The sequence below is a fragment of the Marmota monax genome, unplaced genomic scaffold (genome assembly GCF_021218885.2).
Source record: "Marmota monax isolate L192 unplaced genomic scaffold, Marmota_monax_Labrador192_F-V1.1 WCK01_AAM20220418_F8-fsc00054, whole genome shotgun sequence".
NCBI classification, from domain to species: Eukaryota; Metazoa; Chordata; class Mammalia; order Rodentia; family Sciuridae; genus Marmota; species Marmota monax.
This window is the reverse complement of record NW_026692145.1, coordinates 44,976-108,953: the sequence shown is the minus strand read 5'-3', so window position 1 is coordinate 108,953 and position 63,978 is coordinate 44,976. Positions and strand designations below refer to the sequence as shown.

Genomic DNA, 63,978 nt, shown 5'->3' with positions numbered 1-63,978 from the left:
CACACCACACACGATGATGTATAAATAGGTCACAGAGAGACTAATTGTTAAGATGGCCACAGAGTTGCAGGATGCTGAAGGAACAGCACAGGCAGAGAGAGAGATGAATGCAAAGTCAAAGAGTCACTGTAGGTGGCCAGAGAAGATACAACCCAGCTCAAGAAGTTGTTTAGGTACAGAGCTGTCAAAGAACACAAATTATTCTAGGCCAAGGTCCAGAAAGACAGGGGTTTCAGAGTGTCAGCAGCTTCGAGTGGACTGTGTGTGATCTTCACAGGCAGGAGAATCCACAGTGTGCTAAAGCCCAAGGACAGAAATTCAGTGGTTGGTCACTGTGGAAATTTTACTGGGCAAGGCTTATGATGAATGACCAGGTAATGGATCAGGGCACCCTATGTCCAGTCTCAGGATGCTCCTCCTTTTATGAGCCTCGAGTGAGGGGATTGCTTCATTTGGTGGTCTAGTGTGTTCCATAGGCTCATGGGCCTAGCTTTTCTGACATGCATTTGATGCCCCCGTGCATCCACGTGCTTCTCATTATTTCAATAGTTTCACAGGTAGTCATTTTATTAGCATAATTATGTGTCTGTTTTTTGCTCAGTTGTACTAGGCAGATGGTGGCTGTCTACTTGTACAAATAAAATACAGAGCCATTCTTCCTTGGCACTTAAAAGCTCCTGCTTTATAAAGTATTGTAACTCAGGTTTAGGCATAGTCTAAGAACTGCTGTTCTGTCCATCCCCAGTAACTCATTTTATATATATATATATATATATATATACTTACAATCAGAGCAGGGCACAGCTTGGTCTGCACAGAGGGGTGCCATTGAATTGGACCTGCATAAACTGGGTGAGCCAGATTTCCCAACTCAGCAACAACAGGAAACAGGCCAAGATCTGAGTGGTAGATGTGGACACTGAGGGATGCGCATAGACGTAATAAGTGATGACAACATGGGCAAAGTCTTGAACTATTCATCTGGGTCTTGAGACACGGGTGGTGTTCCTGCTTGTGGGCCTCGAGAGAGTGCACAGATTCCCTGTCTATCATTTCAGGCCCTCCAGTGACCTTCATGGAGGGCGGGGCCATGGCTAGCTCTCAAGACCTACCAAGGGTGTGAGCAGCTTGGTGCAACTGTAGACTGGTCATGGTTCAGCTATGGTTGAGCCGTTGGGCTCCCCAAGACAGTTTGTCCCGTGGATGTGGGAACATAGGAGCCCCCTTCCCTCAGTCACTGTCACCGTAAGTGGACGACAGGGAGGGCCCTTAGCTCTCTGGGGCCCAGAGTTGTGCTTAAAGCAGTCGCAGGACCAACCTTTCAGGTCATTTTATTCTTGTAAATGTTGCTTTTTCACACACAGCCCCCGCCCCCGCCCCCAGTCGTGATTCTATTGCGGTGTTTGAACTTAGAGATGCTGGTGTGGATGACAGAGCAAGTGTGGCCGGCAGCGAACAGTGGTCCTTGGCCGCCAGGGGGCCGCTGGTGCCTTTATTTCACAGCGCTGTTTACAGGGTAGAGATTGGCAGCGCGTGTTGGTTTCAATCTTGGTCTTGGACGTTTTGGTGAGATTTGTTGTCGGAGACCTTATTATTCTGGAACTGAAGAGGAGGAAAGTAACACATGGAAGGAGTGTGTATGGGTTTAGCTGCCTTTCAGTGACGTTTTCTCTTTAATAATATGACAGTACATTTCATTAAACTTGTTCAGTTAAATTTTGAATTTGTCTTCCCCAATATTGTTTTCAAAACACTTGGTAATTTCGATGTGAACATGAGGAGCTGTGTGGCATGGTGGGCTCAGCATTTGTTCGCTCAACTATGTGCACTTCTAGTACCTATGACATGTTTGCCTTTATGTATGATGTGCAGAGTTAGTAATCATTGTATTGACCAAGTGTCCTCCCAGTGCCTTGCATGTGTTTCCTTAAAATATTTGGTATTAATTGCATTTTTTTGGTACCAGGGATTGAACCCTGGGGCACTTAACCACTGAATCCCATCCCAGCTGCTTTTATTTTTTATTTTGAGACAGGGTTTCATTAAGTTGCTTAAAGCCTTAATTACTAAGACTGGCTTTGTTGTTGTTCTTGTTTTCTAGAAAAAGAAATAGTTTACTTGTATGTCCATTTGTTTTTTTATATTTATTTCTTCTTTTTTAGTTATACATGACATTAGACTATATTTTGACATTTTTATACATACAAGGAGTATATCTTATTCTAATTAGGATCCCAGTGTTGTGGATGTACACGATATTGAGATTCACTGTGCTTTATTCACACATGTACATAGGAAAGTTATGTCTGATACATTCCACTGTCTTTCCTATTCCTATAACCTCTCCCTTCCCTTCATTTCCCTTTGTCTTATTCACTGAACTTCTATTATTCCCCTTCCCCCTTGTTGTGTGTTAGCATCCATATATCAGAGAGAACATTCAACCTTTGGTATTCTTGGATTGGCTTATTTCACTTACCATAATAATCTCTCAGTCCACCCATTTACCGGCAAAAGTCATAATTTCATTCTTTCATTCTTCCAAGCCTTTATCTATTCCAATAAATCCTACATTTGGTATTTTCTTGTTATCCCATATTTCATGAAAGTTCTCCTCTTAACATCTTCTCTCCATTGTCAACGTTATTTTCAAATTATATGTGTTTTTTTCATTTTCATTACCTGAAACTCTATTTTCCAAGTGGTCTAGTCTGGGGGCTGGGGTTGTGGCTCAGTGGTAGAGTGCCTGCCTAGCACATATGAGCCACTGGGTTTGATCCTCAGCACCACATAAAAATAAACAAAATAAAATAAAGGTATTGTGTCCAAGTGGTCCAGTCTGCTGGTGATTCTTTCTATTGAGTTTTTAATTGGTTTATTGATTCATTTGTTTCAAGAATTTCTGCTTGGTTCTTCTTCAGAATTTCTATCTCCTTATTGAAGTGATATTTCACTTCTTGGATTTTCTCTCTGATTACACTTCTTACATTCTCTTTTACCTCACAGATCAGTTTAACCATGAACTTTCTAAATCTCTTCTCTAACATTTCCGCCACTGTGATATCATTGGATTCTGTTAATGAGGTATTTTGGTTTGATTGGGATAGTTTGTTCCCTTGTTTTTAATACTGTTTGTATGTCTACACATTTATCAGTAAGAATCTGAGTCAACAGAGCTTCTACCCTATGAATTTATAGTTTCCTCGAGCTTTCTAGTACATCACAGTTTAGGGGGAAACAATTAATAATAACAACCAATTCAAACAACAGACAGCATTGAATCAAATACTTAGTTCATATTTTGACATCTACAATTTTTTTTAAAGAGAGAGTGAGAGAAGAGAGGGAGAGAGAGAATTTTAATATTTATTTATTTAGTTAGTTTTTGGCGGACACAACATCTTTGTTTGTATGTGGTGCTGAGGATCGAACCCGGGCCGCACACATGCCAGGCAAGCGCGCTACCGCTTGAGCCACATCCCCAGCCCAACATCTACAATGTTAATTGGCATTATAAACAGAAATGGTATGGTAAGCAATTGCCAACAGTAGAAACAGTATGTTCACAAACAGGTTTGCTTTTTCAAAAAGATGAAGAGGGAGAATTCAGGAGAGACATAGGATGTAATAATTGTGAGGGTTTATGAGAGAGAATATTAATAAAGAGTTAAAGAAAGAGTGAAAGAGAGAATGATAGAATTTGGCTGTTAGCTAAAGAAAAGAGAAGTAAATTAAGAGACACACAGGAAAAAAGCAATATAAAACAAAAAATGTAAAATAAAACCAAAGTATACCAATCAAAACCTAGTCCTCAAAAGACACAGTCAAGAAAATAACCACGTTCAAGAAATGCTAGAAATGAGAAGAATTAGACAAATACATATATATGTACAAATGTCCGTGAACCATTCAGCACATAAACTTTTTTTAAAAAAAGTTTCCTGATGGAAGATTAAGGAATTGTTTCCTTTGAGGTGGTCAAAAAATTATCAATAATATTTTAAGTTGTTTGTCATTCCCAGTTGAATTTCTTTCTGTTTTTTTCTTGAGGTATGTATTGCACACAAGAGTAGTAGTCAGGGGCTGTCAATTCCTTCTTCTTTTGGAGCTAGTCAGAGCGCCCATTCTCAGCTTCCCTTCTTGGCAGTGTGTGTGCTGGGGGTGGAGGTTGGAGGGTGTGTCTGCTCCATTCACAGCAAGGGGTTGCTGTAGAGTTCTGTGAAAGGTGTTCCCAGAGTAGAATTCTTAGAGGCAGGGTTTGAGTCTAGCTATGAGATGGCAAAACCAGACCCATTTCTAAACTGAAATTACAAGAATACTATCATGAGAAACCAATGCTTGGGGAAAGGGTTATTTTTTCCTCCCCTTCTGTCAGCCTTTCTTCAGGAAACCTAATTAACCAGAGGTCCCTACCTTTTGGATTATAAATGAATGTCTCTAGGAGTCTGACTGTTCCCTTTTAAATGTATACACTCCTATTTGAGGCTTCAGACACAAGGCTAGAGATTTATCAGATGCCGGTGAAAAGAGCTAGTTTCTCTTATCATGTTTTTCTTCTGTAAACATATTTCCTGCTATAAACCCAAGCTCAAGGCCTTCTATCATGTAGACTAGAAATTTTATGACATCAAATAGCTTATAAATGTTGTAAGAAACTTTGGATCAGCATTCAGAATTTGTTCTCCTCTGGGCCTGCTTGCATAAAATTAAGTTTGAGTTCTCCTTTTCTCTGAGTTCCACTTGCTGCTTCTTGAGCAGCCAGTTTCCCACAGCATTTTGATTTCCTAACCAGGAAGCAACAACCATGCTGGCTTTGGGCTACTGGTATGGTAGGCTGTCCACACCAGAGTACACAGTTCCCCTTGGACCAAATGGGACAGCACCATACACCAATTCCCAGATCTTCTTTGCCAAGGAGGTCTGCACCTCCAGAACAGTGACCACCAATCAAGACTTGATGGAGAGTTGGAACAACTCCTGCACAGTCTTCCAGATGAGGTAAGGTCCCAGGACCAAGAATAGCTAGGCTTGTCCATAAGGACAGAAGAGGAGCTTAATAACCTCTCATGGCCACCCTAGAGAAGCCATCATTGTAGGGAACTTCCAAAGGGTAGAGGAAATGTTTTAAACATTTGAGTACTTGTGTGAATGAATGCAAAACTACTGTGTCTCCACAGCTTTGTGCTTTGGAGTCTGAGTGAGTCCTGACCTACAGTTCTGTGGTGGCTTCACAAGGCATAACAGTGATTCGTGTTCTGTAATAGGACTTCTGACTAGTCCTGGGTTTATATAGGTAAATGTTTAGCCAAGAAGCACCTAGACTCCCTTTGCGGACATGGCCAGATGGACACTTTCTGTGACCCCACTGCCGCTCCACACTGTTGTGCTACAGAGTCTGAATGAGTCCTAACCTGCGGATCCATGGTGACTTCGAAAGGCATAATGATTCACATCCTGTAACAGAACCTCTGAACAGGCCCAGGGTTTATAGGGGTATGCCTTCTGCCAAGAAGCACTTAAGCACCCTTTGGGGACACAGCCAGGTGGGTGCCTTACCTGACACCCCCCACTCTGGTCTGTCTTGTGGCATCAGCACAGGGTGGGATATGGGAAGAACACAGTGTAAACCTCCAGTCCTGGACTGTAGTATGATTTAAAAAGGCTACTCTGAGGATTTCAGGATTAAGCTGACAATGGCTGACTCTACACTCTCTGTGAGCTTGAATGGCCTGCTTTGAGTGGTGACTGGCCTCTGGAAGGAACCTCCATGTCCCCACCATCAAAGCAGCTCACCACATTGTCACCAAAACTCCAGGCCACCCAGATCAGTTTCCTCACATAGATTCCTGGCTCCAGATTGCCTGGACTCTGCCCCATGGGTGCAGTTCTGCATCAGCTCCAAGGGCCAGTGTAGGGTTTTGTTAGCCAGAAACGTGGCGACTCCAAAGCCCACCAAGCCCATCCATCAAGGGACTCCAAAGAGGAGCCACTGCCCCTGCCACCCTACATACCCACCACTCTGCCACCAGCTCCCAGTCAACTGGACTCACTGTCTGATACTCCACCACCATCTGACTCACTGGCCACAGTCCCCCTCTGCCAGAAGACCCTAGGCCAGAACCCATGGGGAGACAACCGAGGTACACTCAGCAGCCACAAGCCCTGCAGCTGTCCCTGCATGAGACCCTTGGGCCTCCACAGGTCAATGCAGATAGCACCATTCAAGAAGGGCGCTCCATTTTCTACTATCAGCCCTTCAACGCCACTGACCTCCTGAATTGGAAGCACCAAACCCCTCCATACTCAGAAAAGCCCCAAGCACCTGGAGATCACCTGGAGTCAACCTTCCAAACCCATCGATGGATCTGTGGAGACTGCTGTCCCCTTCTCCTCACCCTCTTCAATACTGAGGAGAGAGGACACATTCTGACCAAAGCCCAGAAGGGGCTCCAAGAACAGGCCCCCGCACAAGAGGTAGATGTTGAGGCCTGGGCACGAAGGGCAGCCCCAGAGGAGGACCTGGCCTGGGACCACAACTCTGAAGAGGGACACAATCACCGGGAGCAGTACCAAACCATCCTCCTCTGAGGAGTCCGGTCGGGTGAGAGGAAGCCCAACAACATGACTAAACCTGCCGTGGCATTCCAGAAACCAGTGGAGCTCCTTCGAGTTTTATGAGGGGCTCTGTGAAGCCTTTTGAATTTTAATACCATTAGATCCAGAAGTCCCAGACAATCAGTGCATGGCTATCACATCCTTTGTAGCCCCATCCAGTCCAGATATCAGGAAGAAACTCCAGAAGTCAGAGGGATTTGCAGGTATGAATGCTTCTCAGTTGCTTGAAGTGGCTCATAAGGTCATCAACTGGGATCCAACTGCACAGAGAGGCAGAAAGATACATGAAACAAAAGGCATCCCTCTTGGTGGCAGCACTCAGATATCTGGACCCAGTCAGATGACCTGGACCACCTCATGAGAACCTGATGCCTGGAAGTCCCCCCTCCCCCACTGCAGAAGGACCAATGTGCCTACCACAAGGATGTAGGCCATTGGAAAAATGAATGCCCAAACCTTTAAAGGCAAAACCCACTCAGAAAAACCCACTGCTGATTCAGGAAGGCCAATAACAAGTGGAGCCCAGCACCAGCAGTCTTATTGTCCTGGCTGGGATGGACTCAGAATAGGGAAGACCAGGCTCTTTGATTCTTGGCCCCTGGGAACCCACAGTTGAAATGACAGTTGGGGACCATTCATGGTTGACACAGGCACTGAGCATTCTGTGGTCATATAACCCTGTTGAGAGCCACAGCCAAAGGGGCCCCAGCAAACTTCCAGCTGCCAGCAAACTTCCAGCTGCTGGCTGATGATTGGCTCACAGCGGCCCCAGCAACATCTAGCTGATTGGCTCCTCGGCCCCAGCAACATCTAGCTGATTGGCTCCTCTGCGGTGATGCTCATTGGGCTGTTTCCCTGCCCTTTCAGACCACGGAGCTGCTCATTGGGGGACTTTTTTGGCTCCGCCCACGTGACCCAGCCAATCGGCCTCAAGAGCAGGAGGATTGTGGGAGGTGGAGAGAAGCTGGTGTGGGAGAGAGAGGCTTGTGGAAAGCCGGTGGTGGCAGTTGAGGCTCTGAGGGTTTTTCCTGAGAGGCTGTTTTGTTTGGCGTGTGTGGTTCTAAAAATAAAGGTAGTTTCTTTTGACAAGTGGCTCCTGATTGTGCCCAGCCAGACTGCGGCACCCCCTAAGGGTTGTCTTGTGCACTCCCAACGCTGTCCGCCTACAGGAGTCCCCAGGCAAACTGATTTCATGAATTCACATTTCCAGGCTGAAACTGGCCCCACCTCCAACCAAGAGAGCCCAGACTGACCGTCCACCGTCCTCCTCCCACCTCCTCCACCATCCCTGAGAATCCTCTAAAGCTCCACTTCTCACACCTGAGGATTCCTTCTCCCCTTCTCACGCCTGAGGGTTCCTTCCCCCTTCCTGAGGAGGACCTTCCTCAACCCGAGAAACCCTCACAACAGCAGGCCTCACTCTCATTCCCCCCTGCTCCTCGCCACCCTCCTGGCACCCACCTCCTCACTCCTACTCCGTCTGCTTCCTCAGACACCCCAGATGGCCCTCTCCCTGGGATTTCTTGTTTGGGGCCTTTCTCCCACACATCATAAGCTCCTGCAGAACCACACAGGCAACATGTCTAGCCAGACCTTTAACCAGCCTCTCCCCAGGGATTTCCAGCTCCTTGCTCCCTCGGAGGACAGTGAAGGCCTCACCGACGGCTGTCGGAGTTCACCATGGTGGATGTGGAGCTACACAACGGAAACACGACTGGGAACGTCACTAGCCTGTCACCCAGGGTTTCTAGGCCCATTCGCTCTCGTGTGCCTCCTCCTGGCCGCTGGTCTTTTCTCAGCCAGTCCCTCTCACTGGACCTCCAGCCAGAAGCTAATGTGGTGTCTCCTCCTCCCTCTTCTCCTTGCCTCGGGTACCTTTGGTGTTCTTAGGCTCACATGGAGCACAGCTGGTTCATGGAGTTCATGGAGGCCCTCCGACAGGACAGCTGGCTGACTCCCCCATCTGCAGGGACAAGGACTGGATGGAGACTATCCATGACCTATGGCTTCCAGGAACTTCCATCGATTTCAGCCCCGAGGAAATTCACATCTTCAGCGCCCTGGCCTTCACAGCTATGCTTCTCTTGTCCCTGCACCCTGACCATCCCTCCCTTCCTTCACACTTGTCGTGCCCCTCCAGCAGGAAAAAGCCAGAGGATCTCGTCACCCTGCTCCCAACACAAAAACAAAAGGGAGGAGTGTTGGGTTGTGGGAGACTCCCCCTTCTTGGAGAACATCATGGAATCCCTTACCCCTCCCCCTCCTCTCTGAAGGACACCGCGCCGAAGAGCAAGAGCGCCAAATTCAAAGGTTTCCTCCACCAATCCCCAGTGGACACAGTGTCCGCTCGCTGTTCCTGAGTCACCCTGCCAATCAGCACCTGCCACGTCCCCTACGCAACCCTTCTTAAGCCCAAGCTTGCAAGCTCACCCTCTCTGCCCTCTTCCTCTCTCCTCTTCTTTCTCTCCTCTTTCTGCTCTCTTTCTCTTTCTCTCTGCCTCTCCTTTTCTTCCCCTTCAAGCAGCCCACCCCCCCCCCCCAATAAAATCTCTTGGTTGAATCTCTGCCTTGGGTGAGTCACTCACCTTTCATTCTATGTCCTTCAATTTTAGCCATTTTTGGCAAAAGTACATTTCTTATTTTTATATAATTGTAGCCAAATTTATTTATTATTCAAAAATTGTTTTCTTGGGCTAGGGATGTAGCTCAGTTTTAGAACATTTGCCTAGTATATAGGAGACCCTGGGTTCATTCCCCAGCATTACCAAAAAACTAAAATGAAAACAAAGAAAAAAAACACTTTCCTTGGCTAAGGGTCTCACATATGAATTGCAATTATCACTAAAATAATAATGCTGATTTTGAATTCCAATAAACTAGATTCACAGACCCCAACTAACCTGTCCCAGAGTCCCAGTTCCCTTCTCCCTCAACTACAGGTTCAGACAACAGGACCAGTCACAATTATGTAGTTCCCTGATCTCTGAAATACTGGATTTTAGTTGGTTACCCTTCAAGATGGTTGTGAGGCAGAGGGCAAAGGTCAGGCAGTCAGTGTAGGTAATGAAGGCAGTCCAGAAAGATTCGTGAAAACCCACAGCTTACTTAAAAAGGAATTTAAGTCCCCTCTCTGATTGCGATTCATTTTTCTCCCACTCTTTCCTACTCTGGCTCCCATCTATTTCCCCCAAAACGGAAAGTGCATTCTGGCTTAATGTAATTGTAAAATGTATTCTTTTGCCTTTTAGATTTCTTTTTGTCTAATGTAATTGTTAAATGTGTTCTTTAGTCTTTTTAGTGTTGCTGTTAGTGTGTGTTTATAAATTTGAAAAGATTTGGAGAAAGTTCAAAAAAGCCTTCCCAGGATGAGTGGCATAAAATGTACTCTTTGACTTATTCATTGAAAGGGGAACATATACTTCAAAATTAGATTAACAAGGATATAACTAGGTAGTTACACAAAGTATGACTTCTAGCTCTTTATATAAAAAAATTTCAATTTGTAGATGCATCTCTTGCTGGCTAAAAATAAGGGAAATTATTGATATCATTCTCCATATCAAGCCTCACATTTAAACCATTTGGCTTTTATTGGGCCTTTGCTGTGGGAGACCATTCTCAATGATGTTTAAGCTAAATTGTGTTTTTGAGATATAAATTTTCTTCTTTTTATCAATTAAGTCCTGCCTCTGCAAATACAAATTTAGGATTAAGAGTTTTTTAAGCCCGCAGAGGAAATATCAGATCAATAGTCTAAAAAAAGGGTAAAGGAGACGTTGAAAAATAAAACCTTTCTACCTGTCATCACTACATGGAGTGTTGAGATGGGTGGGATCCCCTGTACAGTGTAACCCAAGGCGACTATGACAAAAAACACACACTAAACCAAAAGGAGTTAAGCACAAATTAATTATTGGATCAAACATGGGTAAGGTTTGTTGTAATTTTTTTCAAATGTATAGTTCCAAATAAAGATGAATAGGGGAGTCCCATGACAAAATGACACTGTGGCAAAGGCCACTCCACTGTGGGGTAGCTCATGTGAGCATCCACACCCACTTGGACAGATCTACATCATATCTGGGCCTCCCCAGTTGTCTATTGATTAAATAGGTCAGTATGTTGTTGGAGGCCCCACGGGGTTTGAACTGTGGATCTGTCTTCTCCACCATGTTCGGTTCAGGTGGGGTGGAAGTATCCACGGCATTTTCTTTGTCCATGACCGGTGGACTCTACCAATGGCTTCACGAAGACAGCACAACTGATAAAGCCTGAAAAAGATAAAGAAACCTCCATGATCAACAGGACCAAAGGTCTTTTCTTCTCACTCTCTTACACACACACACACACACACACACACACAGAGCCATCCAGCAATGGTTGTAAGAGATAGGTTTGGGGCATCCTCTGATTTGCGGTATCAACTTTATCAGTTCTTTCTTTCTGTCATATAAATGGGTCCATACCTAGTATCTGTTTTCTGTTCCATTGACACCTTTTCACGACCCATTTCAATTGCTAAATGTGTGAGTTCTCACGAATCTTTCTGACTGCCTGACTGATGGGACCCTTCATGCTGTTTGGTAACTGTGAGCTCCCTTGGCCAATTCCGCTTCATTCCAAGTTTGGTGAAGGCAGGAACTTGTCTGACTTGCTCCCTGAATGTGCCAAGGACAGAGTTAAAGAGAAACCACCACAGACATCTCAGGAAGGAAAGGATCTGAGGCCAGGAACTAAGTACTGATGATGAACTAAGTACTGTTTAAGGTCTCGAAGGGCAAAACGCCAGGGCTAGGAAAACAGTGAGGAATCAGGAGAGGGCAGGTAGGCCTCCCAAGGCCAGGTCTGTCCTGAGAGCTCAGAACTGGCCACCAACAGAGCAGATGGAGTCCAAAACAGCTCAAAACGCCACCCCCCCCCACACACCAGCCTGCACTCCACTGCCAGCCCCAATGCCACAGGGAGCTGCCCATGAATCACCCCCAGAAGCCTAGAGCAGTACTTGGTTTGAATCTGACAAAGTAGCAAGGCCAGAAGTAGGTGCCCAAGGTGTTCTCAGTGTTTGGTTTCTAGGAGAGATGAAAGGATTCATCCTCGGTGACCCAGAGCTGAGATGGGAGGTGAGAATGTGCTATCTACAGCCTGGGCCCCTACCCACTTCCCTCTGGAGAGTCCATCAGTTGGAAGGAACAACTGTCCCCTGCCCTCCCCAGTACCCAGCAGGGTTGGAAGTCATCACATAGATGATGTGGGTGGTGGCCCAAAAGATACCATTGTATGTCAGGATGTCTTACCTGAAGACCACTGTGGTTTCTCTGGAAGAGAGTTATTGAGGACGTGATAAGATAAAGATAAGGATAAGGAGTTAGAGGCAGCTGTGATATGGAGCGGAGCAGAGCAGAGCGAGAGGCAACCAGGATAAGTAGTGAGAGGCAACTGTCTCTGTCTCCGTGGTTCACTCAGGTTCTCTGAGTCCCAGAGCCTTATTGGTTAAGCCTCATGAAAGTCTCCGTGAGGCACAATGGGCCTTGGAACCTTGGAACCACAGAAGTTGGTGGGATCTACATACTGGCCTCCCCTGCCCCTGAGCTGGTTCAGTGATGATTAGGTGAGTGGAAGGGGCCATGGAAGGAGGCCGACATTATCTGGATACGGGAACATCTGCATTAGCCATTCCCTTGGTAGAACATTTGTTTCCTCATCCTCAGAACTTTTCCCTAGCTTGTGCAAAATCTTCCCAACAGACCTTCTGAGAACAGGTCTGTATGCAAAATCTTCCCAACAGACCTGTGTGCCTCACCACATCCATGGCATCTCCACAGGGCCCCTGGGCAATGCTCAGTTATTCAGTCCTGTTTCAATCAGGAGCTTGGTTCCTGGTGGAATGCCACAGTTGTCAACCTCTGGACCAGACTTGGTCATGACTGTGCAGTCATGCTTTTATAAGACACCATTCACATCAGTGGGTGTTTAGATGGAGAAACATTGGGTGTTGAGATGAAGAGTCACCCTTCTGAAGCCAAGGTACCTTCCAGGTCTCTGATGTAGAACAAGTGTACTGTTAGCATTAAGGAATGACACAGGTGGACATCTTCTAGAGGTAGGATGTGGATTCCTGCAGGCTGTGTCACGGGGCCAAGGGTGAGGACCAGGCTGTGAGCTAAAATGACTCTTCTGGGAATAGGCAGCTTGTCCCCACACTGGTGGCTTCCTCTGTTTCATGCATCACCAAGGGAACTGATGCTTATAAGAGGGACCCAGGTCACACATTTCTTTCCTTGACTGGCAGGGAAGGCTTAATGGTCCAGGTTTCCTTGTAGTGCACAAAGAAACCCATAAGCCCCCTGGATAGCTGAGATGGGTGCTTACAACTAATTGGAGAGGAACAACAATTTAGGGTGGGGTATTTGGTTAACAATCTGCCAAAGGAAGTGGCAGATTGTCTTTCTCTTTTCAAGGAATCACCTTCCTAGAAAACCAAGGTCATGACCCAGAAAGTGGGCCAGAGGAGCTTGTCTGATATCACTGAAATGCATTGAAAGTGCATAACCTTCAAATAATTACACAATAGAAGAGAAACAAAAGTCCTATTGCCGTCGGTCACAAACGTAATGAAGCATCTATGAATACAATAAGGAAAATGCACATGTGGCTTTTAAGAGCTTCCTGTTTGGGCACTAAAAGAATAATTAATTTAATTATGTAAATGCATTTTTATTGGTTTAGATATACATGACAATAGAGTGCGTCTTGAAATATTATTAAGTAGGATCCCAGTCTTGTGGATGAACATGATGTGGAGTTACATTGATCGTATACTCATATTAAAATAATATTTATAATATTTTTTTGTTCTGTAAAGGAAGACTAATTCTTGAAATGGTGCCCACTCAAAGCAATCACATACTTCAAGATGCTTCTTTTCCCCAAAGAACATTGTACATCTTTTCTGGGGCACATTATGTAGCCTCAAAGTCAAAGAACTTTTCCAGAGAACTGGCTTAGCGTTCAGACTAGGTCACTACTGCAGTAGCTTAAAATAATCATTGTACTCTACAAAGTTAGGAGTCTGAGAATAGGAGACAGCTGGAGAGGAATTTGACTCAATGTGAGATAAACCTCTTTGCATAAAAACTGCTTAAAGGGGGGCTGGGATGTGGTTCAAGCGGTAGTGCGCTCGCCTGGCGTGCGTGCGGCCCGGGTTCGATCCTCAGCACCACATACAAACAAAGATGTTGTGTCCGCCGAAAACTAAAAAATAAATATTAAAAAATTCTCTCTCTCTCTCTTAAAAAAAAAAAACTGCTTAAAGGGGTAAATGTCAATTAACTAATGTATCACACAAACAAGAACTCATGGAGTTACTAAGCATGAAATGAACATGTAACAAAGATTGAAAGGTTCATTTTTATCCCTGGATCATAGTAATGGTAAAGATGACATCTGAGTATGCTCTTCCGACTCTACTCTTCCATTTGAATGAAATATTATCGAGGTTTGATGCTTTTTTTTTTTTCTTTGTGGACTTCTTTAAAGCCTTTCATGGGAATTAAAAAAAAAGAAAAAGAAATGGTGTCCACTGTACTCTAAATTAATCTATAAATTTAGTGCAATCTCAACATAAATCACAACAAGAATGTGAATGTGTGTGCACCTGGAAGGCCATGCCCTAGAATTATTTTGAAGAGAAAATGTGCAGGAATATATGACAGGGGTCTTCTCATACTGAATACCCAAATTCACTGTAAGGATTGGAAATAGAAAGAGCAATTGACAAATGTGTGTCATTGAACCAAAACAAAGATTTTCTGGGTCACTTGGGGTTTCTCCTAAAGGTAATTCTGGACTCCAGCCTTGCTGACGGGTGTTCTTTGTTGTGTCTTGTTTCTGCAGCCATCTGTGGAGGCCAGTGATCACAGATAAACAACACTGTGAAGTCAGTTCCAGCACCAGCTCCACAAGACTCAGGAGAAAGGCAGATGAATACCTGAAACTCAACCCGGCCTCTAAATCCCTGCTGAGCGTTTTACTAGGTAGACAACTGGGGAGTTACAGAAGTGATATGCACCTGGCACGGTGGCTGTGGAAACTGACCCAAGCCACACCAGGGTGGAGTTGGCCACTGCCCAAATACCACGTGACTCCTGCACTCAAGTTCCCTGAGGTTGATGAGAAGCCCAGGAAAATGCTGTGGCTGAACAAATCCTTCCCCTGACGCAACCATTAAAACAGAAACTGAGTTTTCATTTCTTTGTGTTTGACATTTTTCATTTCTCATAGACTTTGTACTCGTGACACATCTGGGTGCTACTCCAGGGCCACAGGCATGTGAGCTTTGGCCACCAACCCTTAAGAAGGTGGATACTAACATTGCAAAGTGTGGGGATTGGAAGCCAAGGGTGGGTCATGTTCAGAGCACCTTAAGGTTGGCTGATCGGACCTGTGGAAAAAAACCCCCACCTCCAAATTACTAGGGTCAGGGCTTCCAAAAGGCCACTAGTGGCTATGGGGTGGAGTTGGGGCTTCATTTGTCACCCTGCAAGTTTGGTGGAATCAGTGGGAAGGAGTCCAAATCACACGTAAGCAGTAGTGGCTGGGGGTGGGAGGGAGTTCTCTTAAGACATCAGTATGGAGGCCATGTGTCTGGGACAGCAGGAGGTGCACACTCAATGATGTGTCCTCCAAAGTAGGTATGAAGGTAGTCCCCAGAAGAGGAAGAAATGCAATGAACAGAGCTTCTGAACTCCATTCAGATAAGGGCCACTTCCTGAGTCTGATCTGTGTCTATCCCCTGTTCAACAGACCCTGCATAACAAGACTACAGAAGGGGTGGAGGGAAGACGGGACCACGTCCAGGTGGAAGGATCAGAGCACAGCTCACTGCCTTTCCCACTGAAGGCTTCCTCAGTGGAAGGAAGTGAGAAACTGCAACCCTGAGAGGGGAGAGCTGTGATCATCACCTTGGACAGGACAGAGAAATGAGTGAATACTCACTGGGTGGGATACCAAGGCCACCAAAGGCATGGTATAGCTTGAAAGTGATGCCAAACGTCACTTTTGATAGAGCTGACCCTCTGATTGATAGTGAGCCATGGTAAAGAAGGAACCCAGCAGATGGACATGACTGGGGCACTGTGATGTCATGGGACAAAACTATTTGGTTTCAGCCTGTGCTTTTCTATGTGCCAGCCACACAGATATGGGAAGAAAGAAGTCCAGACTCAGAATAGCACTGATTTCAGGGACCAATAGAGTCCTTCTGTTGAACGTTTCACATCCCCAGCTGGGAACTGGGTAGAGAGGCATTCCTTTGGCTGTTACCTGTTCATTTTTGTATTCCTGACACAGTTCATCAATGGAGGAAAAGAAAAAGGAGGGTCATGAGGCATCAGGTGCAGGAGACAAAGAATGGTGGGGAGCCTCTCTGTCGAGGGTTGGTGCCCAGTACCACAGAGCATGGAATTTTACTTCCTGCCCCAGACTTCAGTGTGGGGGGATCAACATGCCAGGTGCCAAGTGTGAGTTGTCAGGAAGCAGCCCTGGAGGTGAGCCTGTGACTACAAGTAGCTTACTTGAGAAGGAAGCCCAGTCTGCACCTGTAAGGGGTCGGGGGGGGGGGGGCATGAGACATATGGGGACGGCATGCTGTTCAGGGGATTGATATCACTGTGGCTGGTTGGAGATTATTGGCAGGGGGACACCATGGGGGACTGTGTAGAACTCATACATCTCAGATTCACCACAGGCATCGCGTGAACAAGAGATGGGATGTGAATCCAAGGAGTGTTGTTATAGCCCATGAGCATGACCACATGCTAGAGTCCACAGTATATAATGAGAGGGTGCTCATTCTTCCCACACAGGTTGAAGGCCAGGGCATTGACCTAGTATGAAGTGGGAATGGGCCAGAATGATCTGTGAAGCACAAGGAGAAGAGGTGATCCTAGACCATGTGGTATTAGTCATCTCAGAGATCACATCTTCCCCAGCATCCCAGCTCTGATGTCCCCCCATGTGCTCACCTAGTAGCAAAGAATGCTCATTCACCTGTAGGGGCCAGAGCAGTAACTCTTGGAAGGTTTCCTGGAGGAGTATTGTGAGCAAGCTATGTCATTAACAAGGACGAGACATGTTTGTCTTTCCTCAATGTCAGAGTTTCTTGAACCACCATAAGTTCACAGACTGTGCCACTTTGATCAGCAGCAGTTCATTGAATACTTGTGGGTCACCTGGTGGTTGTAAGGTTGGAGAGCACAAGTTACTTTATTCCTGTCCTAATTTCTCATTTCTATAACAGTCAAGTCACACCTCACACCACACACGATGATGTATAAATAGGTCACAGAGAGACTAATTGTTAAGATGGCCACAGAGTTGCAGGATGCTGAAGGAACAGCACAGGCAGAGAGAGAGATGAATGCAAAGTCAAAGAGTCACTGTAGGTGGCCAGAGAAGATACAACCCAGCTCAAGAAGTTGTTTAGGTACAGAGCTGTCAAAGAACACAAATTATTCTAGGCCAAGGTCCAGAAAGACAGGGGTTTCAGAGTGTCAGCAGCTTCGAGTGGACTGTGTGTGATCTTCACAGGCAGGAGAATCCACAGTGTGCTAAAGCCCAAGGACAGAAATTCAGTGGTTGGTCACTGTGGAAATTTTACTGGGCAAGGCTTATGATGAATGACCAGGTAATGGATCAGGGCACCCTATGTCCAGTCTCAGGATGCTCCTCCTTTTATGAGCCTCGAGTGAGGGGATTGCTTCATTTGGTGGTCTAGTGTGTTCCATAGGCTCATGGGCCTAGCTTTTCTGACATGCATTTGATGCCCCCGTGCATCCACGTGCTTCTCATTATTTCAATAGTTTCACAGGTAGTCATTTTATTAGCATAATTATGTGTCTGTTTTTTGCTCAGTTGTACTAGGCAGATGGTGGCTGTCTACTTGTACAAATAAAATACAGAGCCATTCTTCCTTGGCACTTAAAAGCTCCTGCTTTATAAAGTATTGTAACTCAGGTTTAGGCATAGTCTAAGAACTGCTGTTCTGTCCATCCCCAGTAACTCATTTTATATATATATATATATATATATATATATATATATATATATATACTTACAATCAGAGCAGGGCACAGCTTGGTCTGCACAGAGGGGTGCCATTGAATTGGACCTGCATAAACTGGGTGAGCCAGATTTCCCAACTCAGCAACAACAGGAAACAGGCCAAGATCTGAGTGGTAGATGTGGACACTGAGGGATGCGCATAGACGTAATAAGTGATGACAACATGGGCAAAGTCTTGAACTATTCATCTGGGTCTTGAGACACGGGTGGTGTTCCTGCTTGTGGGCCTCGAGAGAGTGCACAGATTCCCTGTCTATCATTTCAGGCCCTCCAGTGACCTTCATGGAGGGCGGGGCCATGGCTAGCTCTCAAGACCTACCAAGGGTGTGAGCAGCTTGGTGCAACTGTAGACTGGTCATGGTTCAGCTATGGTTGAGCCGTTGGGCTCCCCAAGACAGTTTGTCCCGTGGATGTGGGAACATAGGAGCCCCCTTCCCTCAGTCACTGTCACCGTAAGTGGACGACAGGGAGGGCCCTTAGCTCTCTGGGGCCCAGAGTTGTGCTTAAAGCAGTCGCAGGACCAACCTTTCAGGTCATTTTATTCTTGTAAATGTTGCTTTTTCACACACAGCCCCCGCCCCCGCCCCCAGTCGTGATTCTATTGCGGTGTTTGAACTTAGAGATGCTGGTGTGGATGACAGAGCAAGTGTGGCCGGCAGCGAACAGTGGTCCTTGGCCGCCAGGGGGCCGCTGGTGCCTTTATTTCACAGCGCTGTTTACAGGGTAGAGATTGGCAGCGCGTGTTGGTTTCAATCTTGGTCTTGGACGTTTTGGTGAGATTTGTTGTCGGAGACCTTATTATTATTTTGTTATGGTTGGTATCAGGGATTTGAACCCCAATGCGTCTTACCCCGGAGCCACATTCCCATCCCTTTTTATATTTCATTTAGAGACAGGGTCTAGATGAGTTGCTTAGAGCCTTGCAGATGCTGGCTTGAATTTGTAATACTCCTGCCTCAGCTTCCTGAATCGCTGGGATTACAGGTGTGCACCACCATGCCCGTTATATTTCTGTTATTCTTGACGTGAAAAGGAGAAAGATAAAACGTGAAGGGAGTGTGTTCGGCATTAGTTGCCTTTCAGTTTTCTTTTTCTTTACCAATGTAACAGTACTTTTCGTTTAATTTGGTTAAATTTCAAGTAGATTTTCTTTGTATGTTGTCTTCAAAATTAAAGAAAAAACAAAAATTCTGCTACATACAATGGTGCACACCTTAAATCTCAGTGAAATTGGAGGCTGAGGCAGGAGGATCAGAAGTTCATGGCCAGTCTCAGCAATTTAGTGAGACCCTCAGGAATTTAACAAGACCCTGTCTCACAATAAAATACAAAGAACTGGGGATGTAGCTCGGTGGAGCACCCCTGGTTTTAAACACATTTTTTTAAAAAAATCATGGATATTTCAAAAATCCACATTTCAAAAATGAGAGTTTGGGTGGCCTGATGGCTTAGGAGTTGTTTACTTGTCCCAATGTTTGGCCTTCAGTACCATTGACACTGTTTTTGCCTCTGTATGTAACATGACAAGTTAAAAATCATTGTATTGACCAAGTTTTCTCCTTATGCCTTGTATACATTTTCCATAAAATGTTTGGTGTTATTTGAACTTTAAAAATAATGAAAGTAATGGTGTTGTTTGCAAGAATTTGTTGCTTTAAGTCCCTGAAGGGAATCCACATATCAAGAATCCCACTTGTCATTTTATTTTACAATATAATTCTGAGCTCCCCCTCCCCTATGACATTGAATTCATTTGAATTTGTTTGATTTAGACTTGTGCCACATTTCATAATTATTGTTCAAATTAAAGCATTTTCTTGTGCATTTTTGGAAATGTTTTTTTCTGGCCAGGCACTTGAACCTTAAGATCCACAGTGAATGTTCCTTTATGGATCTTATCAGGCAGGTTTGGACCTGTTTAGTGTTTGAAACTAGATGTTCATCTCATGGAATCCACTAAATTTCAGTTCTGGTGCTTCTCATAAATTCTCCCTTTTAAGGTTAACTTTATTATCTAATTGTGCATTTGACATAATTTAGATCTTTAAATTCTAGTCTTATTCCATAACCATCAGTTTTCTTTAAAATAAACGTTTTCTTAGTCTTGATTTATAAATGGAGAACTTAATCAGTCTGCTGAGCCCTTGATATTTAGGACTGTGATTGTTTTTTACTGTATGTCTTTGTCATTTAACAGTTTAGGATTTCATTTTCTAGGGACCTGTGTTTTGCATCATTTCATACTATTAAGTGTAAGTCCTGGCTTTTTTCATAAGCATTTCATAACCACTGTGTTAAAAAACTTCCAGTATCTTTAATTCATAAATTAGAGGAAAAATACCTTTATTTGTCTTGCATTTGGACAGTTTACTTTTTTCAAGTAGCTATATAGCCAAAGCTTTTACCATTAAATTTGTTTTAATATCATTATTTTCTGATAAAATTTTGGGGTACCAGGGATTGAACCTAGTGTGCTTAACCACAGAGTCACAACCCTAGGATGGATGGATGGAGATATATATATATATATATATATATATATATATATATATATATATATATATATAATTTTAGAGACAGGGTCTTGCTACATTGCTTAGGGCCTCACTAAATTGCTGATGCTGTCTTCAAACTCCCAATCCTCCTGCCTCAGCCTTCTAAGCTGCTGGGATTACAGGCATGTGCCACTGCACCTAGCATGCATTTTTTTATATTGGTTCTTTTTAGTTATGCATGACAGTAGATTCCATTTTGACATAATTATACAAGCATAGAATATGTCTTATGGCCTAGGTCTTCCTTTCCAAGTATTCTTATCATTAAAAAAGATTTGTGTAGTTTCTGTTTAATGTTTACAGGTAAGGAGGATAGGAATGGTCAGAGGTTAGACTGGTGGGAATGTGAACTGCAGGAACATGCAACTCCTTCTCCATTAGCAAGAGTGCTGTGTCTGCTTTTTTGTCCACAAATGCTGACTGTGCCTCATTGCCTCATGTGCTACTGTATTGAATTAAGTAATAGGTGGTACCTGCCTATTTGTACTCATTTTTCCATTGGGTGCCATAGACTATATCTGAAAGGAGAAGTCAACTAAAGGGAAATACTTGATGTTTTGTTGGGAAACCTAAGCAGTGGGGCAAGTTGCTTCCCTTTGATAATGGTGATGGATGTATGGTGATAGATGAATTTTTTTCTCATTGATTCTTTATTAACTTGAAATTATTTAATGACTCCTATGTTGTTGGAATAGTCATATTTTATAAATCTACTTCAGTTACATTTAGAAAAGTGAAAGATTCATTGATGACATTTGAGATTTACTTTATTGTTATTTTTTTAAAACACAGATTTTAGGAATTGGCACATTACCTAGTCTCACTAATCCTAACTTCTGGAAGAGCTATAGACTTTAAATAATATCAAAGTGTGGAATGAAGACACTTTTATTACATAGTAACTGCCCATAGTATTGCAGAGTCATACCAAATAGGACTCAATCATCAAATATATACATATGCTAGTGATTAATTTTTCACTATTATTTATGTTCTAGGATCTATGTTCAATATTATTTGTCAGTAGCATTATTTGAGATATGGAATAAGTAATGAAATTGCTCTGAATGGTAGTAGTATATTTTGTAATGTAAGCAATTTTTCAACTTACTATTTCACTGATTACTGACATACTAATATGTAGTTGTATTCTATGTATTCCATGGTCTATTGTCATTATTCACTGACATGCTGTTAATAGGAGGACTGAAAACACATTTGAAATGTTTATTAGTTGTAATTGTGTCAGTAATCAGTAACAAAATAAGGAACACATAAAATTGATCCCACATCCTTACCAACATTTATTGTTATTTGTATTCTTGATAATTGCCATTCTGATTGGAGTGAGATGAAATCTCAGTGTAGTTTTAATTTGCATTTCCCTGATTGCTAAAAGTGTTGATAATTTTTTTTCATATATTTGTCGACTATTTGTTTCTCTTCTTTTGAGAAGTGTCTATTTAGTTCTTTTGGCGATTTACTGATTGGTTTATTTGATTTTTTTGGTGTTAAGTTTTTTGAGTTCTTTGTATATTCTGGATATTAATGCCCTATCAGAGGAGCAGGTGGCTAACATTTTCTGCCATTCTGTAGGTTCTCTCTTCACATTTTTAATTTTTCCTTCACTGTGAAGCTTTCTAATTTGGTGCCATCCCATTTATTGATTTTTAATTTTAGGTATACTCATACAGTATTGGTGGAACTACAAACTGGTTCAACCACTCTGGGAAGCAGTATGGAGACTCTTCAAAAAACTATGAATGGAACTACCATATATATGACCCAACTATCCCACTCCTTGGTATATATCCCAAATATTTTAAATTGGTATACTACAATAATACAGTCTTATCAATGTTTACAGTAGCACGATTCACAATAGCCAAGATAAGGAACAAACCTAGATGCCCTTGAGTAGATGATTGGATAAAGAAAATGTGGTATATGAACACAATGGAATATTATTCAACCATAAAGAAAAATGACATTATGGTATTTACTGGTAAATGGATGGAATTGGAGATTATCAAGCTAAGTGAAACAAGCCTGTACCCAAAAGTCAAAGGTCAAATGTTTTCTCTGATAGGTGGAAGCTAATCCAAAATAAGGGGGGATATAAAAATAGAAGAAATATCAATGGAGTAGATGAAGGGGATTGAATGGGATGAGATAAGGAAAGACATATATATATATATATATGTATGTATATATATATATATGCTACAGTGAATCTCCCCATCAAATACATCCACAATACACTATATATGTGTATGTATATGTATATATATATATATATATATATATATATATATATATATATATATATTCCAGAGGCTGAGGCCGAAAGATCTTGAGTTCAAAGCCAACTTCAGCAACTTAGCAAGGCCCTAAGAAACTTAACAGGACCCTGTCTCAAAATAAAAAATAAAAAGGGCTGGGGATGTTGCTCAGTGGTTAAGCACCCTGGCATATATATAAATAGCATAAGGATCAGTAGAGTAGAGGAAAGGGAACAGGGAGAAGGAGGATGAGAGAGAAAGGGGAAGTACTTGGGACCGAATTAGAACAAATTATATTCCATACTTTTATAGGTTTGTCAAAATGAATCCTAACATCCTAACTAAAAAGAACCAATAAAAAGAAAAAAGGAAAAGGGAGTAAAAATGATCCCCAAAATTTGTTCCCCATAGTTTTGTATCAGGTTCAAATGTCATAACCCTTATTGTGTTATTTAATATCCCTGTGCTCAATGGTTTATTGAGATGAATTATGGCTCAGTTTGAAGGAATAGGCTTCTGAAGAGCATGGTTATCTGACGTTTCACTTTGACTAATGCCGTTCACCTCTTCTCTATGATCTTGCACTCTTTTGCCTTACCTGTCAGACTGCCTGCTTGAAAACGCTGCCTATTTTCAGAAGTTACTCCGGAGAAGGGAAAGAGGACATCTGCTCAAGGCACTCACTTTTATGCTGAATAACTCTGTGATAGAGACCTGGTTTCAAAACAGTTCTTTTTATCAAAGTAACATCTTTTCTCAGTCATTAGAGTGAAGATGATACTGTTATACAAAACTTTTGACCTTGTTTCAATGTTCTGATTCCAAAATCACTTGATTATGATGTTTATTTCCATCTAAGTTTTCATCTGACTTTTATCCTTTTTGGAAACTCTTGCAGTAACAGGTGGAAGCAAGGTGGATGAACTGGACTGTCCAGATAAACCTTGCTAATGCAGGGATTGTGGAAATGCTGTTTACGTGCCTTTTTCTGCTATAAAAAAAAAAGACAAGTGATGAAGGTAGTTATAACCATCACTATTTATGTAAAAGGGGAAAGAGAAAGTTTTGGAAAGTGGTGGTGCAGAATGGTATCTGCCAGTCTACCTCCACCATGGAGGGGAGGGCATTTATTTGGTAAGAGTTGTAGAGACAGGGGTCAACAAGGAAAGTAATTCAGAGGTCAATACCCTCTCAGTTCTTCCCCCTTCCATGCATTGTTATCAGGTCTTTGATTTGCAAATGTTTCTGGGAACACATTATGCTTCATTCAGTCTCCAGTATCTGAGCCTCAATGTCTCAGCTCTTTCTCCCTATCATATTTGAGCCTCATTTCCTTCCTTTGCACAGTGGGGATTGTACCTGATGTCTTGAATATTGTGAGAATCACATGCAATCATCTTTATGAAGGGCATGACACACAAGAGGTGCTCAATGAATTAGAATCCTGATTTCTGAATCCACATATTAGAAAAGAGTATTATGGTAATTGGTTTAACTCCTCCTGCCACTTCTGCAGCCCCACCCAACCTAAGCTCTTTAGACTTTGCCATAATATCATTTACATAATTCTTTCTCAAGTCCAACAAGCTTCCTCAGAGGTTACTAGGACATTTCCTTGGAAATCACACCACAAATCCTTTTGGAAATCGAGAGGAAGGCTTGACCTCAGACTTTTCCATCTTCTGAGCCACAGTCTGTTCTGGCCAGCTTGGACAACCCACATGGAGGCTGTCAGGGCTCAGTACCCAGCACCCAGCACCCAGCACCCAGCAGGACTTGCTGCCATCTGTAAACTGGGAACACATCATGCCTGTTACCTGGCAGTGCCAGACAGGTTTCTGCTCTGTTTTGATTCTGTAAAGTCACTTCTCTACTGTGTAGTGATAAATTTATTTTAATTCATGTGGAAACATCTCACAATTTGAGAGGGAAAGAAAAGTGCAATGTAACTATGTACTATTCTGAGATATGCTCAGAGAGACTGGTAGCCTTTGGTCCCAGTGGATACCTCAAATGCCTCGCTTTTCTGTTGGCATAAGTTTCACTCAGAAGGTGGCATCTCAGACCATAAAGTTCACTCACCAAGGTCAAATTCCATTTTTCTTGTCTAATACAAACTAAAGTGTCTAGTGCCCAGCTCATTGACATTCAGCCTCTTCTGGTTGATACTGGTAATAGATTAAATGACATGAAATCCTTAGAAAATGAAGGTCATTGTTATTTGCCACCCAGTGAAAAATGGAGGTCAGAGATACCTAGGAAAAGCTTTACCCAAAGTTATGTTTCTTAACCAGTAATGTAATGGTAACCAAGGGCAGTTTATTTGCCATTAAAAAGCAGTAAAGTGACACCTCTTCCCTGTATACCCTTGTCCCATCTGCCCCTATGATGACAGTCATTTTGCTTCTCTTTATTGTGTTGGGGAGACAGTGAGGAAGACCTAAATGGATGGTTTCATGGGTATTTTGCTGAGTATCGACAGTCAGGAAGAGGTCACAAGGTAGAGGATTCCAAAGGAAGGTCTCTCTACTTGGTGACAATCTCTGGATATAGGATGTCAATGAAAGAGAAGGTATACCTCCTGAGTTTAAAGTGGGACCTGAGCTGGGCACAGTGGTGCACACTTGTAATTCCAGTGATTTAGGAGGCTGAGGCGGGAAGAGCACAATTTTAAGGCCAGCCTAGGCAAGTTAGTGAGATCCTATCTCAAACTAAAAATATCAAAGGCCCAGGGATATAGCCCAGAGGTAGAGTGCCCCTAGGTTCAATCCCCAGTACTGTCACAAAAAAGTGGGACCTGGCTCTCGTATCTTTCCCAGGATTTCATGCCTAGGCCAATGTTGTCAATTAGTCCCATCAAGCATAGAGTCAAGATTGTGTACTTACAGCTCAGTACAGTGGCACACATCTGGAATCCCAGTGGCTTGGGAAGCTGAGGCAGGTGGATTGCATGTTCAAGGCCAGCCTCAGCAATTCAGGGACAGCCTGTCTAAAATAAAAAAAATAAATAAAAGGCTGGGGATATGGCTCAATGGTTAAGACCCTTGGGTTCAATCCCTAGCACCCAAATAAATAAATAAATAAAAATTTGTCTACTTGCTGGGACTGGTAATGTGCTGTCAACTCTCAGTGTGACATAGTCTAGGTCAAAGTCATATTTGCCTTAAAGTATTTTTCCATGCCTCTTATATACATGGATTATAGAAAGAGAATGTACCATAATGGATATTTTAAGGCAAGGTATTTGGAACTCTATATAGATTTTATACATAGAGGGAGGCAATTGTTTTTAGTAATATTTGATGAAATGACACAATATACATAAGGGCTGATGTGAAATGAATTTTTGTATTACATTTGTGACATGTGCTCACGTACAAAGTCCAGAGATTTCAGGATAGCACACTGAAAACTAACTACTGACAGTCATGTGCATAGAATTATACCCACTAGGACCATGTTGGAACATGGCCAGTTAGGCTTTTGTGTGGCAGTACTTGTTTTTTAATTTGGACTCTCATTGTGGATCTTTATCAAGCAAGCTTATACTTCCCCACTCAGAAATTTGAAAAAAAATTTAGATGGCATTTTTATATGTGCATGCAAGAGTCATATTTCCCTCCTGGGAACTGAAGGCCTGTCTCTCCAACCTTGAATGCTTGCTCCAGACTTCCTAAGGTCTAATCTGTGAGTTTGGAGAATAAGGGCCTGACATGGGTGGGAGACTGAGGAACACCAGTGGAGTTTGTTTCTTGCTTTGTGGTTCACTGTTTTATGCATCCTATAGTGTTTCTGGGACAGCAGCAGTCATTTTGAGTCTCATACGAATGATGGTGATGGTGATGGTGGTGATGCTAAAGGAAATGAGGCATAGCTCCCGCTGATGAAAAGCCTGTGCTGAACACTGTGTGCAGGCATTTCCATTGGTTCCTCACCTAGCTATATAAAGCCCCTGTGTATTATGTATTGATATTACCTTCATTTTACAGGGGGCAATAAAGCATTATTGAATAAATATTTACCTTGCCATAGTAACAGAGCAAAAATATTATAGAGGTGGCAGGGACTCAGTCCAAGTTTATCTGACCCCAAATTTTGTGATATTTAATCACTAAGGTGCAAGAAGCATTTTCAGTAATGTTTTGTTGCCAGGAAAAGCAGTTGTTATCTGATCTTCTACCTGCTCTACATTTTCCAGTCGATATGGTAATCCAGCAGTCACTCTGGGTGTTCTTTTTTTTCTACAATCCTAAGGTAGCATTTATTATTTCTTAATACAGATAATTACTTCCCTTTAGTATTTGATGTTCTGCCATAATAAGCAGGTTTATAATTGAGGTAGAAGCCTTACTGGAGCAAGGCTTTGGGTTGACTGTTCTCTGGGTGTTTTGCTGATGAAAAAATATAGAACACAGTCTGAACTCAATGGATTTCAGGACTGACTTCTCAGCTACTCTGTTCTTTTAATGAGAAGAACTGCAGAGGATAGAGGCTCAGAGCAAGGGAGGACTGTTCTGATCAGGAAAGATGGAATAGCACATAAACCTGGCCCCTCACTCAGGAGCTCCCAGCCTCAAGATGGGACGAGGGCCAGGAGCAGCAGCACTGTGCAGAGCTGCTCTTGTAGGCTGAGGACACTGGATTCTGGTGGGAAACTTGTGACAGACATTATGTGTTCCAGAAATTGAGGCCTATTATGCTCCTGTACTCAGCTTTGTGCTTGCTTCTTCTGACCACCCTCTGTGTATCAGTGGGAGGAAATAAAACCCATGGGTTCTGTCCATGATGTAAGATGGGTGAAGTTTAGAGCCTGGTTATGCAGAAACCTCTGGGTCAGGTCTCCAAGCTGGTGGCCTAACCCCCTCCTATTCCCAGTTTTACAGGCCACAGACCACAGACTGACAGTGTCACTTCCTCTGTGTGTCCTGGAAGCCTTGGTGGCTTGGTGGTCCACCCAGGGGTCCTGGGGTCCTCCCAAGGGCTGACTGCATTGCCTGGGAGACCTTGCTGCACTCTCAAGGAGAGGGTGTGGCCAACACCAGGGGGAGAGATGTGGGCATCCCATATAGTGCTACAGCCACTGTGACTGTGACAGGATAAGGTGCAGCTGCAGTTTGTGGTGGGGGACACAATGGTCTCCCAGTGTCAAGTCCCCTAAGGGTTCAAGTAAGAAAGTGAGTGTGCTCCATAGCATGAGGAAGATACAGACATTTCTAGCCTAAGGGACTTTGGTGTGAAAGTGTGATGGATCTTAGGGGTTCAAGGAAATCCACCCTTCCTGTTCCCTCATCTGTGGGGCAGCCTGGCTCAGTGCACATTGCTGAGTGTGAGCAATATGAGAGGTCATGGTCCTCGGCAAATTGAAACATTTAGGATGGTGGTGGTGGTGGGGGGTTCTTATGTCCCATTTACCCCAAGGATGCTGGGTTTGTGTGTTGGTGAAGGCTGTGCTGGGTCAGCCTTAGGCTGTGAAGATGGCCATGGAGGTAGGTGGCTCTGCACCCTCTATTGATGTTGGGCAGGTGAGTCAGGTGAGGGAGTTGTGAGAAGGAGCTGCTCTTGCTTTTGCTGAGTGGTTGGAACCTGGATGTGCTGTGTCCCTCATCTGATTCATATTCCAGATCTTTCTTCTGTGGCTTCCTGGGCTTCCTGGGTGCTGCCTGTGACATGCATTTCCCTGTGTCTGTCACAGGAGAGCCTGGCTCAGGTTCTGGTTTTAACTGTTGTCCCCTCTTCCTCTTTCCCCAGTTCTCATACAGTCCAAATGTTTTTGCTATCAGCTCCTTGTTCATTCCTCTCATCCAGGTACTAAACAGGCATAACTCTGTTTAGCTTTCAAGGTCATAGGAGATCAGTCATGTCCAGAATGGTATGGCCATCTTTGTACATTCCCGATTGTAAAATTACCACAAGGCTTTGTTTTGCATCTTTTGCAAATAGAGAAAGAACTTACACATTTTCTAAAGGAAATGCTCTAAGAGAAAGCTAGGGATAGGCCTCTTGTCTCTTTCAACACAGATAGTTATTTTTTTTCCTTATTTTACTTTGCATTCGCCTTTACAATGTGCTAGTTTGAGACATAAGATTTTCCTTTCTTCCCTAACTGATGACTCCTGAACCTTGGCCAAAGTCATTTATGTACAGTTAGCTGTACATAGAAGGACCTCCAGGACAAGTAACAAGTAAGACATATTGCTCCTCCTCTAACCTGCTTATGCTTATACTCTTTTTTTTTTAAAAAAAGTTTTAGTTATAGATGGACACAATACCTTTATTTTACTTTATTTATTTATATGTGGTGCTGAGGATCGAACCTAGTGCCTCACACACTCTAGGCAAGTGGTCTATCACTAAGCCATAACCCCAGCCTGTGCTTTTACTCTTACTCATGTCCCCATGAAGAGTTTTTTATGATCAATTAGATTGAGGTACAAGCATTAGACTCAGTGACAGATGGTTTATGTTGATACATTGGTGTTAATGCTTTTGAAGTGTGGGCTTTACTGTTTCTCTAAGATCCTGAGTCCTTGAGTGTTCTGGATGAGCTGCAGTTTGATCTCCCCCAGGTTATAAAGATTTGAACTTTGATATTTTTTACTATTGTTTATTTATTTTTTGCAGTGCTGATGATGGAACCCAGGGCCCTTTCACATACCTGGCAAGCACTTTATCATAAGTTACATCCCCAATTCTGATCTTTGACTTTTTAAAAAATATTTTAGTTATTTTTTTATTTATATGCAGTGCTGAGAATCAAACCCAGTGCCTCAGACATGTGAGGCAAGTGCTGTACCACTGAGCCACAACTCCAGCCCTGACTTTTTTCACCAGGGCTTAAACCCAGGGGCACTTAACACTGAACCACATCCCCAACCCTTTTTATTTTATTATTTTACTTTGAGACAGGGTCTTGCTAAGTTGTTTGGGGCCTCACTACATTGCTGAGGCTGGCTTTGAACTCATGATCTTCATGCCTCAACCTCCTGAGCCACCGGGATTATAGGCCTGTGCCACCATGCCTGGCTATGTTAAGGAACTTAGATGTGTAGGCCTCTTAGAGTTCCATTGAGTTCTTCTGTATAATGTTTAGTATCTCCTAAATCCCTTTGGGTTTTGATATTCTCCTCAGCCCATTGTATTCACTCCAAAACCACAGTCTATAGATTACTCACTGCTGTAGCTCTTGTCAATTTACACTTTAGATTTGGATTTGCCTTCTGAACATTCCTTGTGTCTTGTTATTCATATGCTGACCTGTGCTGCTTTTGATCTTCCTGAGAAAGAAATAGCAGTGTCTGTGTTTCTCAGTGTCCCCATCTATCCAATGTTGAGGGCTTCACAGAATGCTGGAAAGGCCTATTGTAGAATCCAGTCTACTGTGAGCTTAGAAACTATAGCTGTTTTTTTTAGGGTGCTAACCCACAGGGTGTGCAGTGTCGTTTTAGGTAAGAACAGACACCTGTGTTTTTCTCTAGAGTACAGAAGAAATGGTTGTGGGAACTGGAGGTCATAGTCAAGCACTGAACCTCCTGTGCTTTCAAATGAGTCCTCCCTGCTCAAATGTTTTTAGATTTTGGAGTTCAAGGGGAAAGATACTATTAAGGACACTGAGCAAATGTATATTATGGCTTCTATAATATTTTTTTGATTCTGCAGTTGGTGTTTGATGTTTTGTATTTGTGGTGTTTTCATTTAACATTTTGTCCATGGGTTTCTGAATCTCAAATAATCATATCAGTTCTGCAGAAACTATGAACTCCAGGTGTAAGATCTCAACTCAATTAGTGGCCACAAGACATTAATTATTTTATTGTATTTTATTTTAGTACCGGACCACTGAGCTCCATCTCTAGCCCTATTTTGTATTTTATTTAGAGACAGGGTCTCATTGAGTTACTTAGGGCCTCACAGTTGCTGAGGCTGGCTTTGAACTCACAATTCTCCTGTCTCAGCCTCCCAAACTGCTGGGATTACAGGCGTGCACCACCGTGTCCAGCTAAGACATTAGTTACTTATTGCTATGAATAAATTTTCCTTTGGGGCTGTGAATTTGGGATTAGTTTTATTTTGAAGCTTAGTTTCTTTACTTTGTTTGCAATATCTGCATTTGTGCTTACTCTTACACAAGTGATCTTGTAATATTATGTACTGGGGCATGTCACATGTATATGTACTGTGTAAGTGTCCTATATGTGGAAGGCAGCAGTTTCAGGCCAATTGGACTGTCCCATAGGGACCTCTTCAGTGAAACATTTCCCCATCCTTCTGGTTGTTCTGTAACTGAGTCCTCTGGCCAGAGCTATTTGGTTTTACCCTCCCACATTGCCATAATTGAACCAATGAGTTTTTCTCCTACTAATTTTTAATTTTGAAGATAGAGACCAAGACAGGATGATTGTCTAATAAGTCTCCTTAATGTCATTATTTTTGCAGATAATGTATTTAACAGCCTATCTGTTGAGTTTTACTGAGAAGTTATCATTTCTTTGCATAGAAATGTGTCTGTGGATTTGTTCCTGGATTTTGCACAATACTGTGTTTTCTCAATAAAATTTGTTTGTTGAAAAAATTCCTACATGAATGTTTGATTATTGAGAATGAATAAAAACTTTATCAAGCAGGGCATAGTAGTGCACACCTGCAGTCCCCAAAACTTGGGATGCTGAGGCAGGAGGATTATAAGTTTGAGGCTAGCCTTTGCAACTTAGGGAGATCCTGTCTTAAAATAAAAGAATAAATCATAAAAAGGGCTACAAATATGGTTCAGTGGTAAAGCACCCCTGGGTTCAATTCCCACTACTGCAATAAATAAATAAATAGTATTGTATTATCTAATACCATCATATGAGAAGTGATTTTTTGCCCTTTACATGAGGACACTTATTTGGATATTGAGGGGTGGCATAATAATCTAATTCTGCTAAAGATGAGTCAGACATGGAGGGACTAGCAAGAGTCCAGCAGAAGGGTCAGTTCAGAAGTCTTAACACCAAAACTGGAAACAGTGATCAGAAAGTTGATTTCTGGTCCAGCCTGCATTATATTCTTGTTTCTTGAGTCTTAGAAATTTTCATTATACCACACTACCTGCCATTGAATGGATTTAATGAAGAGTTAAGATTCTTCTTGTCATCATCTGTTCCTTAAAAATATCAATACTTAGTGTATGTGGAGGCACATGCTTGTAGTCCCAGCTAATCTGAAGACTGAGGAAGGTGGATTACAGGTTTGAGTCTAGCCTGGGTAACTTAACGAGACCTGTATCTCAAAATAAAAAAATAAAATAAAATAAAAAGACTGGGGTATAGCTCAGTGTTAAAGCACCACTGGGTTCAATCCCAGTACAAAAAACAAGAGTGTGTGTGTGTGTGTGAATACTTTTCTGACTATGTAAAATTTCCAATTAACTACAATTACATATCTATTGGACAGCTGAACATTGCTTAAACATTACGTAAATTAGCAGTTTTATTTGGTAACTAGGTGCTGGAGCCTCCATCCCCTCAAAATTTCAAGATATGTGTTATTGTCCTAAGGAACTTTTAGTTTTATAGTCATTAGAATATCTCCTCAGGGCAAAAGATAATAAGACTTTTATGGTCAGTCCTGTCTGTAGATTTGCCATATTGGATGGTTGGGCTTAGGTCTGTCCCTGGGGTTTCATAGACATCTTGTCTGCAGAGGTCTTTGAATCTATACTTGCCATTCATTCTAGAGGTTCTTTCCGAGACATCTCAAGTCCTACTTCAGAGTTCAAAGATCTTTCTCTCTTGGTTCCTCATTGCGGCTGGAACTTTATTTCTATCCTCATTGTGACCTTCTGGGTATTAAGGAATGAGTCACCCATCAAGTCACTTCCACTTCCCTATGATTACCCATGCCCACATGGTATTCTACCCACATAGTGGGTGCCCCTTTCCTCAGGAATTCTTGGGAATGCTGGTCCAGGTAGTAGCTCCATTTCAGCAATGATATAGCCACTTGTGGGCATAGATGGCCTTTTCACACTCGTGATGGTGGTCTAATAATGAATCCTTGTCATTGTTCAGCTGAGGCTTGCAATGCTGAACTCTACTATTATTGCTGTTTTCCCTGTCTCCAGTCACACAAATCATTGAATACTGATGAAATGCCTAGGGGTTATGATAACTTCTAGCTTCAGTTTTTGAGAATCATACAAATGACTGAGTCTCCTATTCAGTTAAAGGGCCCCAGCTGCTTGCCCTATAAATAAACTTTTAAAAGAGTTGTAATTAGACCAAGCTGAATCCTTTTTGACATCAAGACAGGCTCAGGTAGCTTGAGTAGTGGCCAAACTTAGCAGGCATTATCCTCAGAGAGAAAACCCAATAAGGAGATTCAGAGCTTGACCAGTCAAGGGTCAACAAACACCTGACCACACTCCCAATATAGGAAGGGTGTGTAGTCCTTGTTATGTATGACGTATATCTCAACCATTGTGAGAACCTGTCCCCTGACTTGGTATAGTCAATAGAAACATTTGGGTTTCTGAGGCTCTTGAGAGTAGAGAGAAAAGAAGTCAGTATCCTGGGAAACCACCCAGAAATCAGCAAAAGATTGTTATAAGGTGTATTTTTCCTTAAGGTCCTGGCTGAGATGCCATAAACAGTTCAGGTCAGCCAACATAATGACCCCCAGAGCCTAACAGTAGTTCCTATTGGCTATGTGAATGTTACCTCGAACAAAATGAACCAGACAAAGTAGAGGGCAACATGAAGAGACCGGGTCACTCAGCAATTGGCAGAGAATCAAGAGTCTTGCCCTTTGCAGAGAGACATTTCTCCATCTATTTCAGAAAAAAAGATAAATAGTTACTGAGTTTTGTCTCTGTGTTATAATTTGCCCAAGAGGTATCCTCTAAAAGATCCTATTAATGCAGGGATATCAGGGATATTCAGAGGTAAAATGATTAGATCATGGGAGCTGTAACCTCATTGGTCCATCCTGGTTTGAATGGACTGGTTGGGTGGTAACTGAGGCAGGTGGGGCATGGCTGGAGGAGGGAGATCTTTGGGGGCATGCTCTTGAAGGGTGCATCTTCTTTGTGCTTCATTGTGGTTCGTTCTCTCTCTCTTTTTCTCTCTCCCCCATCAGCAGAGCAGCTTTCCTCCACCACAATTTCCCCATGATGTGCTTCTTTACCTTGGGCCCAGAGTGATGGACTGGCCATATATGGATTGAGGCCTCTGAAACTGTGAGCCAAAAATAAACTTTCCCTCCTTTAAGTTGTTCTTGTCAGGTATTTTGGTCATAGTGTTGCAAAACGGACTAAATCACTTTGGTTGGAATATTCCATAAAAGATGTTCTCCCTAGGAGATTTTGACAGTAAGGATCCTCAAGGATTATGTGTTTCCTTGCTGAGAGTATTTTTGCATGCTATTAAATATCTCAAGGATGCATGAAAGTATGAATCTTCATTGAAGGCCTTTGCCTTTACCTTGAGTTTTGATCTGTTTCTGTCTGCCTTAATTAAAGGACCTAATTTTCTTTGTGGTCTCAATAAGTTAGTCAGAAAGCTTCTAAGCTCGGCATGGTGACAGATACCTGTAATCCCAGCAATTTAGGAGGCTAAGGCAGGAGGATTGCAAGTTCATAGGCCAGACTCAGCAACTTAGCAAGATCCTGTCAGAAAATAAAAATAAATAAAAAGGACTCACTAGGAATGTAGCACAGTGGTAGAGTGACCCTGGGTTTAGTCCCCAGTACCATATGCACTACACAAACAAAAAAAAGGAGAAGGAAAAGGAGGTAAAAGGAGGAGGGAAAGAAGATGAAGAGGAGGAAGAGCTTCTAACAAAGGCTGAGGCAGTGTGTATGGGTTTGGAGCACTACATAGTAGCACAGTTTCAAGCACAGTAACTGTTCAGTGTGATGTTGTCATGAGGGTTCTTCTATTTTCTCTACTTTCCATCTCCCAGTCTTTCCTCTTCCTCTTTGTTTAGAACAGTTACTTTATTGTGAACTAGACGAAAGGCAGTTTTTTTTTTTTTAATAAAGACAGAATATTTTGCTTTTCCAAATGGTCCCCAGGAAGGAAGCCATGATCCCCCTAACTAACTTAACATGGTGGGAAGATGGGAAAATTGTATCCTGAGATATTGAGGAAAGCACAACATTTTAGAGTGGGGAATTGGGAATAAGAATTAAGAGTATGCATCTGTGGGAAAGAGATAGAACACTAGTGTATTAGTCATCTGTGTGTCACTGTGACCAAAATATCTGACAAGAAAAACTTAGAAGAGGAAAAGTTTACTTTGGCTCATGTTTCATAGGTTTAGTCCATGGTGGGCCAACTCTATTGTTCTGGGCTCAAGGTGAGGCAGAACATCATGGCAGAAGGGTGTGGTGGAAGAGATCTTAAATATTCTTTTGAGACAGGGTCTTAATAAGTTGCCAAGGCTGGCCTCCAACTCTCTATCCTCCTGCTTCAGTCTCCCAAGTAGCTGGGATTAGAGGCATGTACCACCCAGCTCTAAAGATTTTTACTGCTCTAATAAAATAATGTATGGGTCTTAACATCATAATTGGAAATTTGAGATTTTAGGCTCAGCACCCTTTCCAGAAGTGTTCAGAAGCTTCCTGTTGAATTGCTGTCTTGTTCACAACAGGGACTGGGATGACCAGGTGAGGGAGAGGGGTGAGGTTTAGAGAGAGATTGATAAAGAATCACCAGTGATGAGAACAGGACCAAAGTCAGAGCAGGGCAGGGCTGAATGTGTTTTTTTGATACCATGAAATGTAGGGGTGGAGTAAAGTTAATGTTATTACTAAGCATTTTCTCTGGCCATGGCGGCAATTTATATAGTGTGTAAATCTCATAAGATTGTAACCCTCTCCACCACTGTGACAAATGTAATATGCTTCATGTTGACCTCATGTAAGATGTTATCAGATTGATATTGTTCCTACTTGAGGCCTCATGCCTTGAAGCTGGAATAGTGAGGCGTCCTAGATGATTTCCCCTAGGCTAAAAATACTTTTTTTTTTTTTTTGGTATCAGGGATTGAATTCAGCAGCACTCAACCACTGGGCTACATCCCCAGATGTATTTTGTATTTTATTTAGAGACAGGGTCTCTCTGAGTTGCTTAGCACCTTGCTTTTGCTGAGCTGGTTTTGAACTTGCAATCCTCCTGTCTCAGCTTCCTGAGCTGCTGGGATTACAGGTGTGTGCCACTGTGCCCAGCATTAAAAATGCTTTCTAATAGAAAACTTCACCTAATCTTTAATCTAGCTCCCCTTCTTCTAAACTTCACATGGATTGCTAATCTCCATTTTAATAAGATAATATTATACAAAACATCACATTTAAAACAGCACAGTGACTGGTGCATACCTGTATTTGTGCCAGTTGTAGGCAAATAAAACCGGCTGAAGATTTCTCTTCAGTGCTAGGGTCACTGTGAAACAACTCTGGCAGGGATTTCGGTGGTGAGTAATCTGCTATTGAATGGAAGGATTGATGACCTCCAGTGTCTTGTAGTCTTATTTCAAATATCAGGTTCAAGCTCCTTATTGCAGGGTCCCATGAGGCTGCTGCAAGGGATGAATAAGTTCAGTTTTTTAAATTTCTATTTTTACATCATATACATACTTTAACAATTATGCTTTTTTCCTCCCATAAAAGAAACAAGAACGTATTTCAATTGGCTTTTACATGAAAGGGAGAGATCAGCACTGGGGAAATAAGGATTCCTGGCCCCTAAGTCTAAGTAAGTGCAAAAGGAAACCTGGAAGATGTGAATTGACTCTGCGCAGTAGCCACACCTCCTTGTAGCAAAGGTAGCATGGGAATATGGCAAAAAGACACCTGGACAGAGAATCAGCAGAACACTTAAGTTAGGTAAAATGCAATGGCAAATGCAAAGCAAAGGTGAAATGGCATCCCAAGCATGACAATGAGAACAAAGTCTGTAGTCAGTGCCAAGGGTGGGACAGGGAATGTGGAAGGAGTTTTATAACACAAAATCACTGATTTTTTAGAACTCTTTTACAAATCACTATCTAGATGCAGCACTCCTTTCAGAAGCATTTAACTTCATTTTGAATCACTATGTCGACGTATACGATTTTGCAATGTCAAAATCACCACCCTGCCTTAAGAGTTGCAATTTATCTAATATTTCAAAAATGGTTGAAACAACTATCTTGATAGATATTATCAGAAAAACCAGTTAGGCCAGGCATGATGGGGTATGCCTATAATTCCAGCTACTTGGGAGGCTGAGGCAGGATGATTGCAAGTTTGAGGCCAGCTTCAGCAACTTAGGGATACCCTATCTCAAAATAAAATTTTAAAAAAGGGCCAAAGAAGCCAGGTATGGTGGCGCATACCTGTAATCCCAGCGGCTCAGAGGCTGAGACAGGAAAATGGTGAGTTCAAAGCCAGCCTCAGCAATGGCAAGGCACTAAGCAACTCAGCAAGACCCTGTCTCTAAATAAAATACAAAATAGGGCTGGAGATGTGGCTTAGTGGAAGAGTGCCCCTGGGTTCAATCCCTGGTTACCACCCCCCTCAAATAAAAGGGCTGAGGATATAGCTCAGTAGTAAAGTACCCTTGGGTTCAGTCTCTAGTACCAAAAAAAAAAAAAAAAAGAAAGAAAGAAAAAAAAGGAAAAAGAAAACCTATTAGCAAGTTTATTAGCAATAAAAGACTTAACATCTCTTTCTTCCCAGGAGCTCACCAATAGCAAGATCAGTGAAAATGTTGTTTGTTTTAAAGCTTTTTTAGGCAGTAATGGGGATGGAACTGAGGGTCTCACACATACTAAGCAAGTACTGTATAGTACCACTGAGCTACATCCCCAACCCTTTAAGCATTTTTTTCAGCCTTCAATCTAACTTTCAGGCACTTTTTGTGGGGTACTGGGGATTGAACCCAGGGGCACTTTACCATTGACCTACATCCCAAGCCCTTTTTATTTCTTATTTTAAGACTGGGTTTTGCCAAGTTGTTGAATCTGGCCATGAATTTAAGATCCTTCTGCCTTAGCCTCATCAGTTGCTGGGGTTATAGGTGTGCATAAGATGTTTGTGTCTCTTCATGCATACACCAAAAGAAAAAAAAAAAGCCATGTGAGGAAGAAGATACCCAGCAAGCACCAAGAACACAATTATGTCAAGCCTTTCATCCTCCAGAACCATAAGAAATGAATATTTGTTGGTTAAGCCATTGAGTTGATGGTATTTTTATAACAACACAAAGTGATTAAAAAAATACACCTTCAAGAGCATATTCAGGTTCCTTTCAGTAGAGATTCTTATACATTTGCTAGAATTATTGGTTTAGTTTATTCTGACTCTGCTTAGTTAAACATTATAACATTCTTGTATTGTAGATTTTAATTTTGGAAATTGCTTTTTCTCATTTTGCTCATCATGATCTTATTCAAAATTACAATATTCCCTTCAAGTTACTTCCACCTATAAAGTTGTTTGCAGCTCAAGATCACACTTTGATTGATTGGGTGATCCAAGGTCGACGTATTTAGAGGAAAGAAAATATCTGTGTGTGTGTGGTTTTCTGGGGACCAAACCAAGGATATTGCACATGTTAAAGGTGTTCTATCACTGAGCTATATCACCAAGCCCAGAAAATGCCTTTTATTTGATCATCCTCACTGGCTAGTGATTTAGTCAAAGGGTTGTGTGGGAATTATCCAGAATAAAAGTGTCCTAACTTCCTCTTTACTGAGTAATGAAACATTGTAATGAAAATGCATGTTGTGGGGCTGGTTGAGGCTCAGCGATAGAGTGCTTGCCTCACACGTGTCAGACCCTGGGTTCTATCCTCAGCACCACATAAAAATAAACAAGTGAAATAAAGGTGTTGTGTCCAACTACAACTAAAACATAAAATATAAAAAAAAAGAAAATGCATGATGTAGGAACATAGTTTTTGTTGTATTTAATATAGATAGTTTCACTCAGTTGTATGTGATATTTATGCAAGGGCCATATTGATCTTTTGTGTATCATTCCAATTTTTGTAAATGTGCTGCTGAAGCAAGCACAAGAACATAGTTTTGAAAGACCCATTCTAAAAAATGATTTTCTTGTGAGCCCTACTTCTTTATTAACTTTATATTTCACAGATGACAGTGTTCACTTGCACACTTTTGGGCAACATTTTTTTTTTTTTGTACTGGAGTTTGAACCTAGGGTCATGTAACCACTGAGCCATATCCCCAGCCCTTTTAATTTCTTAAATTTTGAGACAGGGTCTCACTAAGTTGCTTGGGGCCACCCTCAATGGCTGAGGCTGGCTTTAAGCTCTGGATCCTCTTGCCTCAGCCTCTGGAGCCACTAGGATTAGAGGAGAGTGCCACCACACCTGGCAGGCAGCTTCTTTTTTCAAAGGACCATTGATTTTAAGTTACTTAGAGTCTCATCTTCATTTGCATGTAAAAAGCCAAAGAGGTGCTCTTTGTTTCTTTTTCTCCTGGGCTGGTATCTTTTGTCTGTCTGAGTAGTTTCTCACAATGACTTCCTAAAGATGTCAGTTTCATCCCCTTTTGTACTACTGACTTAACACAGATTCTCCTTTTTGATTCACAGGGACCATTTCTGGGCAAATGGCTCAACACTTGGTAAACACTGAGAATTTAGAGAATACTGATGATCTGATATAATCAGGTTCTTAGGAAGAGGACTCAGTAAATATTTATAGAATACCTCTCTTACCCAGAGGACTCTGCTAAGCACTGCTAGAGATAACAGTTTACGGAGAGATACTAGATGAAAATAAGACCCCTGTCCTTCAGGGAAGCATAACAAGTAGAAAATGCATAGGATATGGCAACAGGTGACCTAAACTCCTGTCTTAAATCTGCCACTAGTAATCCCTGCAATCCTTAGGAAGTAATGTCATACTTTTCATTTTCTTTCTTCCTTCTTTTGTCTTTTTTTTTGTGGCACTGGGGATTAAAACCAGAGCCTCATGCAAAAAGTCTACCACTGAGCTACAACCCAAGCTTCTTAATTTCTTTATATGTAAAAGAGAAATGTAAATAAAACCTACTTCAAAAGGTTAAAATGTACCTAATAAGAATAAAGCAAGATAATTGTGGGTAAGGACTTGCTAACAAACCAGAAAACTGTTTTAAAAATGTAAGGAAATGTTGTTCCGGATCTAGTGAGGGGCCCTACAAGGACCAAACTGCTTTACTCTTGGAGGCGGCTGACAAGTTTAGTGAGGACAGCTCTAACTCTCCGGGACTCAGGAAGGCCCACGGCAAGGTGCTTGTAGCAGAGTGTACAGGTGTCCCCGCCTATGTGAGCTTTACGTGGTCCCTTGTAGAAAGGGCTACCTGTCGCTGGGAAGCCAGCAGAAACAACGTGGATTCGCAACACTGCAAATTGGGGACAGGAAACCTTGGCACCAGAAGTCAGTAGGCTACTTCGCTTCAAGGTGACTGACGGTTTGCGGGGCTATCGTAGACTTGCAGTAGACCTGGAGACTCGGTGGCATTAATCCCAGTGCAAAATTGGAGCTGGAAGCAGGATCCTTCGGGATGGCAAGGACTCGCGAGACAGTTCCTGAGTTGGCTAGGAAGACACTTCACAGGTAGAGGTGGGAAGATGACTGGGCGTGGCTGTCAACGCAGCTACCGGAAGCGCATATTTCCTTTTCCGGTTGGGGTTCGGACCACAGACCCGAGACCCAAGAAATAGGAAGTTGGGGTGCGGTGTTGGGGAGGTGGAGAGACCGGGTGGGTGTCTGCTTTTTCAAGGCCCCTGCTCCCCAGAGGCCTTGGAGCTTCTCTCGCCAGGCGTTTTCTTTACCTGGCCTCCCCGAGTGGCGCGCGAGTGGAGTTCCGCTCTATAGAGCGGCTGGGAGGCGTGGAGACTTTATAGTGGAACTGAGGAAAAGGAAAGTGGCCGCCACCCAAGCCCAGAGTTGACTGGAGGTAACGGAGAAACTAATCTACCCTTTGGATTCGGTTGGCGAGCCCCCGAGAGACAGCGGTCGCTCCTGCCTTTTGCAGCCGTTGGGGTTGCTGCATGGCGGCGAGTGGGGGCGGGGATGGGACTCGGCGTCATTCAGTACGCGGTGGCTTCGTTGCCAGGCGGCAGATCCGCGGGAGAGCGGGCGGGACTTGTCATCTGCACGGCCACTTTTAATCTCCAGAAGCAACCTCTTTATACCCAATGTACAAATATAACCCAGAGATGCTGGTGAAACACACTCAGACTACTCACATGCAGAGTGCCTACCGGCATCCCTGTGGCCTATCCAGAAGGTGCAGCAAATTGGTGGTGGGGACTGGGACAGTTGTGTCCACCACTGTACCTAGCGAAATTTCCCGATTTCCACTAGCTTATGAACATAACGCTAGAGAAGGGGCCATTTCAGCCCTAAAGACACTGGATTCTGTTGACACAAAAATCTAGGAAGTGTCCCTGTACCTCCCGAGCCTGCCTGGACAGCAAGGAACCAACCATTTCTTTGAATACCCATGACATTCTGAAAAGAATTTTTTCACTGTCACTGCTGATCAGATTGTCAATTCTATCCTCAGACTTGAGGATAGGGAAAGTCATTTCCTGAGGAACTGCAAAGTCAGGAGAAAGGTTACTCTTACTCAGATCCTCCCTGTCTATAAGAACCTTAATGCGTTCATCCTTCCTTCCCTCCCTTCCTTCCAGGTCTCCCTTCGTTCCCCCTCTTTCTCTCCCTTCCATCCTCCCTCCCTCTCTCTCTTCCTACCCCCCTTTCTGTCTCTTTCTGTCTTCTACCTGGCATTTGGATATATTGTAAACAAAGGCCAGATGTAAGTTTTTTTTTCCAGTTAAAGTAAGCACAAGAAATAAAAGACAGTACAAATCTCCACATGCCCTTTGTAAATCTTCCAAAGAAGTGCAGCTGTCCCCAAATTTAATCTGGTTGCTTAGTGGGAGAACATTTGCTGAGCAGAATAAGGTTACTTTTTTCCTAATCATACCTCCAATCTCTGTTTTTCTTTCAGTATTAATACAGTGGAATGAGAATAGCAAATGGTCCATGAAGTAAAGGCTTCAGTCTTCACAAAAAGATGAAGCAGCATAGAAGTTATTTTTGTACTGACTAGAGCCAAAAGTCTGGGATGATCTGTTAAAATTTGGAAAAGCTCAAATATGCTCTAATTGAGAAGGTGTAACAGGAAGCACACAGATTAAGTATTGGATAATTTCAAAGCTGCTTTTGGCCCAAGGGTGCCTGTTTTCTTACCCACCAACCTTTCTCAAATGGAAAGAAAAAATTAAAAAGAACAACCAAAAAGCAGGAATGGGGGAGGAAGACATTGACATTTTTCTTCTATGAACTGTGCTTAGTTTCAAAGTTGAGTAACAAAGAAAAAAAAACATACCTCTTAAAGTAACCTGTGATCATGAATGTTCTAATACTTGGCAGTTGATTTTAAAGGAGAAGGAGGGTAGGGACTTTTCATTTTTCTCTGATAATAATTAGCGAATATGTGTCATGTGGCTTTCCTTTTGACATGTACTTTTTTTCTGCTCTCCCTCAAGTGCTCTTAGGAAGAAGATCTGTACATTGGTTTTGTACCAAGCCTGATGGGGCCTCAGTTGTCAGAGATGGCACCAGGGAACTGTTAGTGCCACACACAGGAATAAAACTGTTTCTAGAGCAAATGATGATGAGTGAGCTGAACATAGATGCGTGCTTGAACCCCCACATGGGGGCTATGTTCTGGGAGACTGAAGAAGCTGTGCAAGAAGGCTCCAGTCAGAGGGAGAAATACAGCCCACAAATAGAAAGCCTTCATCCTGAGAGTGCCCGCCAGCACTTCAGGAGCTTTTGTTATCTTGAAGCACCTGGGCCACTAGAAGCTGTTAACCAACTTCAGAAATTATGCAATCAGTGGCTGAGGCCAGAGACCCACTCAAAAGAGCAGATCCTGGAACTGCTGGTGCTAGAACAGTTCCTGACCATTCTTCCCAGGGACATCGAGAACTGGGTGCAGAAGCATCATCCACAGAATGTTAGACAGGCTGTGGTCCTGGTAGAACGCTTTCAGAGAGAACCTGGTGGAACAAAGAATGAGGTGAGAAGAAAGATTCCTTATATGTGCATTAAAATAGGATAAAGGTGGATATGTGTGGGTGGGCGTTATCAGGGAATGAGATGGATGAAGTCACACTTCTCTTGTGTGGAACTGAAGTCACAGTCATGCAGCAATAGTCAGTCAATAGGTTACAGAGTTCCTGGCAGAGTCTTTTCTGGCCTTAGAGGGAAAAATGCACTTTTCCTTCTTTAGGGCCAGGATGAATTGGGGGATGGTGAGCCTAGTTTGGCATGGCCAAGGAGATAAGACTCAAGTGCTTAGAAATCAAAATAAAAGACAAGAAATAGTTGGGAAAGGGGAAACATTCCAAAAAGTGGATAGCACTTATAGAAATCAAAGGAGAGAAAGGGTAGCAAACAAAAATCAAAATCAAGTAACTCTGGGGAGATATCAAATTGAGGGAAGAAATGGAAAGCAAAAAAGGAAACAAAAATGGAAAGAAGAAAATGCCAATAGAGAAGTGGAGGGAATTGGGATGATGAGGGGGCAGTGTCTTCTACTGGGAACACATACCTCTGTGCTGGGAAAAAGAATCCTCTCTTAGTGGGACCACGTGTGTTTGACCTGCTTGAGAGTGGAGAACCAAGATATGTCTTTGGGAGATGACAGCACACTTCCTATACATAGCAATGTACCTTGAGGGATATAGGTAGGGCAGAGTGTATTTTTGGTATCTTACTGCAACCAAATCATGTGGAGGGAGGTTGGAGCCAATCTCTTCCCTCGTTTTCCCTATCATCTGATCTCCTTTCACCATGAAATCCTTCCTTGTCTATAGGAAGATTGAAAGATCTGGCTGACAAGATAAATACTTGTTAATTCAACTCTTTATCTTTGGGAAAAAAATTTGAAGATTGAAATCCACTAAGGCAGGGATCCAAGTCAAAAAAGCAAGCTAATGAAGGCAGTGTGAGAACAGCCACCCCACCTAACCCCGCTAATGGCTTGAACTGTGTCTGGGTACACAGGGTAGGGACTCTTGGCATGAAGGAGGGGAAACTGGAAGTAGGTACAGCTTTTTTCATTTTATCTTAATTTTCTTAGATTCTGTGTATACTTCTTCATAAGAGCATAGCAACACATTTTCTCTTCATCCTCTGTATTACTTCCTTTAAAATCACACACTCCCCAAATCTGTGCTCTCTCTATTCTAGTGCCTCCCTCCTCCTGTACCACCAAACTCAAAGTGAGTTCTGTGCTAATAAGGATGGGGATTATTTCTAGGTCACAGCCCATGAGCTGGGAAAGGAGACAGTGCTCTTGGGAGGAACAGCAGTGGCCCCAGGCTTCAGGTGGAAGCCAGCAGAGCCCCAAGCAATGGGTGTGTTCCAGAAAGAATGTTGCAATATATACCAGGTACTTCAAGAACTGCTGGGCTGGCATACTCACAAAGAAACCCAGCCTGTATATAAAAGAGGTGAGGTGCTTCAAAATAATTATTTTCTTCTGGGAGCTGTGATAGTAATTGGTTTAGCTAGAATTTGTGAGAATTTTCCAGGTGCCCAGCTGTGCCTTGCCAGTTATGATGTTTCCCAGGTGGGAGTGCAAAAGGTGGGTGAAGGTGGGAATTGGCCTGAGGTGCAGAAATTTCCAAACCACAGAGCTCTCATATTCACACCACAGTCTATACTCTTTAGAAATCTGAGAAGAAAGAAGATGATGAAACAGGGACAAGTGGGACCATTATACCCTTATAAGTTGCAGGAGAAATTGGGATCTAAAATGGGCTCTCAAGGGTTAGAATGTGAAGAAAATGACACACCAAGAAAGAAATAAAAATCTCCAACGTTTCCTACTGTACACCAGGGGACCTGAGTACTTTGTATTCAAATGCCTCTAATTCTTGCTCAGTTAGGTGAACAATTTGTTTTATAAGATTTAATCTAGGGCTGGGGTTGTGGCTTAGCAGTAGAGTACTTGCCTAGCATGTGTGAGGTGCTGGGTTCCATCCTCAGCACCACATAAAAATAAATAAAAAATAAAGGTATTGTGTCCAACTACAACTAAAAAATATTTTAAAAGATTTAATCTACTTACTAGATTGCCTTTTATTAATTTATCCCATGAAATCTGGAGAAATAGTGATCTGAGGAACTGGTTCTATGAAGGGTGGATATCTGATTGCTATTTCCCATGAGATGACAACTCTGGACATCACAATGCTTCTCACAGTGATCCATCTTTCTTGAAAGTGTCCCAACATTCTGTATTTTAGAATCAGCTCATGATGTTTGTAAGCAGGAAAGAGAGAAATTTTCTCTGGCTCTTTTCCACCCACAGCTGTGCATACTCCACAGATTTTAGCCCTTTCTGAGCAGAAAAGCATCAAAGACTGGAAGATGGCATCAGAGCTCATCTGGCCTGAGTCCCAGGTGAGCTGTACTTTCCAGCTTTCTCAGGCAGACTCATCTCACTTTTTCCTGCTGCCTACAACCCATTAACCTAAGGTATTCCCAGCAGGTATTCTGCAGTGTGTTAGCCCCAAATGTTCTCCAGGTAACTGGGCTTGGCACAATGGGAATGGGAATTGGGTATCTCCCAGGCTGTTTACGGATCTGCTTGGCTCCTTCCTTTCTGCCATCTCACTCCCACCACCCCCTAAATCTTGTACTGCTAACTTCTTCAGCACCTGCCCTACCATGTAATTCAGAGGTGGGTAGTAGGACAGCTTCTCCAGTGGCAAGTATTCAACCAAAACCTCTTCTCTTCTTTAGAGTTTGTTGACATTTGAAGATGTGGCTGTGTATTTTTCCGAGGAAGAATGGCAATTATTGGACCCTTCTCAGAAGACCCTCTACAATGATGTCATGCAGGATAACTATGAGACTGTCATCTCTCTAGGTAAAGATTTTTTTCCCTTTGTACACAAGTTGAAAAATATGTCCTCAGTTTTTGGAAACTGCATCCCTGTGAGAGAGCCCCTGTGTTCCAGCACCTTATTGTTTGAATTTGATGGTGTGGGAGAAAGGCACTTCCGTATTCTCTTTTTGTTCTTTAGTTGTAGATGGACACAGTAAGTTTACTTTATTTTTGTGTGGTGCTGAGGATAGAACCCAGTGCCTCATGTGTGCCATTGAGCACTCTACCACTGAACCACAACCCCCAGCCCAAGGCACTTCCATATTCTAAGTAGAATTATCGATCTGTTGATAATGCCCTTACCCCATAAACCATATCATTCCCTTCTTAGTAATGGGCATCACTATTTATTCAACTGCTCAGGCCAGAAACCTCTCGGTCACACTTTTTTAAAAGTTTTTTTTATAGTTATAGATGAATAGAATGCCTTTATTTTATTTGTTTATTTTTTATGTGGTGCTGACAATCGAACCCAGTGCCTCATGCATGCTAGGCAAGCACTCTGCCACTGAGCCACAACCCCAGTCCCTCTTAGTCATTCTTTATTCTAGTCTTTCTGTTATATTCTACAGCCAATCAAGCAGCAAGTCCTCTTTGCTCTGTCTTCAAATGTATCCTGAATCCAACCATGTCTCACACTCTTCCACTCTTACCACCCTAGTTGGAGCCACTGTCACCTCTAACCAAGTCTACCTTCAATAACACTAGATTCCTATTCCCCGCATCATTTGCCTCTGTCTCCCTTAGGTTAAGTTCCTAGTTTCCTCATTGCATTTCTACCCACATCCATAGTAGAATGTAAAGATGATATTGGATCCAAAATTCTGCCCACTTAAACATTTGAAATAAAAAAGTTATAAAAAAAAGAGTTATTCACTCTTCCTGAAAATAGTCAGGAATTAAGGTGGCAGTTCATGACCTCAAGGTTTTATTCTCAGAATATTGTTGTGTTTTAAAGTGATCTATTTAAAGCAAGAAGAACCATAGATCCAAATTCTCCAAGAGTACAAGGAAAGTCTTGAAGCATTTCCTACAGGTAAGTATATTCATCAGAAGAAGAGAAATATTCTTTGGTAGGAACTTTATAGGGGTTTAATATCTTAAGATTCTGCTCTTATATTTTTCATTGAAATTTTTATTGTAGTCATTTTAAATTCACATGCAGGTTTAAAATATAATATAAAAGAGAATCTGTGTACACATTACTCAGTGTCTGCAATGATAACTTTTGCAAAAGTATATCACAATCAGACTATTGCTATTGATGTGACCTACTGATCTTAAGCAGATTTCCCAAATTTTACTCGAATTGTTGTATGTGTCTATTATTTCTGTACAGTTTTATCACGTGTAGATTTATGTATTCACCACTAGAGTCTTGACTATACTGGATAGTTCCCTTACCATAAACATCCCTCCTGTTGCCCTTGCATAATCACATATACTTCCATCCCATTCCCCACTAATCCATTCCAACTGTTAATCTGCAAACATTCCTAACATTTTGGCCATTTGAAAAATCTTATATGAATGGAATCATCATGAAGTATGTGGTTTTGGGGGATTAGATTTTTTCATTTACAATAATTCCCTAGAAATTTGTCTAAGTTATTAACATGTCTCAATGGCTCATTTCTCTTTAACCACTGAGTAGCATTCCACACAACTATCTTATATAGGTTTTTCTGCAGAGTGTTCATTTATCTAGGACACATGCTTCAAGGGTAGAATCACTGTTTCATATGATAATTGCATGTTTAAATTTATAAGAAACTGCCAAACTGTTTTCCTCAGTGTCTGTACCATTTTACATTTCTACCAACAATATATGAGTAATCCAGTTTCTCTCTACATCCTTGCCAGTGTTTAGTCTCAATATTTTTTTAAAATTTTAGTCATTCTGATATATGTAGTGGTATCTCACAGTGGTTTTGATTTGTGTTTCCCTAATGGCTGATGATGTTTGTTTGATATCTTCTCATGTGCTTATTTGTCATCTCTTTATGTACTCTTCAGTGCAATGTCTTTTGGCCATATTTTAGATGGGTTGTTTATTAACTGTTGACTTTGGGGAGTTCTTTATGTAGTGTAGATTCTAAAGTTTGTCAGATCAATGATTTGCAATTATTTTATCTCAATCTATATATTGTCTTTATCCTCTCCCATGGGTTTCCACTCAGTAAAATTTTTAATTTTGATGAGGACCAATTTTTCCTATTATAGATTGTTTTTGGTATCAAGTCTAGAATTCTGACTAGCTTATCCCTAGATCCCCATGATTTCCTCCTAAAACTTTAATAATGTTATATTTTACATTTAACTCCATGATCTATTTTTGAGTTAGTTCTTCTTGTTTTTTTTTTTTTTTTTTTTGGTACTGGGGATTGAACCCAGAGGTGCTTAACCACTGAGCCACATCACCAGCCCTTTTATATTTTATTTAGAGACAGGGTCTCTCTGAGTTACTTAGGGCCTCATTAAGTTGCTAAGGCTGGCTGTGAACTCTCGATCCTCCTGCCTCAGCCTCCCTAGACACTGGGATTACAGATGTGTGCACCACCACATCTGGCCTTGAGTTAGTTTTGTATGAAGTGTGAGCTTTAGGTTGAGGCTCATTTTAATTTTTCTTCTTGCCAATGGAGGTCTAATTACTTCAGCATCATTTGTCGAAAATGCTGTCCTTCCTCCATTGAATTGCCTGGCATGTTTATGTTCATTTTGTTCCACTGAGCTCTGTATCTGTCCTTCTGCAAATATTGCACTCTCTTGATTACTGTAGCTGTATTGTAAGCCTTAATATCTATCCAGCAAAGTGATTTGTCCTACTTACTTCTTCATCAAGATTCTCTTACCTATTGTAGGACCTTTGCCTTTACATGCAAATTACAGAGTAAGTTGAACTGTGTCTGAAGTAAATTGTGTTTTGCCAGAAATTACATTAAATGTAATATTAGTTTGAAAGGGATTGTCATGTTTATTGTGTTGATTCTCCCAATCCATGAACACAGTATATCTCTATTTATTTAAGTCTTTGATTTCTTTCCTCACTTTTTTATAATTTTCAGTGTATAGATATTCTACATGTTAAGTGCATGCATAAGTTTTTCATTTTCATGGAACAATTCCTTTTATTTTCTTGCTTATTGCATTAGCTTTAACTTCTGGTACTATGTTGAATTAGAGTGGCAAGAGAAACATCTTTGACTTGTTTCCAATTTAGCATGAAAACATTCAGTCTTTCACCGTTACCTAAGATATTAGCACTGTTTTTTTGTTGTTGATATTCTTTATCAAGTTGATATAATTCCTAATTTTACCACTGTTTTCATCATGAATGGATGTGGCATTTTGTCAGATGCTTTTTCTGTGTCAGTTGATAGGTACATATGATCTTTCTTCTTTAGTTTGTTGAAATGGTGGATTATGTGGATTGATTTTCATATGTTGAACCAGATTTGCATACCTGCAATAAATCCGGCTTTGTCATGGTATATAAATCTCATAACTTAACTGCAATCTCATTGACTTACTGCATTCAGTTAGTCAATATTTGCTGACAATTTTTGTGTTTAAGTTCATGGGAAATGCGACTCTATAGTTTCCTTTTTTACTACTGTCTTTGTATGTTTATAGTATCAATGTGATACTCGTCTTATAAAATGAGTTGGGTAGTATTTCCTCCTCTTTTTTGGAAGAGATCACATAAAATAGTTAATTCTTTGAGTGTTTGGTAGAATCCTCCAGTGACACCATTTGTACTTGGAGATTTTTTGAGGGGAGGACTTTTAAATTGTGAGCTCCATTTTTCTTTAATGGTCAGCGTACCATTCGGGATCTATTTCATATTGTTTGAATCCTGGTATTTGTACTTTTTTAGGAAATAGTCCATTATAACTAACTTAAAATTCATGAATGTAAAATTCATAGAATTCCCTTACCTTCTTATTTACAGAGTATGTAGTAATACACTATTTCATTCAAGATATTGGTGATTTGTGTCTTCTCTTTCTTTTTGTCAGTCTTGATAGAGGTTTACCAGCTATTTTTTTTTTTTTTTAAGAATGGGCTTGCTTTTTGTTTTATTTTGGTTTCTGTCCTTTATTATTTTCCCTTTCAGCCTGCTTTGAGTTTATCTTACTTTTAGTTCTTTGAGGTAGGAACTTAGATTATTGATTTGAGATACTTTTTTTTGTACCCAGGAGTACTTTACCACTGAGTTACAATCCCAACCTTTTTTATTCTGAGACAGGGTCTTACTAAGTTGCCCAGACTGGCCTCAAATTTGCAGTCTTCCTGCCTCATCCTTTCGAGTCACTGGGATCACAGGCATGTACCACTGTGCTTGGCCACCTTTCCTTTTTTCTATTATGAGCACTTATGGATACAACTTTCTTCTGATCATTTCTTTAACTAAAATTAATATATTTTGATATATTTTAATTTCATTTTTATTTAACTTTCAGTATTCAAAAATTTCCTTTGAGACTTTCTCTTTGGACCATGGATTGTTTAGAAGTGTATTTCATTTCCATATGTTTTAAATTTTCCTATTGCTTTTCTAGTTTGATGACATTTTTGTCATGTTTCCCTTTCTTATAGGTTGTGATTTTTTTTGTTCTTGGCCTGATGTGTGATTATTTATTGTATACAGATAATTTTGTGTATTAGGATAGAAGAGTCTGGTTCCTATTTAAATATTTTATTTTAGCAGGCAGTCACTGGGTTTTACTTTAGCACACAGGTTCTTTCTTACTTTTATGAGGTATTTCCACCATGTGACCAGTGCACTGTTTTTATTAATGAGGTTCTTGGCATAAAAGTTAGCTAGCGAGATCGAAATAAAACACACAGACTCAGTTACCTTTTTCTATGACCAGGTCCGAGATGGCTCCCCTCTCTGGTTCCCACCTCGAACCACCCGGTAGGGCAGCAAGGATTACTCAGGGCTAGCAGGAGAGAGAGAGATGGAGCACGCCAGGGAGTAGCCTTTTATTGGGGAACAAGAAATTCAGGGGAGAATTCCATCCAATGAAGGTTGAGGGGGGCTGCACTCCAAGGTCAGGGTCAGTGATTGGCCCCCAGGGTCAGTGGTCAGTCACACCCCCACACGGACGGGCTCTCTCATCAGGAGAGGGCCAGGAAAGCTCCGACACAGATTAGCCAGAGCGCCTCAGACCCAAACCGGGAGTTGCCCAGTCACGTGTGAGAATGGCTTCCCACATATTCTCCCTTTCTTTTCTTAAAAATGAGGCGGCGGTTCACTCTTTGGAGTTTCTGTATTCTTGTTCCGAAGACTTGCCATCCTATAATTACAACACAAAAGAGAATTAACAGCAAGGAGAATAATCCAATAATGTACCAGGCTGAGTGTTTAAGAATATTACCAGGGTTGAATCCATTCAACTCCTTCAATATTTCGTTAGCCAAAGAAGAAGGATCTGAAAAATCAGCTCTATTATTTTGAATGTCTTGGATATGGTGATGAAGTTCCAGAATATCCAAGCTATTATTACTATTTTGCCAAATACCTAACAAATGGTTTTTAACCTTCTCGCAATCCCAGAGAGAAGCATTGTACTTGTCAGCTGTAACACACACATATTTATAATTTGCATGGCATTTAAGCCTTTCTTTAAATTTTAAGGCTGAAAGTTCATTACCTATGTCTATAACAGTCGCCTCTAAGGCATTTAATTTAGTCTCAATCCTTTCATCAATATTTACTTGATTACGCAGAGCCTTGGAAGCATTTTGAGCTAAATTATTAAGAAATTTTGCATGCTGAATATTCTGAGACAATGTCAGAGACGCAGACACAGTGGAGGCAATAAAAGAGACTAGCGCCAAAACACCAACGATTATAACTCCAATAGCACGTTTAGGTCTTGCTAGCTGGGCATGAATTTGCTGCAAGACTTGTAAACCAGTATCAGCATACCATGGCTCTGAAATATTAGCAGGTAATAAAACGAAAGAGGGCTGATGAAGTATCAGCACTCCTTTTCCTCCATTATACCTAGTAATACAATTGGTTAGGTTATATTTATTACAAGTAACAATATATCGGTCATCTATCCATTTAACTTCTACATTCCCAATAATTAAAACATAAGGAGATTGGACACAGGCTCGTAAGCCATAGCAAGATCCCTCTTTACAGTTCTTGCCAACAAATTTTGGTAAAGGCTTGTCTGTAAAATGTAAGAATTCTGAGGCAGCAATTAAACGCCAAACATCCTTTTGAACACCACCTTCACTATAAGTCAAAATATTACTAACAAATCCTGCAGGTGTCATAGCAGAATTTCTTTGTAATTGTCTCTTATCAATTTTTGGAGACCAGTCTAAAATATACCCACTATCTTTAGACACCTTATGTTGTACAGGAAAGGTATTTACACAATCCATCCATCTAGGAAAGGTGCCAATCTCAATTGTAGAACTATTTAGACAGTGGGGTATCCGTGGGGGTTTTGCAGAAATGACTGGCTTGTTATGGGAAAGTCCCATCTTAATTACTGATCTAGTATAAGGTTTTAAGTCCCCATAAATAGAATTATTTGTCAGTCTAGGTCTACCAGTCGCTGTCTTTTCTTCGAATGATACTTTCAGACAGCCAGCATGTTTATCATGGGACCAACACAAAGGTAATTGGGCACTGTAGCCAGAATAATTAAATCTAGTCACATGATTGGGAGTAATATGAGTATCTGTAAATCCTCCCATCATGAATGAGTCATTAGTAAATACTGGAATGGATTCTCCAGTCCACACAGCTGGGTGTACCAGGGGTGGATCTGGGAAATATGTCCAGTAAGTGTCTACTTGATTCCCCTTTACCTGACAGCCCAGCAGGGCAATTACTGTTGCTACCATCATCACTGGGGTCCTGTTCTCTCCTAGGTGTCAAAGTATTCGGGAAGCCTGGGTTGTTAGCTTCTTCGCGTCTTCCCATGAAATCAGCTTTTCGACTGGGTCAATCTGGTCTTTCTTCATCTTTTTCCGATATCTCTTCCTTTTGGATAGGGGCTCCTCCGGGTCGATCCTCAGTCGCTTGAATCTGGGTTCTATCTCTTCCATGTCTGATTGCGCATTCAGGCACCCAAATAGGACGAAAAGCACCTTCTGGGAAAATACAAGCATGACCTGTCCCCCACATAATCACTGGATCTGGGCCTTTCCACTGACCGGTCTGTAAATCTTTCCACAAAACTCTGCCTAAAGGGCCTGTTACTGAGGGAGACATTTGTCTCTCAGCAGCAGTGTGACCTTCAGCGTCACAGTTTAAAAAATTTAAAACAAACAAAGCATGATTAAGGCTATTTTGGGGAGTCATAACCCTATTCCCCCCCCTTTAATTTTTGTAATTGAAGCTTAATAGATAAATGAACTCATTCCACAATGGCTTGACCTTGGGGGTTATAAGGAATTCCTGTTTTATGATCAATTTGAAAATCTTGGCAAAATTATTGAAAAGAAGAGCTTACGTAAGCTGGAGCATTATCTGTTTTAATCTGCATAGGGCACCCTAACACAGAAAAAGCTGCTAGGCAATGAGAAATTACATTCTGAGTATTTTCCTTAGTACGTGCTGTGGCAAAAATAAATCTAGAATAAGTGTCCACTATGACATGCACATAACATTGCTTACCAAATTGAGGAATATGAGTTACATCCATTTGCCATATTTGATTTGGTTTTAATCCACGGGGATTTACCCCTGATGGTAAAGATGGAGTGTGAATAACACACTTAGGGCATTGGCTTACAATCTGACGAGCTTGTTCTCTAATAATATTAAATTGTTTACGTAAGCTAGAAGCATTTTGATTATGTAAGGAATGGGAAGCTAGTGCACAGTCATATGAAGACATCTGTTGACAAAAAGTTACTAATTTATCAATTTTGTCATTACCTGAAACTAAGCGTCCTGGAAGATTAGTATGAGCTCGTATGTGTCCTATGAAACATGGGTACTTTCGCATTAGCACTGCCTTCTGTAAATTATGAAATAATTTAAATAACTCTTGTGATGAAGTATACCCAATAACTGAAGTTTCAATATTTTAAGTAACTCTGACTGCATATAAGCTGTCAGAATAAATATTAATAGGCTCATTTGAAAAGTAATTTAAGGCACAAATCAGAGCTTGAAGCTCTGCTCTTTGGGCAGAAGTATAAGAAGTTTGTATTACCTCTGTGTGAACACGACTATAAAAACCTGCTTTACCTGAGCTCGAACCATCAGTGAACACTGATAAAGCTTCATCTATAGGATGTGCACGTACAATCTTTGGAAAAATAAGTGACGTTAATGATGCAAATTGTATAATCTTATCACGAGGGTAATGGCTATCTATCTGGCCAGGAAAATCAGCAAAGGCTATCTGCCATAAGCTAGAAGTTTGAAAAAGCCAATTAGTCTGTTGAACAGAAAATGGAATGATTATGATATCAGGCTCAGATCCAATTAATTGTAAAATCCTAGTTCTACCTTTAATTACTAATTGAGCTATGGAATCATGAAAAGGAATTAATGTTTTTTGAGGGGAGTGGGATAAATAAATCCACTCAATAACTCCTAATAGCTTTTGAAAATCATTAAGGGTTTGTACGGAAACTATTTGTTCCGCTCCGGTAAAATTAAAGATGGCGGCCCCCATGGTCGGCGCGATGACGTCACATTGCGCGACCATCACCTACTTCCTCATTCTCGGCTGGGGGAGGGGCCGACCGGAAGTTTGTGTTTCGGCCAGGCGGAAATGATGACAAGAAGGCGGGCTCATCCGCGCCATCTTGATCTGCCACGTGGGATTGAGTCCTGCAATATCTATTATCACCAGTAGATGGAGCCCTGAACTTAAAATTGCGCATGTGACACTCGCGCACAAAATGATTACTTTTCCCGCAAACATAGCATCTCCCGCGGGGCTTTTGTACTAAATCTTGTGGCCTTAAGGTTTCTTTTAGTGCCGCAGCTAGGGCTACTGTCGGCAAATGGGTAGAGTCTATGTCAGAACATAAGCAGATAAACTCAGAAACTGTCCCTTTTTTACGGTGTGGCCTAAGAACGTCCTGACAATAGTTATTTGCATTTTCAAATGCCAATTGTTTAACAATAAACTCACAAGCCCCCGGGTCCCCGAGCGACCTGTTTGCGGCCTGGTACAATCAGGCTACGAAATCTGAGTAAGGTTCATTCGCACCCTGCCTGATTTTGGTAAGACCTAAATTGGATTGGTCTTTAGAGACAATCTGTTTCCAGGCACGTTTCGCAAATCAGTTATTTGATTGTATACTACAAATTCATAATTTAACTGTCTTTCTAAATCAGTAAATTCACCTGTTCCTTAAAACATTTCTACCGGTGTCTCTAAATTTCGTCTTCTATTTCTTTCTGCCTGTTCAGTACAAAAATCAGTCCAATAAGTACGCCAGAGCAAGAAATCTCCCCCACTCAGGCAAGATCTAGCTAAAGAAATCCAATCACTAGGAGGAAGGGGCTGCTAGCAAATATTTTCTATCAGGCTCTGTACAAAAGGCGAATTTGGACCATACGTCTCACATGCACTTTTTAGTTCCTTAATGGTTTTAAATGGGATTACAGTATGAACTCTAACTCTCTGATCTTGCTCATTAACTTGCTCAAAAACTGGAAAAAGTTGAAAACCGCTAGTATCCTCTCCAGCTTCTTGAGCCTTCTTAATACCTCGCTGGAACGGGGTAAGAAAAGTCATTGTTAATCCAGAGTACCTGTTAAATTTTGTCCTTTTAACAGGTAATGGCCGAATTCGAATAGCCTGGGCAGGCTGTGTTAAACGCAGCCTGTTAAAATTTCTCTGTAAGTCCTGAATTTCAATGTATGATTCTTCTCCCTCGGACTGCGAGTCATGGGTAGACTCTGCGCTGTCGCCATTTTGAAATTGGGCTTCTAAGCCACGTGGCGGAGAAGAACTCTGTGCCCCTCTAAGAACCTCTTCCGGATTTTCCTCCCCAGGACGATCCTCTACCTCTTCCGGAGGACTTTCTAGGACTGCGGAGGTTTCTTGTCTATGATGTTCCTCTCTATAATCTCCCTGCTGGCTAGCCTGATCCTGCAAGTTTAAAGTCACATTCTTTTTTTTTTTTCCTCTTTTTTTTTAAGAGAGAGTGAGAGAGGAAGAGAGCGTGCGACAGAGAATTTTTTTAATATTTATTTTTTAGTTCTTGGTGGACACAACATCTTTGTTTGTATGTGGTGCTGAGGATCGAACCCAGGCCGCACGCATGCCAGGTGAGCGCGGTACCCCTTGAGCCACATCCCCAGCCCTAAAGTCACATTCTTAACCTTCGGTTTTGCCCCTAGCGCCTTTGTTTTTAAAGGGCTCAAAGGAAAGGGAATTAACTTAGCCTCAGGCGGATTTTCCATTTGAATAGACCTAATAGCTCTCTGAATGCCTTTTAACAGGTCTTCAGGGGGCCACGAACTTTGGCCCATATATTCAAAAAGACAAACTTCCAGAGCCGTCCAAGTCTTCTGAATATTATCTATGCCTCCAGGTAATTCATTAGAAAGACAAACTTTTTGTAACTTCCTTCCTAATTTCTCCCAAGTAAGTAAATTTGGAGACTCTTCACCTACAATCTTTAAGAATTGTAATAACTGAGTTTTCTTTGTTTTCCTTTCTGATTAATTATACTGTCTAAAATAGTCATATACATTTCCTTATTCGTAGAAGTTGAATTTCCCATTTTAATTAATTTAACGTCTCTTTCCTTCAATATCTCCAGGTACTTTTGTGACCCAAATTGTCACCACTTCCTTTATCTTTATCTTTATAGCACGCTCCCACTCAATCTAGCTAATCTAGAATGCCCCCCTCGTGGGCGCCAATTCCACCATGCGACCAGCGCACTGATTTCATTAATGAGGTTCTTGGCTTAAAAGTTAGCTAGCAAGATTGAAATAAAACACACAGACTCAGTTACCTTTTTCTATGACCAGGTCCGAGACGGCTCCCCTCTCTGGTTCTCACCTCGAACCACCCGGTAGGGCAGCAAGGATTACTTAGGGCTTGCAGGAGAGAGAGAGATGGAGCACGCCAGGGAGTAGCCTTTTATTGGGGAACAAGAAATTCAGGGGAGAATTCCATCCAATGAAGGTTGAGGGGGGCCGCACTCCAAGGTCAGGGTCAGTGATTGGCCCCCAGGGTTAGTGGTCAGTCACACCCCCACACGGACGGGCTCTCTCATCAGGAGAGGGCCGGGAAAGCTCCGACACAGATTAGCCAGAGCTCCTCAGACCCAAACCGGGAGTTGCCCAGTCACGTGGAAGCAAACTTCCAGCTGCCGGCTGATGATTGGCTCACAGCGGCCCCAGCAACATCTAGCTGATTGGCTCCTCGGCCCCAGCAACATCTAGCTGATTGGCTCCTCTGCGGTGATGCTCATTGGGCTGTTTCCCTGCCCTTTCAGACCACGGAGCTGCTCATTGGGGGACTTTTTTGGCTCCGCCCACGTGACCCAGCCAATCGGCCTCAAGAGCAGGAGGATTGTGGGAGGTGGGGAGAAGCTTGTGGGGGAGAGAGAGGCTTGTGGAAAGCCGGTGGTGGCAGTTGAGGCTCTGAGGGTTTTTCCTGAGAGGCTGTTTTGTTTGGCGTGTGTGGTTCTAAAAATAAAGTTAGTTTCTTTTGACAAGTGGCTCCTGATTGTGCCCAGCCAGACTGCGGCATTGCTTGTTCTGTATTCCCAAAAACTCTGGTAGCTGTTTGAATAAGCCTATCTACAAATTCAGCATAAGGTTCATTAGCTCCTTGTATTACCTTAGATAATTGACCTTGTAAACCTCCATGTCCTTGTAAAGTCTTCCATGCCTTAATTGCATCTGCAGCAATTTGTGCGTATACGCCAGGATCATATGCAATTTGTTGCTGCTGATCCTCATAAGGTCCCTTTCCTAACAACATATCTAGATTTCTCTGAGGATAACCAGCTGCTGCATTTCGCCTAGCCGTCTCCTTGCAAAATTCCTCATTGGCAACCTTCCATAACAGGTATTGTCCTCCATTTAGCACAGCTTTACACATATTAGCCCAATCTGCTGGCGTCATGTTCAAGTTGTTAATGGATTCGACCATGCTTACAGTGAAGGGTACTTGAGGACCATAGGTTGTTACAGCCTCTTTTAGCTGCTTCACTGTTTTGAAATTTAAAACTTGGTAAAATCGCTGCCCTCCTGCCTCAAATACAGGGCATGTTAATATTTGAGATCTTGTCTCAGGATCCCAACTATCAACTGCGGGGGTTGGGGACCTCCCAGCATATGGAGGTGGCCTTGTTAGTTGGACACTTACATCCTCTGGTGATAGAAAGGTGTTAGTGGCAGTCTGCTGTTGTAACTTTCCCCCTGATGGCTTTTTCTGTTTTACACTTTCTTTCTCTGTCTGACTAGCTTGAGAGGCCTTCTCTTTTACTTGAATCTTTTCCTCTGTCTGACTAACTTGAGAGACCTTCTCTTTTACTTGAATCATTATGTCTTCTTCTTCCTCTACCATTGTCTGAACTGAAGGCTTTGGACTAAGCAAACAAGATATGAACGTCCACAATGGCAATGTGCCAACTGGCAGAGTCCCTGGGCTTTTCTTTTCTATTCTTTTTAAATCTTCACCATGATGGTTCCATTGTGATATATTTAACAACTCCTCCTTAAAAAGCCATGGGCTACATTTTTGTATTGTATCAACGTATGCCCTGATTGTTCTTGATTTTACTGAGATGCCTCCTTCCTCTAACAATTTACTTAACATTCTTTCAGTTTTTTTACTAATTTCTGATCCCGTATTTCTACTATAATACAACCCAACAAGATAACGCCTAACAAAACTGAAACTGAGCGAAACAAAATAACAAAAGAAGAATCTTAAAATGGCTACCCATCCTCTCGCCCTGCCCTCAGGGGCGAGCAGTTCACTTACCCTCAGTCGCTCCCCGTGCGAGCCACCAAATGCCGCAGTCTGGCTGGGCACAATCAGGAGCCACTTGTCAAAAGAAACTAACTCTATTTTTAGAACCACACACGCCAAACAAAACAGCCTCTCAGGAAAAACCCTCAGAGCCTCAACTGCCACCACCGGCTTTCCACAAGCCTCTCTCTCCCTCACAAGCTTCTCCCCACCTCCCACAATCCTCCTGCTCTTGAGGCCGATTGGCTGGGTCACGTGGGCGGAGCCAAAAAAGTCCCCCAATGAGCAGCTCCGTGGTCTGAAAGGGCAGGGAAACAGCCCAATGAGCATCACCGCAGAGGAGCCAATCAGCTAGATGTTGCTGGGGCCGAGGAGCCAATCAGCTAGATGTTGCTGGGGCTGCTGTGAGCCAATCATCAGCCGGCAGCTGGAAGTTTGCTGGCAGCTGGAAGTTTGCTGGGGCCCCTTCAGCAACAGAGAATGGCTTCCCACAAGGTATGTTTCCAATAACAGTTTAATTTTCTGAGCCTTTATGATGTTAATTGGTCTCATTGATTTATGTGGTACTGTTGGGGCTCCCATGGATCCTAGCTATTGCTGACTGAGGGTGTGGAAGACATTTTCCTTGAGCAGGATATCTCCTAGTGGGGAAGGGGAGACTCAGACTCATGGGGATGAAGAGGCTTCCTAGGCTAGGTGGCTGTGGCTTGGTCCCTTTTGACAGTTCTGCCTCTTCACATATCTTTTGTTAAAGGGAGGGAGTCTCATGTGTATGAAATTAAAAAAGCTTCTGTTCCTTTCCCTTGATGGGGCTGGGTCTCTTTTGCCAATCCTGTCCATTCACCTTGGAATCTCTCACTGAGGTTGGGGAAAGTCTCTACCCCAGCATGGAAGGCAGGTATCTGTCTTGGCTGCTTACTATGGATAAATCCCAGGCTAATCCTCTTGGCCAATTTTGTCTTGTTTCTCTGATGTTGTAAGAAGGATTTCCATTCAGGCAACTTTCTATTGATATTATGGGGATTGGAAAGCCCTGGATCTGAGTAACTTTCTTCTGCTGGGATATAAGACACCCTACTATGCTATTCTTCTATCCCTGGACTCCAAACCAGTTTGCCTTCTTCTTAACACGTTTTTAAATTGGTGTATTATAATTATACATGATAGTGGGATTCATTATGCCATATGTGTACATACACATAACATAATTTGATCAGTCTCATTCCTCATTGCCATCCCTTCCCACCTTTTCCTTCCCTGGATCCATTTGCTCTACTCTACTTATTATTATTTTAATTAGTGTGCTATAATTATGTTATCTATAAGTGAGGAATTCATTGTGGTATATTCATACATGGACACAGCATAATTTGGTAGATTTTATTCCCCAGTATTTCCCTGTTCCCTTTTTAATACTTTTTAGAATTCTCTTTTGGTTGTTTCTTGCATTATTTAATGGGTTTGTTGTTTGCAGGGAGGATTGGGGAGAAATCGATCTGTATAATTTTGTTCAGACTGGACCAGAAATCACTTGTTTCTGTACATCTTAATAGCAATCATCATTGACTTTTCTCTCCAATCCTGTAGTTTTTGCTCTGGGAAGCAGATGGCTGATTCTCCTATTTATTCTAACAGGGTTAAAGCTCAAAAATGGCACTGGAAATGAACATCTTAAATCTGTTTCTCCATCAGAAATACAAGCACCAGGATGCAAAGTATCAAAGAAGACCAGAGTGAAAGTTGTCCAGATAACAATGGGCAAGGAAAATCATGATGATATATACAGGGTACAGAAACAGGGTCGAGCTTTACCAAGGAAGAAAAGAAAGAAACTTTCAACTTGCAAACAAGAGCTTCCAAAACATATGGATCTTCACAGGAAAGGATACACAGGAGAGAAACCTTTTAAATGTCAGGAATGTGGGAAAAGCTTCAGAGTTAGCTCTGATCTTATTAGGCACCAGAGAATTCACACTGAAGAGAAGCCCTATAAATGTCAACAATGTGATAGGAGGTTTAGATGGAGTTCAGATCTCAATAAGCACTTCATGGCACATCAAGGAATAAAACCATATAGATGTTCATGGTGTGGGAAAAGCTTCAGTCACAACACAAATCTACACACACACCAACGAATTCACACAGGAGAGAAGCCTTTTAAGTGTCAAGAATGTGGAAAAAGATTTAATCAGAACTCTCACCTTATTAAACACCAGAGAACTCACACAGGTGAGCAGCCTTATACTTGTAGCATGTGCAGGAGAAACTTTAGCAGACGTTCCAGCCTTCTTAGACACCAAAAACTCCATAGGAGTAGTGAAGCATGTTCAGTGTCTCCAGTCTGAAAAAAAGTGACTATATGGAATAACAGAAATGATAAAGGAATACAAAATTATGAGACATCCAATGATAGGAAACTGATTATCAACAGAAAGTTTGGGAGAGGTTTATGTTCTGCATCACAGAAAGGAATCTAAGCTATCTCTATTATTCAGCATTGTATCTTCAGTGCCTAGCACAAGACTGGTACATAATGAGTACATTATAAATAAAAGATTGAAAATATAGGTATCAGATACATCAATAGCTATACATTTATCTAATTATTCAGAGCTTATTCACTCTCAATGACAAAGTCTTTAGGTATCAAGTGTTCAGCAAATGTATGCTGGTCACAAGTCCTACTGTCATTCTTCATTCTTTCTCAGGAGAAATGGAAAATAAGAGTATTCTAGGCCTCCTGAAGGTAACTCAGAGAGGAATTCTGAACTATGGATAGTTTATAGTTGTGATTCTGTCTCCATGGACAACCAAGCCTAGGGTTCAGGAGAACTTCAATAGTTTTTTATTTTAAGGAGAACTTTGTAACAGCAAGAGAGGATTCAGTGCTTGTCCTGGGTAAAGTGCTTCTGTTCTAATTGTCTTTTTCCAGAGTCTCCACCACTGCAATGTCTTTTGTTATTGAATTCCAAGCAACAAGGAAAGGCCTGAAGGCCAAAACAGACCTAGGGTCCTTACAAGCACTTGAACTCTACCTTTGCCTTTCAACACAGTCATATAGACTGAAGTGATGATAGAGGCATCCTGGGCCCTCATCCAAATATCTGTCTATTTGTATAAAGAATAGAGCAGTGGTTAATTGATTTTTTTGGTTTTGATCATGTACTCTGGAGGTTTTCAAGTCAGTGCCATATTGTTCTAGGGCCTAATTGAAGTTTCATTTTTATAGCTTACGCAGCCTTAACTCTATACACTAGAATGCTCTACAGGAAGGTCTGAGCATTATTTTACTGATAATGGCAAGGAGAGTCTGTAGCCTCTCTACCTTGGTGCACATCTGACACCAGGAGGGAACATCCAGAAATATCCAAGAAAAGTAAGGTGTGTGGCTTAGAGTTATGGTACTAGTCAGAGCCAGGCTAGATGCAAACTGTTTTCTGATGTAATTTTTCCTTTTTCTCCACTGGTTTAAGTGATTATCTCATAACGGAATATAATGTGAAGTGTTGAGAGCCACAGCCTGAGGGGCCCCAGCAAACTTCCAGCTGCCAGCAAACTTCCAGCTGCCGGCTGATGATTGGCTCACAGCGGCCCCAGCAACATCTAGCTGATTGGCTCCTCGGCCCCAGCAACATCTAGCTGATTGGCTCCTCTGCGGTGATGCTCATTGGACTGTTTCCCTGCCCTTTCAGACCACGGAGCTGCTCATTGGGGGACTTTTTTGGCTCCGCCCACGTGACCCAGCCAATCGGCCTCAAGAGCAGGAGGATTGTGGGAGGTGGAGAGAAGCTTGGGTGGGAGAGAGAGGCTTGGGGAAAGCCGGTGGTGGCAGTTGAGGCTCTGAGGGTTTTTCCTGAGAGACTATTTTGTTTGTCGTGTGTGGTTCTAAAAATAAAGTTAGTTTCTTTTGACAAGTGGCTCCTGATTGTGCCCAGCCAGACTGCGGCAGTGAAGGCTGAGGATATAGATGAGTAAGTAGTAGAGAGTTGCCTAGTATGCACAAGGCCCTGGATTTAATATCCAGTACTTCCCCCCACAAAATAACAAAAAAGAAAATGTGATATCAAAGGAAATGGAATACATGGATTTTTATGTGTGTCAGAGCCTGGTTTGTGATGTTGGCCAAGGCTTCAGTTTATTTAGTATTTCTCCCCTTCTCCAGTACTGGGGATTGGACACAGGGACAGTATACCACTGGGGTACATCCACAGTACTTTCTGTTTTCTTCTTGAGACATCATCCCACTAAGTTACCCACACTGGCCTCAAACTTGGCACTCTACCACTGAGCTACATCCCCAGCCCTCCACTCTCTGTGTGAATTTATGTCTGCATCCTGGATAGCTGTTATCACATCACCATTCAAAGGACTGGGTCACACTAAGTTGCCCAGACTGGCCTCCTGCCTTAGCATCCTGTGTTTTGTTTGCCACCATGTCCAACCTGTATTTAGAATTTCATGCAGTTTTACTTTCTAATAAAAATGAAATGTTTCATATGAAATTTAAGCATTAAAAAAAAGCTCCTTTTATATCAAACTACCCAGAAATGGCCAACATTGACTTCTTTGAAATAGATGCTTTCACATTTTTTTCCTCCAAGAGACCTTTCTGAGTCTTTTTGCAGATTACAAAATAGGGATGAAAATTTATACTCCTCAGGGTTCCTGTGAGGATTAAATGAGACACACATGAAAGCATGCCTAATGAACACAACAGATGTTCCATAAACATTTGGAACATTCTTCATTCATCTCTCATTTAGTTATTTAGAAAAGAAAATAAACTTGGTCTGCTTTTCCAGCTTTTAAGTGTGCTTAATAAGTGTTCCATTGTTTTCAGTTTTTTAGGTCTGTTAGTGATAGAAGGGCATTTCTATCAGATTTCTGGCCCATGGCATTCCCTTCTAGAGATGTTCTTCTCTAGTTAACATTAAACAATAAGCTAATGTCTCATTTCAGCTAGATACACTGCTCATGAGTAACAGAACCAAAATGTAATAGAAACTCTCAACTTGAGATGCCTGAAAATGGAGGGGAGGTGATTGATGGTAAGGGGTGGAAATTTTGTGGACAGTATTTATGCCATTAGGTGCATCCTCAAACTAATTGTACTTGAAATGAAAAAGGAAAGAGGTGACTTCATAAAATGACCACTAAAAAGAATGAAAGAGCTAAACCAAGAGGAGGAAGTGATCTGAAAGGGAAGGATCCCATTATATTTCTAAAAGCTTGGAGACTGTCCCTTGTAGAACTAACTGAACTTATACCCTTTGAACCAAGAAGGGGAAATTCAACTTCCTGCATAGGGCTCCACTCTCTGTGTGAACCCATGTCTGCATCCTGGATAGCTGTTACCACATCACCATTCAAAGGACATTCATTTATCAATGTAGCTTTTAGAAAAAGGATTGACTCAAAAATTCAAGGAAGCACTGAGTCAGTGGAGCCAGCAGGTAACAAGTCCCCAAAAGTGGGTCAGCAAGAGGGCACTCTGTTTCCATTAAGCTGCTGGCCACA

The 63,978-nt window shown here is 41.9% G+C and overlaps 1 protein-coding gene, 1 long non-coding RNA gene and 1 other non-coding gene across 14 annotated transcripts; 1 reads left to right on the top strand and 2 right to left on the bottom strand.

The window, feature by feature from the left end:
• Positions 1-10,844: 10,844 nt before the first annotated feature.
• Positions 10,845-40,244, bottom strand: LOC124109106 (uncharacterized). The gene is made up of 4 exons (XR_006856873.2): positions 39,905-40,244; positions 35,931-36,130; positions 25,460-25,562; positions 10,845-10,886 (listed from the first exon to the last, which is right to left on the bottom strand). It is a non-coding gene; the product is annotated as an uncharacterized LOC124109106 (long non-coding RNA).
• LOC124075304 (U6 spliceosomal RNA) lies at positions 38,502-38,608 on the bottom strand. The gene has a single exon (XR_006845998.1). It is a non-coding gene; the product is annotated as a U6 spliceosomal RNA (small nuclear RNA).
• Positions 40,214-62,968, top strand: Znf75d (zinc finger protein 75D). 12 transcript variants are annotated; one of them, XR_009224371.1, is made up of 8 exons: positions 40,214-40,504; positions 42,105-42,640; positions 43,886-44,078; positions 44,942-45,033; positions 45,122-45,157; positions 45,376-45,502; positions 55,724-56,827; positions 58,889-60,090. XR_009224371.1 is itself a non-coding variant. In XM_058571080.1 (8 exons), exons 2-7 carry the CDS (start codon positions 42,227-42,229, stop codon positions 55,762-55,764), a joined length of 903 nt encoding a protein of 300 aa, XP_058427063.1. In that variant the 5' UTR covers positions 40,214-40,504; positions 42,105-42,226; the 3' UTR covers positions 55,765-55,793; positions 55,968-60,090. The 12 variants fall into 12 exon arrangements, 11 of the variants coding, with proteins under 11 accessions (XP_058427063.1, XP_058427057.1, XP_058427052.1 ...); XM_058571080.1 differs by having other exon boundaries at positions 55,724-55,793; positions 55,968-60,090; XM_046467552.2 differs by lacking the exons at positions 55,724-56,827; positions 58,889-60,090 and adding exons at positions 41,564-42,010; positions 60,097-62,968 and having other exon boundaries at positions 40,246-40,504.
• Positions 62,969-63,978: the final 1,010 nt, after the last annotated feature.

What these genes read in the sequence shown, in the direction of transcription:
- Znf75d (XM_046467549.2), top strand. Translation starts at nt 42,227, where the DNA reads ATGATGATGAGTGAGCTGAACATAGATGCGTGCTTGAACCCCCACATG. An exon ending in TCATCTGGCCTGAGTCCCAG is followed by an intron (nt 45,034 to 45,121) that starts GTGAGCTGTACT and finishes TATTCCCAGCAG; the next exon opens with GTATTCTGCAGTGTGTTAGC. An exon ending in TGAGACTGTCATCTCTCTAG is followed by an intron (nt 45,503 to 60,096) that starts GTAAAGATTTTT and finishes TTATTCTAACAG; the next exon opens with GGTTAAAGCTCAAAAATGGC.